Source organism: Lactuca virosa, chromosome 4 (genome assembly GCF_052849685.1).
Source record: "Lactuca virosa cultivar CGN04683 chromosome 4, Lactuca_virosa_CGN04683_v6, whole genome shotgun sequence".
Taxonomy (NCBI): Eukaryota; Viridiplantae; Streptophyta; class Magnoliopsida; order Asterales; family Asteraceae; genus Lactuca; species Lactuca virosa.
In genome coordinates this window covers 533,706,607-533,768,510 of record NC_136429.1, presented here as the reverse complement: position 1 = coordinate 533,768,510, position 61,904 = coordinate 533,706,607, and the positions used below count along the sequence as shown (strand labels likewise).

General features: G+C 39.1%; 4 protein-coding genes and 1 non-coding gene across 8 annotated transcripts; 3 read left to right on the top strand and 2 right to left on the bottom strand.

Annotated features, from left to right (window-relative positions):
- Positions 1 to 24,820: 24,820 nt before the first annotated feature.
- Positions 24,821 to 28,862, top strand: LOC145109567 (transcription factor GTE9-like). 4 transcript variants are annotated; one of them, XM_079046753.1, is made up of 9 exons: positions 24,821 to 26,769; positions 26,876 to 26,924; positions 27,007 to 27,132; positions 27,256 to 27,329; positions 27,428 to 27,503; positions 27,607 to 27,684; positions 27,763 to 27,924; positions 28,024 to 28,154; positions 28,237 to 28,862. In XM_079046753.1, exons 1-9 carry the CDS (start codon positions 25,582 to 25,584, stop codon positions 28,579 to 28,581), a joined length of 2,229 nt encoding a protein of 742 aa, XP_078902879.1. In that variant the 5' UTR covers positions 24,821 to 25,581; the 3' UTR covers positions 28,582 to 28,862. The 4 variants fall into 4 exon arrangements, with proteins under 4 accessions (XP_078902879.1, XP_078902877.1, XP_078902878.1 ...); XM_079046751.1 differs by having other exon boundaries at positions 27,595 to 27,684; XM_079046752.1 differs by having other exon boundaries at positions 27,425 to 27,503.
- A 13,609-nt stretch (positions 28,863 to 42,471) lies between these two features.
- Positions 42,472 to 43,674, top strand: LOC145109565 (DNA-binding storekeeper). Its single transcript, XM_079046749.1, has one exon. The coding sequence runs from the start codon at positions 42,769 to 42,771 to the stop codon at positions 43,519 to 43,521; it is 753 nt and encodes a 250-aa protein (XP_078902875.1). The 5' UTR covers positions 42,472 to 42,768; the 3' UTR covers positions 43,522 to 43,674.
- Positions 43,675 to 44,294: 620 nt separating this feature from the next.
- LOC145109564 (lysine histidine transporter 1-like) lies at positions 44,295 to 46,711 on the bottom strand. Its single transcript, XM_079046748.1, has 7 exons — positions 46,541 to 46,711; positions 46,257 to 46,414; positions 45,338 to 46,118; positions 45,138 to 45,243; positions 44,948 to 45,039; positions 44,794 to 44,862; positions 44,295 to 44,702 (listed from the first exon to the last, which is right to left on the bottom strand). The coding sequence occupies exons 1-7, from the start codon at positions 46,559 to 46,561 to the stop codon at positions 44,604 to 44,606; spliced, it is 1,326 nt and encodes a 441-aa protein (XP_078902874.1). The 5' UTR covers positions 46,562 to 46,711; the 3' UTR covers positions 44,295 to 44,603.
- Positions 46,712 to 53,272: 6,561 nt separating this feature from the next.
- Positions 53,273 to 53,379, bottom strand: LOC145110278 (small nucleolar RNA R71). Its single transcript, XR_013709663.1, has one exon. It is a non-coding gene; the product is annotated as a small nucleolar RNA R71 (small nucleolar RNA).
- A 952-nt stretch (positions 53,380 to 54,331) lies between these two features.
- Positions 54,332 to 55,078, top strand: LOC145107207 (uncharacterized). Its single transcript, XM_079044048.1, has one exon. The coding sequence runs from the start codon at positions 54,332 to 54,334 to the stop codon at positions 55,076 to 55,078; it is 747 nt and encodes a 248-aa protein (XP_078900174.1).
- Positions 55,079 to 61,904: the final 6,826 nt, after the last annotated feature.

Sequence of the window (61,904 nt, the reverse complement as noted above, 5' to 3'; positions counted from 1 at the left end):
CTAGCGAAATTCGGAATCAACTGAACCAAGATCAAGATTTTCTTCAAATGAATGGTTCGGAATAGGTGGGATAGGTGGAGTAGGAAGTATTGGTTGAACAAGTGAAATAGGTGGGATAGTTCCAAAAGGATCCAAAATAGATGGGCTCAGAATTAGTGGGTTAACAAAACTAACTAAGGCGAGAGGACCTCCTGACAGTTCTCTTAACGTTTGAGTAACGTTAGATTCATGGCCTTTTGGTTCATCAAATAACTGATAGAGCTTCAGTTTCTTCAGAGATCCATTACTTTGAAGACATGATTTAACATTCCCCCATCCCTTTCCGAGGCTGTTGATTAACTTCAGATTGTACTCAAATGGAGTTCTGACTATTCCATGTGCAGTCATGTTATTCACAACGATCCTATACCGATTTGATGTAGAGTCTACGGATTCACCGGGAGTTGTGGTGAATGTATCAAAGTCATTGACGGCAGATGTCAAACGCTTATCCTTCATGTTCTTAGACCCTTTGAACAAGTCTTGAAGTGTATCCCAAATCTCTTTGGCAGATTTACACAACATAATGTGCTCAAAGAGAGAATGAGGAACACCAAACACCATTTCTGAGAATGCAATCTGATCTGCGTGAAGCTTTTCGATGTATGATGCAGTTAGAGATGCTGGACGTTGTTCTTCTTGACCCATGAGAGTAGCAGCAACATCTCTGACCATTTGTCTTACTGGAACATGATGGCCTTCTTTCATAGATCTCCATATCTCTTCAGCTTTTTCCTTACCTAGTAAAAATCTCTCTGTAGCATCCGGGATTTTCCAGGTATTATTATTATTCATCCTGATTGAAGTGTGGAGTGGTTTGGTTTGGGCTTTGACCTTTGGGCCTTGCTAATGGGCTGAGGAAGCTGCGTACGCGGGGCGTACATTGCCATGTACGCCCAGCGTACTCGTGGAAAGGAAGCGTGGAGGCTAAGCACGTAAGCCCAGCGTACATGTGTAGCTCTTTAAACCCTAAAATTTAGGGTTTACTCCCTATATAAAGAACATTACCCTTGTTTGTTCAGCTTCCCTTCACCCTCATACAGCCTCCACGAAAACCCTAGCCTACTTTTGTGTGTTCTTGTGATTTGGGAGCTATTTGAGAGTATTTGGTGTAGTTTTGGTGCTTTGGAAGAGAAAGGAACTTGAAGAAGGAGCAAGGATCCACCAAGAGCTTGTAGATCCATAAGATTAGCACCATTTCTGACTTATTTGAGGTATCAAGTTCCAACCTTGGTCATTATATTATTGGATTTGCTTTTCGGGGTGTTTAAAGTTACTTTTTGACTCCTTTGTGGGGGTTTCTTGCATCTCAATGATTTCAGACCATAATAGTTGTCCTTTTGGGCTCTTAGAGGCACTAAGAGTCATAAAAATCGGACCTTGATGGTTATGCCACAACCATGCAAGTGTTTGTGGGTCTTAAAGTTTGTTAGAAGGACCAAAATCATGTTTTCACCCCAACCTTGCATGCAAGCACATAAAGTTCGTGACTTTATGGTTTAGGAGGTCTTAAAGGACCCGGATCTGCATTTTGGACGTAAAGACTTAACGGATTAAGTCATGAATGAAGTCCTTCAGAAGCTGGCCAATACGCTGGGCGTACTCCTTGGTACGCCGCGCGTACTGGGTCAACTCCCCGTCCTGGTCAAGGCCAGCGTACGCTGGGCGTACGTGCCAAGTACGCCACGCGTACGCATGCAGAAAGAATGTTTTGGGCTTTTGGGCCTTAAGAAAAGGGGCCTGGACTTTTGGGCCCTGTGGCCCACTGTGAAGTATAATTATAGACTTGGGAATCTGGAACTTATGTATTGGGCCTATTAGGCCATGATTGGATCCTTTGGAATTATTATATATTAGGACTTGGAACTTTTGGGCCCATTTGGGGGTTAAGGCCCAATTCAGATATTGGGCAATTAGTGGGCCCTAGGGAGTCCTTGATGGGCCATAGGAGGGCTGGACTTAATAAGCTAGAATTAGGACTTATGAATGTTCCACTCGGAACAAGGGGTAAAATGGTCATTTTACTCTAAGGGGCGTTATAGATGCTGACCAAGTATTATTATGATTATGATAGCCGGGAGTTATCGGAGCAGCTGTTAGAGGTTACTTCCCGTGGGATTCGACACTCAGCTTGGCGAGGTGAGTTACCTTCCATTAGAAGTGGGTCTAAGGCCACAATGCCGGCCTATTAGTAGGAGTTCGTAATAGATAACTGTCTGTGTGATAATTATTTGGTATGTCACTATCTGTTATGTTGTATGTGCCAGTATGTTATGATTTTATGTGGTAGTGGTAGGAGTGAAATAGTCCCCGGTATCCGGTTGAAATAGACCGAAAGGGAGGCCAGCACCCAGATATGTTAGGCAACTGTCCGGTTGAAATAGACCGAAGGGGAGGCCAACACCCAGATATGCTAGGCAACTATCTGATTGAAATAGACCGAAAGGGAGGCCGGCACCCAGATATGTCTGGCTAGATATGTTATTGTATGGTATGTGGTATGATGGGGGAACTCACTAAGCTTTGTGCTTACAATTTTCAGTTTTGTTTTCAGGTACCTCTTCTTCGAAGGGGAAGGAGCCGGCTCGGTAGCAGCGCACCACACACACAGGATTCCGCATTATGAGATTCACGGGATTGTACTCTAATATTGTTACTATTTTATGATATGGTTTTGAGACATGTGACTATGGTTTTATGAAATGATATGATTCGAAGATGTTTTTCAAAAAACAATTTTATAAGTTACTTAATAAAAACAAAATTTTTGGTCATGATTTTGCGTTGTTATACTCTCCATTCTAACTTTCCAATGATCATACTCTTCAGCAAATAGAAATGGGACATGCATTGGGCAACCCACACTATTTGCTATGTGCATTGAATACAATTGTTGAGTTGGATTAAGAGAAACCATTAAAGTTATAGTATTAGAGCTGAATTGGTATATAGAAGAACTTTTATCCTAAACACAAAAATGATTGAGATACCAAGGTAATCTCAGATCAATTATAATATGTTATTATGGATTCAAAGGACAACCACTTAGGCTTTGATACCAATTGAAAATGCAAGAATATGTGCGCGGGCAAGGTTTGAAAACTCAAACCTTGAATTAACTTAAGATCAATGTCTGCTGCTAATATTAAGAGTCCAGTTAAGTCTGGTAAACCAGTATTGTCTTGAAATAAGAAGTTCAACAAAGTATTTAAGTAAGAGAAAATGAGTATGAATAATGTAAATATAATTTAAGAACAATGATAATGATAGAGAGAATGATTTGACTTGAAAGATATGTGGTACTGATGTGAAAGAGAATGTTGCTCAAGTGTTACATTGCATGAAAAACTCATCTCCTTAAATAGCCAATGAGTGATAAAAAGACAAATTACAAGACTGCATGGAGAATGTAAATTTGAAAAGTCAAAAAGCTGACACACATGATTTTCTCGATCTTGTCCCATGAACTCTACAATAAAACAAATGCTAAAGGAAAAGAAACATTAAATGCTAATACAAACTCAAAGTAGCACTGAATACTAGGTGTTTCTCGAACATGTCTTCATTTCGGAAGTAGCTACATTTCGGAACTCATCACACCTCGGAATGCAATTGACTTTAGTTTTGGCTTGGCTTCGGATTGCTAGAGGTTCACTTCATGTATTAACACTAACAACTCCAGGTAAATAGAGCACAAAACTTTTAGTGGTGCGAAGGTATTCCACCTGATTGTATCGCCCTCGATAATGGTGATTTTCTGGTCAATGTACCCGTGTCACATGCAAACCTCATATCATCTGTCTATCTTCTATGCGGGGATAAATTATAGCTCAAAGAATCATTGCAAATAATGGGTTTTTAATGAGAGGACATATGTAGCCTGCTATTACATATCGTCCTTAAACTTTGGGGACAATTCTTAAAATGTAATAAGATTATCAAGAATATAAGATTCTTGTACGTTTCAAGCAATCCAAAAGTTAACAAAAAAAAAAGAACCCTACAGATAGCGGAGATGGACACGATGAGGTAAAAAGAGATAAGACGTCAGATGCTGAGATGACGCATGAAGTAGGGTTGAAGGAAAACGGAATTAATACATGAAGTACAACATAATGAAGGCGGAGATGATGCCCTTCTTGAACGATGACCGACGGGAGAATTTAGTTTTCAATGACAACACGAACTTGTTCAACTGTTTACAATTTTTATAAATATTAGTATATGTTATAAAAATAATCATACTAGTATTTGTTATAAAAATATTACCTTCCCCCTCTTCCTTCCATTGTTCATCGGTCATAATAAATTTATTTTTTATAGGATCATATATATTGTCGGTTTTGTTTTTCAGTTTCACCCAAACAACATACTTTGATTTGTGTGTAGTCAAAGTGGTTTCTCATTTGCTTCTGATCAACCTCTTTACTGTGTTCGTTTATCAAATTTTCATTTATCGTCTTCTATGAACTTGCCTTAAGCCTAGAACCCTCACGACCATTAGTGGTTAGTTCATGGATACATGCATCAAGAAAAGTTTTGTCCTCACTCTCGTTCCAAACAACATCCTAAAACATTAATATTTAAAGTAATTTATTATAACTTTTATCATGATCAAGAACAATTTTAAATATAAACAATTTTCTACCAATGAAATCAACATTATCCTAAATAATAATAGCACGATTAGGGTCAACATTGCCAACATATATCCGAATAATTTCATAACAATTGGATTTTGACTTCATAACATTAGAACAAACAAGATTTCTGATTTCATAGCTTATAATAAAAAAAGATTTATGATTTATAGCTTATAAACAAAAAAAAATTATGATTTCGGATTTGATAGTGTAACACCCAAATTTTCAAAACAATTTTTCACTTTTTAAAACCATATAAATTCATCCACAATTGCTTTCAAAAACAATGTATCAATTTTATCTCACTACAAATCCCAAGATCAAATCATAATAAACTCTGCGGGTGTGTGTACAGATCATGCCGACGCCTTCCCGCGATCACCACTGGTACCTGAAACACATAGCACATAACACCGTAAGCATAAAGCTTAGTGAGTTCCCCAAAATACCACTCTAACATATATTAGCCACTCGAGGCTATGACTCTGCTGACCCTCTGGTCAGTGTGTCTCAGTGGGACCCTCCAGTCCCAACTCTCTGTGGGCTCTCTAGCCCTAACTCTATGGACCCAAAGGTCCTAACTCTGATAACTCTGGATCATGCATATCACATATCACAATAAATCTCAACACATAAATAGCCTACAAATACACTGGCACATAACTATAGAACATAACACACATTAGCCACTCGAGGCTATAACTCTGTGGGCCCTAACTCTGTGGACCCTCTGGTCCTAGCTCTTTGGACCTTCCGGTCCTAACTCTGGTATACACACAGCATAAATCACATAGAAATAATGTTGTGCCACAAATCACATAGATAGCATACAATAACTCTGTCACATAACTCTGTTACCACTCTAGGTAAAGTATAGTGAGGAGACTCACCTCGGGTAACTCGGTAAAGCTCGAACTCTGTAAAATCGGGTCTAGCCTCCGCCTAATCATATGAAATAAACACTCTAAATCAATACATATCTCAAGGCTAGACTATTCCTCCTCTTAGTACTCTCAGAAGGGTAAAAGACCATTTTACCCCTCCCATGGCTCCAAGACCCTAAAGTTGACCAAACCCTAAAAGTCAACAAAAATCAACCCTCCGGGTTACGCTGCGCGTACCAAACATGTACGCTGGGCGTACCCGGCGTCCTCACAGAAACGGGGTGCGCGACCCCTTACGCTGCGCGTACTGGGATTACGCCCCGCGTAACTCCCAGCTTCAGTCCTTTAGCTCTTGAGGTCTTAAACAGTTAAGACTCACATCCAACTTTTAGATCTGACCGTTTCTAAACCTCTTAATCCATAAAGTCGATGACTTTAAGCCTTTGCATGGTTGAACAAGTCACTAACACCCAAAATATACCACTTATAGCCCTAGAAAGCTCAAAACTCTAGCATGTCCTCATATCAACGACCAAGATGGAAACTTTATGGATCTAAAACACAAATACCACTGAAAGGGGACAGATATCGGACCATGGAGCACCTTACACTCATAAAGTCATGAACTTGGGGACAAAACCCTAAAACTTCTCTCTTACAAAGTATGAATATAAAAGATGTAAAGCTTGAAGCTTTTTACCTCAAAATGAAGCTTCTTTCTCTGTTAATCTCGGATCTACAAGCTTGCTCTCCAACTCTTCCTCTTCCAAGGCTTTCACTTTGCTCCAAATGGCCAAGAACACACTACAAGGCTCTCCTAGACACTCCCTTGCTATATGAACGAGATTTAGGGTTTTGAAAGGATAATGCTCTGAATTTCGGGATGTTACAATTCTCCCCCACTAGAATCAGACTTCGCCCTCGAAGTCTCTTTCCATAAATAACTCTGGATACTGCTCGCGCATCTCTAACTCCGGCTCCCAGGTCATATCGGAACCCTTCTGATGTTGCCTCTGGACCTGAACCAATGGCACCTCCTTGTTTCTCAAAGTCTTGATCCTTCGATCTACAATCGCAACCGGTCTCTCAACATAATTCAGGCTCGCATCCACCTGAATGTCCTCTAATGGAACCACTGCTGACTCATCAGCGATACACTTCCTCAACTGAGACACGCGGAAGGTATCATGAATTCGACTCAACTCCGCAGGTAGCTCCAAACGGTAGGCTACCTTGCCCACCCTGGCGGTCACCCTGAAAGGACCAATATACCGAGGCCCCAAATTACCTCTCTTCCTGAAACGGATCACTCCTTTCCAAGAAGATACTTTCAGGAGCACTAGATCTCCGACCTGATACTCGAGCTCGGATCGTCGCCTATCCGCATAACTCTTCTGGCGACTATGAGTGGTTCAACAACCTCTGTCTGACCCGCTGAATCTGCTCAGTCGTCTGAAGTACTATCTCTGTACTACCCATCACACGCTGCCCGACCTCACCCCAACAAATGGGAGTCCGACACCTCCTCCCATACAACAGCTCAAAGGGTGGCATACTGATGCTCAAATGATGGCTGTTGTTATAGGAAAACTCAACCAAGGGTAAATACGTGTCCCAACTTCCTCCGAAGTCCAATACACATGCCCGAAGCATGTCCTCGAGCGTCCGAATCGTCCGCCGGCTCTGCCCGTCTGTCTGTGGGTGGTAGGCGGTACTGAAATGCAACCTCGTACCCAACTGGAGATCGACTCAACCCCGACCTCTATCATCTGATACTCATCGTTGGACCCTTCGGTCCGGTCTATATCGTTGGACCCTTTGGTCCGGTATGTACAACACATCACCAGGACTCAACTCAACTCAAGAGTTTGGTCCGCCCGTAGTTGGAATCGCTCGTTCCAATGACTCATTCAACTCATAGCTTGGGGACCCGCAACCCATGCATACTTTACTTATACAATCCCTTCGGATTGGATGTCCACACTTACTCAGAATGTAATGATTCCCAATCATTGAGGAGACCCCGGTCTCACCCCTGGTCCGACCACCAGGCTCCCAAAACTCATGCGTAGGGCTTTTCAAGCCTAAAACCCTCCTGTGTCATGCTCAGATCAAGAAGGCTTCCTCATAACAACCTCTCGCTAATTAGTGCGTATTACGGCTCCCCATAACATCACCACAACCTCCTACTGACTAGTGAGTACTACGGCTCCCCATAGTATCACACCAACCTCTCTCTAACTAGTGAGTACTACGGCTCCCCATAGTATCACAACAACCTCTCTCTGACTAGTGAGTACTACGGCTCCCCATAGTATCACAACAACCTCTCTCTGACTAGTGAGTACTACGGCTCCCCATAGTATCACAACAACCTCTCTCTGACTAGTGAGTACTACGGCTCCCCATAGTATCACAACAACCTCTCTCTGACTAGTGAGTACTACGGCTTTCCATAGTATCACAACAACCTCTCTCTGACTAGTGAGTACTACGGCTCCCCATAGTATCACAACAACCTCTCTCTGACTAGTGAGTACTACGGCTCCCCATAGTATCACACCAACCTCTCTCTGACTAGTGAGTACTACGGCTTCCCGTAACATCGCAACACCCTTCCCTAGTAGCTCCTGAAGCTGCGAGGATAACTACTGCGTCTCTGGCGGCGCAAGGCGATAAGGCGCCTTGGCGATAGGCACTGCCCCCGGAACCAACTCGATGCGAAACTCTACTTGCCTCTCGGGAGGCACACCCGACAACTCCTCGGGAAAAACATCCGGGGACTCTCGCACTATCGGAATGTCATCCATCGAACTTGGCCTCCCAGCGGCCTCTCGTGTGTCCATCACATAGGACACATACCCGCTGCAGCCTTGCTGAAAACTCTGTCTCGCTCTGGCGGTTGAACAAAACGCCGACCCACATCGGTTACCCTCGTTGTACACCGTAAGTACTCCCCCACTGGGGTCTCGTATCGTCACCAACTGTCGCTCGCAGTCTATGACAGCCCCAAATCGGCTTAACCCAACCATGCCCACTATGACACACACGTCCCCCATCGATATCGGGACCAGATCTATCGGGGACTCAACACCGAAGTGTTGGATTAGTGTCTAAGCCCGTAACCATATTTGTCAAGTATTTGACCCGATTGTGCATGGTCCTTTTGGGTTGCCTTCACCAAAGCAACTTGACTGGAGAAATAATAGAGAAAGAGGTTATTATGATTTATTAATATGTTATAGGAATAATATATTAAAGGAGAAATCATATTTGTTTAATTAATATTGGTCAATAATTAATTAAGAATTAATTTTGTGATCAAATGAAATTAATTAAACTAGAGGGGCTGAATTGTAATTATGTGATAGTTACAAAATATGGTAATGGTTATCCTAAATATGGGTTGAACGAATTCAAGGAGATAAGGATCCTTGAAATCGTCCAAAGGATAAAGGATAAGGGATTTCAAGGCTTATCTTATTGTTACTTGGTGGGCAAGCAACTAGATAAGGATAAGGACTGAAACCTTAATCTCTACACCTATATAAAGACCCCTAAGGCTCATGAATTCGTCCATGCCTTCCCAAGGGGTCCTAGGGACGAAATTCTATACCTCTTCCCTCTCTCTATTACCTCTCCATTTGCTCTTGGTGTTTGTGAGCCATTAGAGGTACTACACTTGTGGTACTTGCTTTCAAAGACAAGAAGATTCAAGATTTAAGTTGTTATTACAATATAACAACAAGAGGTATGTATTTCATCTTTCCTTGTGGATTTCGAAATTCCTAGAAGCCTTTTAGGGTTCTTCAAGTGTTCATAATGTTGTATAACTAATAGTAATAACATAGATCCAATTCTAGGGTTGCATGCACACATAGGATTGTTTGTACAAAACCCATCAGTGGTATCAGAGCCTTTGGTTAACTTGTTTTCAATTAGCATTATACAATTGTATGACCTTGACATATTAAGGTTTATTGCCAATAAACCCTAGGAGGCAAGAAATTTCGAGATTAGGGTTTCTATACCCTAATTTGCGAAAATTTGAAAGGGTTTTCAAATCCTTTCCTTAAGCCTCAAGATTTAGAAATCTAGGGTTTGAAAAACCCCATGATTTTCGAAATTAGCCTCCTCCCCTAGATAAGATCCTAAATTTTAGGGATTTGGATTATCCTATATCTTGTAATTATCCTTTAATGGTTATATATGGTAATTAAAGATTTTGAATTATCCTATCCCATGATTTTCGAATTTTAGAGGGATTAAAAGGATTAGGATAAATTAATTGTTTAATTGGTAATTATCCTTCATGATTTAGATAATCCCTTATGATTTAATAATTTAAATTAATAGTTTAATTCAAGATAATTATTAAATCAAGAGTTTTAATATTTAAAATTTTAATTCAAATAGTATTAAATTTCGAAAATTTTAAAGTGAGATTAAAACCTAATTGTTTTGAAAAGTTTCAAAACTTACCCTCAAGTTTTGGAATTTAAATTGTTTGATTAAAAGGTTTAATTTTGAAAAAGTCTAAATTCTAAAACCCTAATTTTGAAAAGTTCAAAGTACACCCTTATGGTTTTATTAAATTAGTTAAGTGTATAACTAAAAGAAAGTTAATAAATCCATAATGATATGGTTTATATTTAATTAAATTAAAAGTGTAATTTATAAAATTAAACCACTTAGTATTTTAAAAATGTAAAATACACCCTTATACTATATATATAACATTGAAAGTCTAATATTATATATGTATAACTAAAATGCTAGTCTTACCGTTAGTAGGCCTCATTCACAAAGCCGATCTATAAGGGGGGTATAAGGTTATGGCCTATAAAATGGCCGTTTAATGGGTGTCCACTCTCACCCACCGCTTCCTTGATTGGTGGAGGGTCGTTAGCCGAACGGGTAGGATAGGGCAAACCCTTTCCATTAAAAGTATAATGAAGTATAAAGTAACTAAATGTTTTTACAAAATTCCCAATCTTAGTTACTTTAGGCAAAAGTGAATTGATGCAATCCCATGAAATTACACTTTGTGCCCTTGCGAAGACGTTAGTGGAGCGCGTGTGGTTAACCGGCACACTAAATGGTTCTAAGCAAAGGTAGCAAAGGATGACTCATTGTTTGTCATAGTTCGGTGGAGCGTGTGTGGTTAACCGGCACATCGAATAGGTGACTGTAACATTGGGGGCACCATGTAAGTTTGCATGGTTATTCACACCCTGTTTTGTGATCCTCGGCATCCCAGTCACAAATCGAGGGGCATATCGAGATTTAAACATGCCATTGAAAAGTTTAATGAATCTCAAAAGATCTAGGAATTTTCAATAGATTTAAAACTTAAATTTCTTTTTCGTTTTTCAAGGTGGAAATTAGTGAATCGTCATTCACTTACCTTCAAATGTTCTGCAATTTGGGTTACGGCATCCCTCTCCCAAATTGTAGAGTATTGTGTTGGGTCCTAGCCTTAATATCTCATTTGGGTGATTTATTAAGGATTCAATCAATCAACTAACTTGAATTTTTCTCCCGTTTTGTAGATGTCAAAGTATGACAACTATGGTCTTCCCAAATCCCGTGGAACAAGCTTTTCACATGAAGATGATATTCCACGATTCGATCGGGGAACAAGAAATCATGCTTCACTTCCTCCACCTCCTCCTATTATTCTCCCTAACCCACAAGTTCAAAAGATTGAAAAGTTCAAACTCACTCAAGTCCTTTTGGCAAGTAAACATGAAGAAGGAAAATCAGTGTGTGCACACGTCCTAGAGATGAAGTCACACATTGATAAGTTAAAAAAGTTGGGATCGGTTGTCTGTGAGGAGCTGGCTGTTGACTGTGTCCTTCAGTCACTTCCGGAATCATGTAGTGAGTTCGTTAGAGAGTACTATATGATGCATCACAACGTGACCCTCATTGATCTCACCTATTTGCTTATAGCTGTTGAATCAACAATGATTTGGCGTGCTGGTCAAGCAAATTTGTCTGGTGAGTCAAACTCCCAAACTGCAATGGGCACTGGCAACATCAGAAGTCTAGAAAGAACTAAGTCTATGATTGTCCAATGTGCTGTGCCAAAGGAGTCCATTTGATTTTATTGCCAAGAGAAGGGACATTGGAGACGAAGCTGCCCTAACTACCTGAGAAATCTAAGAGATGGGAGAGTCAAGATGCATGGCTCTACTTCAGGTAAAATCCATTAACTAACTCTTTTAAGTTCCTATTCTAGATTCTTAATACATGATGTAATAAGATTACATTTTTTATAGGATCGAAGAAAAGAGAGGAAGCTTAAGGGAAGAAGTGAGCTGAATCTAATCGTGAAGAAATGGATTTCGATCGCATTGCTTGAAGATTAGAATTTTGAGCTACTACTTGGAGTTAGAATAGATTACTATGAAATATGTATTAACATAGTTTTTCAATTAAATTGCATTGTAAGGACAAATTTTTCCGCAATAAAATAAATTTTGATTATTTATTTATCCTTGCAATGGCGTGTATGAAAAAATTAATGTTTGTAAGTTTCTATTATTAGCAAAATGGATTTGATTCTTAATTATATTATTTGTGGAAAGGTCAAGAATTTACCAAATAGGGAAAGTTTCTCATCGCCCAAGTTTCAATTGGATAGAAACTTGGAATCATACAACTTGATTGCATGATGAATGAGAAATTTCATATTTGGAAATTTAGACAAATTCTTTGACAAAGTGTCAAGTGTAGGACTAGGAGATCGAGTACACAAAGTTGTGTGTTGATCAAATCCACCACAAGAGTAACAAAGATATTCGTCATGATTTACTAAGGTGAAGTAAATATGATTATGCTTATGAGATTAAGTGTAATTCTGAATTGATTAAAAAAGTTTCAATCAATAGTAGAACGAATAAGAAGAATCAAGTAAGCAGAAAGATAAAAGTTTCTCTATTCTAAGAAGAAGGGAGAGTACCTTTTTATTATGTTTTATGATAGGTCTTAATGATGAAGAACCATATCTCAATTAATCCTCTAAGTGAGTCTTAGTGCAATTGTATGTCTGAGAAGAGGAATCAAGAATTGAAGAAATGGTTAAATCAAGAAGTCAATCATACTTCGTTCCAAAAACAAGTCTTAGAGTTAAGATTGTGACATTGAGTGACAAGTCTTAAGAAGGTTTATAACATTCATCAAATGTGGAAAGTTGTGATGTCTTGGATAAGACAAAGACCAACTAGGACCAATTTTGTGAAGTGTTTTGTCTTGATAAAAGCTACACTAACTCTTGAATATTTGTTTGTCGAGAAATGTTTATTGACAAGAGAATCTTATATGTCAAGGAGTCAGTGGGAGTCTTAATGGTCTTGAAAGGTTTCAAGAACAAATCAAGAATAAACCTTATCATTCATCACTAGCACACGACTTGAGGTTTACAACCTATCGTGTTGACACTAATTTTATTTCTGTGCCATTCCAATCGAGTTAATTATGCATGTGAGTTCTACGAGTTCTCAATGGATTGTATAGGGGCAAGACACCTTGTTCAATGGAAAGTACATTGAAACGAAGGGGTGAGCTGCTCAATAACTCGGAAGTAATGGTGGACCCTTGATGGCAAGAAATTAAGAAGAACAAGTTCTATCCATAAGAGTTTGGATTTGTCACTACCATTATCTTATGATTATGGTTATGACAAATTCACATGGATAAGAACGAATACACCACAAAATCTAAGTGTCATAAAGTTTCTTTCATTCATAAGAATGATTGTAAGGAAACGCTTTCACTAAGAGAGATTTTGAAGATAGCATTATGTAATTTGGGTTTCTCAAATTCAACTATGATTACGGCATTCCTCTTCATAGTTCCAATTGTGGGAAATGGCAAATGGGTCTGAACATTTTGGACTTGTTGATATGAGTCCTAGAATCGTTTAGACATATACATATGAGTTGTCCAAGGAAAAGTGTATGAGTTTGAGAAGCTTAGATAAAGTCTTATCAAAGCATCTAGTATTAGAAATATGAACTTAAGAAATTGTTTTCTAGAAGTTCAGCTAATTTCTGAATACATGTCGAAGCTAGTGGGAGCATAAGTGTTATGCTGGTAAAGAAATAATCATCATGTAAGTGGGAGCATGATTATTATGGTAAGTATTGCCAGTTAGCAATATTAATTATAGAAAACAAGAGTTATACTTTGCAAAGTTGTAAGGGTTGAAAAGTTGTTTTGCTATAATTAAGGGAGAGAATATTGTGCTTCATTTCAAATCTAAAGCTTAGATTGAGAAATTTTAATAAATTTAGTCAAAGGATACATAGTGTCTTCTTAAACTTCGATTATGATTACGGTATCCCTCTTCATAGTTCGAATTGTAAGAACGTGACACATAAAATATTATGGCAGAAGATTGATAGAGTATCGTATCTTTTTGTAAGACATTATACATCGTGTCCCATACGCTTCGGGTAAAGGATCGATTGCAATTGCTATAATATTTGACCATTCTAAAATTTTCCAAATGTCTAGCGCATTAAGAAGGGAAAAGGACAAGAATTGGTATTGACTAAGATAATTAAACAACTATCAAAGGACGACCCAAAAGTTCCATGAGGATTAGTCGCTTGTGAGTAGTTGGAAGTATGGTATTGAATGGATCATATCGACATTATTATGAATAGATAAGATTCTATTAAGAATGAGTTATCATATGGTAAATATGGAAATGTTTCCATAATTGGGAGTTGGAAATTAAGAATTTACATGATTAGAAAATTTTATGCAAAAGGATGTTCAAAGGAATGTACTTTGAGTGAGAGACATCACATCTATAGAATTGTTCTGTAACAATTTTGATAGAGTACCTTGTGATTTCGTTGGCCGAGTCTTTGTGATTTTTGTGCCGTGACTTCACAAGAGGATCATTGCATAAAATATTAGAATTTGACATATTCTAAAAGGTGGCAAGAATTTGGTATTCTTACACTAATTATAAGGATTGGGGATTGTGAAATGAGTTGCATTTGAAAAGTTTCAATTAATCTATTTCACAAAGTATGGACCATAGGAAACCAAAGTGTGCATGCTTTGAGCATGGGACAATTGTGGTTATGATTCGAGTTATAAAGTTGATTATCTGAAACATTAAACAATGGATAATGAGTAATCGACATGGTGATAAATAAAAGGTGTTTTATTTATACTCAAAGGTTTGAGACCATATAGGATTAGTATTATTCTTGTGTTTCTCTTTGCATGTTTTGACTTCCAGAATAATTGAGTTTATTAAGAATAATCGAATTATTCAAACGGTCCGCAGTCGTTCATATGTTGGAAGTAGGTATGAATGAAGACTGTCATGAATTGGTTTGTAGATTGTCTAAAGTGTATTAGACATAGCAAAGGTTTGCTGCAACGTTCATGAGTGCTTATGAATATGATTTTGAGCATTGGATTAAACCCACGCTCACTTGGATCGCTTCATGGATTTTATCACGAGCGATTGGTGAGACGATAATATCTTGTATTCTTGAAACTGAGATGTGTGAGTTGTATCTTGCAAATCGGTTACACATTGATAATATGTAAACGCACCAGTAACTTGGTGTTATAAAACTTATTGTTGTGTGTGATTTGGTGAGTGAGTGCAAGCAAACATTGAGTCGAAGTTTATCCGTTCCTTTTATCCAAAGTGAGATAAAAGCGATATTTGTGGGCCCCTCGATGATTTAGTGATGACAAACGTAAATGCTCGGTCGGGCTAGGGCTAATTTGATTTGTTCAATTAGTCAGTCGTCGTAAATCGGAAATCGGGAAACAACACATAGACTGAGAGAATGATTTCAATCCATGTCTCACGTCTATACGATATCTAGAATGGAGGAATATATGATCCCTTATCTAAAGGACAGGTTACTGATAAGATCAGAGTTTGACAGCGTCTTTGAGAGCTACGATTGCTAATCGAGTTGTACTTACATTTGTGGTTACTAGACTTATCAAAGTGGGAGACTGTTGGATTAGTGTCTAAGCCCGTAACCATATTTGTCAAGTATTTGACCCGATTGTGCATGGTCCTTTTGGGTTGCCTTCACCAAAGCAACTTGACTGGAGAAATAATAGAGAAAGAGGTTATTATGATTTATTAATATGTTATAGGAATAATATATTAAAGGAGAAATCATATTTGTTTAATTAATATTGGTCAATAATTAATTAAGAATTAATTTTGTGATCAAATGAAATTAATTAAACTAGAGGGGCTGAATTGTAATTATGTGATAGTTACAAAATATGGTAATGGTTATCCTAAATATGGGTTGAACGAATTCAAGGAGATAAGGATCCTTGAAATCGTCCAAAGGATAAAGGATAAGGGATTTCAAGGCTTATCTTATTGTTACTTGGTGGGCAAGCAACTAGATAAGGATAAGGACTGAAACCTTAATCTCTACACCTATATAAAGACCCCTAAGGCTCATGAATTCGTCCATGCCTTCCCAAGGGGTCCTAGGGACGAAATTCTATACCTCTTCCCTCTCTCTATTACCTCTCCATTTGCTCTTGGTGTTTGTGAGCCATTAGAGGTACTACACTTGTGGTACTTGCTTTCAAAGACAAGAAGATTCAAGATTTAAGTTGTTATTACAATATAACAACAAGAGGTATGTATTTCATCTTTCCTTGTGGATTTCGAAATTCCTAGAAGCCTTTTAGGGTTCTTCAAGTGTTCATAATGTTGTATAACTAATAGTAATAACATAGATCCAATTCTAGGGTTGCATGCACACATAGGATTGTTTGTACAAAACCCATCACGAAGATCTCGAGTACACATCCTCGACTCACATTCATAACATACTCCGCTCGCTCGTCCGCTATGGAAACTCGTAGAGGTCGACTCAACGCCTCTCGTCGGCTACTGATGTGCCGACCAAACGTTATTGACACAAATGATCGACTCGCTCCCGAGTCAAATATCACTAAAGCAGGTACATAACTCATAAGAAAAGTACCAGCCACGACATCGGGCGTTGCACGGACCTCCCCCGCCATCAACTGGAAGGCTCTCCCGCGAGCCTCGGTTGCCTCGGCCCTCGTTGGCCTGGCCTCGGTAACTCTAGCAGCAGGTGCGGCTTTCCTCAGATAGAATACTCGGTTCTTCCCCGCTTAGGGTTCGAACCATCCCCAATTGGCGTACCAACAATCTATCACCCCGACTGTCCCCACCAGTAATCATCGCACCTACTCTTGGAAGGTGATACGCAACTCTCGATGATCTACTGACAGAGATCAAACAACTCCAAATACCAGGATCTCGTATGCAACCTTCAGTACTTACCATCGTGACTGCCTCTAGTCATTTAGGATCTCACACTATACCCTCACCGGACCTCCCAACTGTCCAGTGTTAACATTAACCCTGGATCTGGAAATAATGAACCATCATACTCCTCATCCTTGACTCCTTGCCCAACGTTCCAACATGCCCCTTATCATAAGAGCAGAAACCATATTTCCACTCCTTATACCTCTCAAGAACCATAGGAGTCACTGCCCTGATATACCCCTCTTGATCGTCCAACACTGCGGCTAACACATGCCCTATTATACTCAAATAGGGTGTATCCTGATCCTTGACCATTTCAGTCTTCACTGTCAACCTGCTCAAGCTATACCATTCCCTCGCGACAGACCTACTGCCGGATACTCTGATTGAAAAGTCACCATCAGTGCGATTCCACAGGGCTCACCCCAACTCAGAAACCGAAATCTCAACACCCCTTACGTCTCCCGTAAGAAACGGAAATAGCACCACTCGGGTCACGGAAAGTGACATATCTACTATCGGTCGGCTCTCCAGCTCAGACCGTACCCTTCCATAATGCACCGTCCCTACTCATCTCTTAGTCTCGTGACTCCACTGGCATATCACCAACAAATCCCTTAGAGCTAACTCGTTTTCCCTATCAAGGGATGCTCCACTAAAACTCGTTCTCCCTGGCCTTCTGGGCCCATACTCCTTCACATCCGACCTTGGTCTAGATAATCGCTGCGGAATAACCGGCAAAACCAGAAGCACTCACCGCCACATTTCATGGTACTCGAACCACAAAATCACCCCTCGATCTGCCACCAATCATGGTACTCGAACCATGACATCACCTCTTGATCTGCTACCAATCATGGTACCCGAACCATGACATCACTTCTCGACCTGTCACCAATCATGGTACTCGAACCATGACATCACCTCTCGATCTGCTACTAATCATGGTACTCCAACCATGACATCACCTCTCGATCTGTCACCAATCATGGTACTCGAACCATGACATCACCTCTCGATCTGCTACTAATCATGGTACTCGAACCATGACATCACCTCTCATTTTGCCACCAATCATGGTACTCGAACCATGACATCACCTCTCGATCTGCTACTAATCATGGTACTCGAACCATGACATCACCCTTCGATCCGCTACTCACAATCCTCCGGATCACCACGGTCATTTCTTCAAAATCATACTGCGAATCTCTTCATCGCTAATACCGCTGCCCTCCGGCGTGTGCGGTGTTCCAACCATGATGTCTCTGAAACACAATATGAAGATACCAGAGACTCGATCGAGTATACTCGCACTCGATAACTCAACCCTACTTGTTCCTGAGTACCCAATGGATTCTTACTTAGGGTGCGCATTGCTCCGGTGTCTTTAGTAGTACGGGCCCTATACTACCGTCCACACCGCATCAGTATTCACTCTAAGTCCTCCTCCTTGGATCCCAAGTCCCAAGTACTCTACTCTCTTTAACCATATGCTACTCACTAGCAGCTCTCTCATAACTCCTCGCTGCTATCTAAACACTCTCAAGTATCCCTAGCAGCAAAACTCCTAGACTAAGGCATCACATATCAGGCCACTCTAGTCCTAATAAGAATACCTAGTCTACTCTAGCATGCATAGCATAACTCATCGCATATCATAACATAATATATCTCATAACACTAATTGTAAGGGTATTTTGGGAATTCACCGTTCGGGCGCTGGCTGATCGTACACACGGCTCTGCTCTGTTTGTCTCAAAACTCTTTACTCTTGTGAAAAATTTTGCAAATTTTATTTTGAAAATCTCTCAATTCCTCAGTTTGAGTTCAGATACGCTCGAAGATGTATCCGAATCCCTCAAACCAAGGCTCTGATACCAACTTGTAACACCCAAATTTTCAAAACAATTTTTCACTTTTTAAAACCATATAAATTCATCCACAATTGCTTTCAAAAACAATGTATCAATTTTATCTCACTACAAATCCCAAGATCAAATCATAATAAACTCTGCGGGTGTGTGTACAGATCATGCCGGCGCCTTCCCGCGATCACCACTGGTACCTGAAACACATAACACATAACACCGTAAGCATAAAGCTTAGTGAGTTCCCCAAAATACCACTCTAACATATATTAGCCACTCGAGGCTATGACTCTGCTGACCCTCTGGTCAGTGTGTCTCAGTGGGACCCTCCAGTCCCAACTCTCTGTGGGCTCTCTAGCCCTAACTCTATGGACCCAAAGGTCATAACTCTGATAACTCTGGATCATGCATATCACATATCACAATAAATCTCAACACATAAATAGCCTACAAATACACTGGCACATAACTATAGAACATAACACACATTAGCCACTCGAGGCTATAACTCTGTGGGCCCTTGGGCCCTAACTCTGTGGACCCTCTGGTCCTAGCTCTTTGGACCTTCCGGTCCTAACTCTGGTATACACACAACATAAATCACATAGAAATAATGTCGTGCCACAAATCACATAGATAGCATACAATAACTCTGTCACATAACTCTGTTACCACTCTACGTAAAGTATAGTGAGGAGACTCACCTCGGGTAACTCGGTAAAGCTCGAACTCTGTAAAATCAGGTCTAGCCTCCGCCTAATCATATGAAATAAACACTCTAAATCAATACATCTCTCAAGGCTAGACTATTCCTCCTCTTAGTACTCTCAGAAGGGTAAAAGACCAGTTTACCCCTCCCATGGCTCCAAGACCCTAAAGTTGACCAAACCCTAAAAGTCAACAAAAATCAACCCTCCGGGTTACGCTGCGCGTACCAAACATGTACGCTGGGCGTACCCGGCGTCCTCACAGAAACGGGGTGCGCGACCCCTTACGCTGCGCGTATTGGGATTACGCCCCGCGTAACTCCCAGCTTCAGTCCTTTAGCTCTTGAGGTCTTAAACAGTTAAGACTCACATCCAACTTTTAGATCTGACCGTTTCTAAACCTCTTAATCCATAAAGTCGATGACTTTAAGCCTTTGCATGGTTGAACAAGTCACTAACACCCAAAATATACCACTTATAGCCCTAGAAAGCTCAAAACTCTAGCATGTCCTCATATCAACGACCAAGATGGAAACTTTATGGATCTAAAACACAAATACCACTGAAAGGGGACAGATCTCGGACCATGGAGCACCTTACACTCATAAAGTCATGAACTTGGGGACAAAACCCTAAAACTTCTCTCTTACAAAGTATGAATATAAAAGATGTAAAGCTTGAAGCTTTTTACCTCAAAATGAAGCTTCTTTCTCTGTTAATCTCGGATCTACAAGCTTGCTCTCCAACTCTTCCTCTTCCAAGGCTTTCACTTTGCTCCAAATGGCCAAGAACACACTACAAGGCTCTCCTAGACACTCCCTTGCTATATGAACGAGATTTAGGGTTTTGAAAGGATAATGCTCTGAATTTCGGGATGTTACAGATAGCTTATACACAAACAAGATTTCTGATTGTATAGCTTATAAACAAAAACACAAAAAAAATATGAATTCTAATTTCATAGCTTATATACAAAAAAATTCTGATTTCTAATTGCCAATTTAGATTTCATAACAAAAAGAATTATGATTCTATAACGTATACACATACGATTTCGGATTTATTAGAGAATATCGAATTCCGATTTTATAGATTATACATACACATTTTGATTTCATAACACAAAGAACCTCAGATTTCATAACATCAAAGAACCTCAAATTTCATAACATCAAAGCATATCCGATTATGATTTTATAGATTATACATACACATTTTCTGATTTCAAAAATTATTAACATAAAAGGAGAAGATTAGCTTTACATGTTTTTGATGAATTAAAGTGATTGTAGTGGTTGAATGACGGGGAAAGCGAGATTGAGAAACTGATCGGAGATGGCGAGCTCTTTTTGGCCGGCGAGATGACGGCTAGATTGTCACAACTAGGAATTCTGATGCTTTGTAAACACTTAACAAGGACAACATTGTAACTAAAACTTGAAAGCATGTATGGTGCTTACTCAATGACAACAAAATTCCATCAAACACTCTATACAAACATTCAAATAGTCAACAAAAGGTTGGAAACCCTGAAAATCCCGGTTTAAGTCCATTTTGGACTAGGATTTCCTTATTGGGCCTAATGGACCAATAAGCTTCCAATTTGACTATTTTGGACTTAGAACTCTTAAATGGGCCCTAATTGGACCCATTTGCATGAAACCTAACATTTTGGGCCTTATAAGCCTAAAATGGACTAGTTTATCTTTAATGGGCCTTATTGGGCCATAATAAATCTAATTAGCCCTAATGGGCCATAAAACTCATTATTTGATGTATATTGGGCTGTGAACTACTCTAAAGGCCCAATGGGCCGAAAACCATCAAATTGGGCTTCACATTATGGGACTCAAGCACTAAAGGCCCAAGTCATTTCTCCTCTCTCTCCCTCTCGGCCCAAATGAAATAAAAAAAAGAAAAAAGAAAAGAAGCATTAAGGGGAGAATTAATTAGGAAGTGCCACCTCCATATTACCTTTCATATTCCCATGTATGGACCAACATACATCCATGCACCATCATTTCACTCCTCTCTCTCCCATCTCTTATTACTTTCGGCCGAGAGGAGACACACACACACATTGCACAAATTCTCTCATTTTCTCTCAAAGAATCATCTCCCTTCTTCCTTCAAATAAAATCTCAAAAATTTAGCTTGGATTCAAGGATCTTCTTCAAGTGTTGTCAATCTTTGGTAAGTGCTATCAACCACAAACATCTTCTTCCATTACAACATCTATAACTCTTTCTTACAAAGTTTTATTCCATAAACACCTTAGAAGCTTCATAAGTTCGAAATCAACCCAAGAAAGCTTGCTAGCGCCGAAATTAGTATCAAACTCTTCCATTTATTTCTTCAAACCGAAACGACAAGCAAAGGTGAGTTCATACCCCTCTATTTTCAGTTTTCACAAGTTTTATGGGGGAGAATACAAGTAAAATGTGTAGATCTATGTGTATGTGTATGTTATGTGTGATTTCAAGTGTTTATGTGGTAAATATGTGCCAAAAATGAAAGAAATCTCGAGATCTATAGCTCAAGGAGGAAAGATACGTGATCTAGGATGCATTACACTTAACAAGTCAAGAAAAATTATCATCTAAGGTTATAATAAGCATGTTACAACATAAAACTCATTTTTGGGCTATTTTTGTCAAATAAACAAAAGTTGGGATAAAGGTTGTCATTCACGGTTTTTATAAGGATCAAAAGGGTCAAAACAGTTCAAATGGAAGTTTTTATGAATATTATGCTCTTCAAAGGACTAAAAATGTAAATTTTAGCCTATTGGGCCAAACTTTGGGCTTTTCGGCCCATAGGCCCAAAATTTGCAAAAAATATGGGTTTTAAGGGGTTGAAATGGTAAATTTCTCAAAACAGTGGGTAAAAAGGTAAATAAATCTATTTCAGGGGTTAAAATGACCCTTTTTGCCAAAAATGATTAAAAATACAAAGTTTTTGGATTTTGGGTCAAATTTGTAAAAGTTGCGAAAAGTTTGGACTATAAATGAAAATCTTTTTACTAAAGGGGCTGAAACTGCCAAAATGTAAACTTTGGGCTGAAAACATTATTTAAATAAGTTTTTGGGCCAAAGTGTCAAGAAAGATAGTTTAAGGACCTAAAATGTCATTTTTTTTTATAAAAAGGGACTAAAATTGTCATTTTTATTAAAGAATGGCTGAAAAGGTCAAACCAATATTTTTGAGTCAATTACTTTATTATTAAGATATTGGGTCAAAAATACCAAAAATCCTAACTAGGAATTTAGAATGGAAAAATGTGCATATATTTTCATTAATTCAAATATCGTTATAAAACAATCGACAAACTTCGTGCATTTGCGATTTAATAATTGATCAATCAGACCTTCCGATAATTATACCATACTTAAAACAAGTAAATATTCAAACTGTTGGGCTTGAAAGATTCTAATCATGCTTATTGGGCCTTCGTGACCCATTAACATGACTTTTGGGCCTAACAATAATAATATATGTTATTTGGGCCTCCTGTGACCCAATTTCATGCTTAAGAGACCCTCAATGGCAACTACATGCTGTTAGGCCTTAGTGGCCCACTAGCATTGCTAGTAAGGTCCAAATAAATCATATTGCGAATTAGCCCAACGCGCCCTTCGTATACTCGACAGCCTTGGATAACACACGCGATTAGTGGAACCTCGCAATTCTCTTCTCCTCGTCTGTTAGGCTTACCTTCTATTTAAGTAAACAAAAATCAGGTCGTTAATCAAGGGTAATCAAATTCGTTTGGATTAAGTGAGTAATAACGGGCGACACGTTTAAGTGTCGCTCGTAGTCTGTAGTTATAATCAAAGTCTCCTGGAGGGAGAGCGAGAGTTTGTGTATAGATCTATACGGGGGTGACTCCCCCACACCTCAGTTGTTCGCTATAGTTAGACTCGGTCAGTCTAGGGTGACAAAATCTTAAGATCAATTCCGGCGTTCACTAGAATGCTAAGACAGACGAACTAGTCATTATCATGCATGGTTATAACGACTCACATAAAAATCCAATATCATCTAAGTAATCAAGGGAAATCATATTTAGTCGTTATGATGATATAATAATTCAAAACGATCATACTACTTATCGGAAAACATCGGGTTTTTCGGGGGAAATCAACATTAGTCACTTGTACTTTCAATAACTATAATGCAAAACCTCTCATTTATACACGTTTTGAAATCATTCATGCATAAACCTATGGATCTTCACACTTTTTGTATAAACAATTGCCGTTTCAGAAAATATCGGATTTTCTGAGTTTTTTTTTATAAACTACACAAAACATTTTTATATCAAACCTGCTTATGAACTCACCAACATTCCATATGTTGACGTTTTCAAAATAACCTGTATTCTCAAGTAACAGATAAACTGAAGAACAATACCAAGTGTATTAGGATGTTATGTTTTTGAAAAACTCTCAAACAATTTGCTGTGGAAATGTAATATTTAGACAATGTACTTGATATGAACAATGTCAGTTGTAATATATTGATGCATGGTGATGTTTATGTAATGTTTTCATGTATATACATTGTGATGATATTTCAATTTAAGTCACGCGAGCCCTCGAACGTTTCCGCCGTCTGGTTCGGGGGTGTGACATAGATGGTGGCGAGATGGCGACGACCGACAAGATGACGGGGAGCAGTCGATGGAGGAGGCGACGTTTTTTGGGTCTGCGCTTTTTTTTAAGGTCACGATAGAAGAATGGGTAACTAGGGAAGAAAGAATACAAATGGTAGGCGCATCTTTATTCCCAGTCAGCAAATGTTACAAAGCTGACTGGGTAAGAAAATTGAGTCAGACATCTGACCGAGAAAGCACACCATCAAACAACTAGTGTCTGACCGAGTCAACCCAAATCGCTGACTTAGACCAGTCAGACGGGTATCAAACACAACCTTAAAGATGATGCATGTTTCAAAAGGATTCAACCTAAGACAATATAGTTAATTTTATTTTATTTTAATAATGATAATGATTTTAAAATGTAAAAAATTATTATAAAATATTATTAGTTATTAAAAAAGGATTTTGGACAAAAAATTTACGTGTTTTATAATGACATGAACATTTTCACGATTATACAAATTATTTTGACGGTTTTTTATTACCAGGGTTAAAATTGTGAATTCTTAAATTTAAACGAACTAAAACTGCAACAAAACTAAAGTTTCATAACCGTGTTACGCTTCCATCACGTGAATCTACATCAGATGCTGGATCTGAAAAGTTATGAACACCGTTGATTCTTATGACGGCGTAATTCAACGGCCTAGATCTATCCTGCACTCTCACTCTATAAACCCACAAAGGAAAAAAATAAAAGAGACGGTCAGTCTCTCTCTCTCTCTCTCTCTAAAGAGTTCCAGTTCAACTTCGCTTGCATTTATGCCGTACGATCATATAGTCGTCGCTCGAATCAATCAGGAAGTTTCTGCGGCACTGTCGTTCTCCGGTTACTGATTTCCTAGGGCTTCAGCCACTGCATTCTTTCCACTTCACAAGCTTCAATTCACAGGATATTTCCGACCTAGGGTTATGTTATCGTTTCTGGTATCATTGGTGTTGATTAAAGGGCTATGAGTTCGAATCACCCGGTATAATCTATCGTGCGTATTGAAGCATGCTTCCTGCGTAAAATATCATTGTTTTCACTTTGCGAACGATAGAAGATTTTTGCGTTAAGATCAGGGTTTCCTCTTTCTCTGCCCCTCTTTCGATCGTCGCACGCTGTTATTTAAACTCGAGATGGCAAAATAGGTGAATTCGATATTTTAATTCAGAGTAGTTGTAATTCTACAAGAGAGTCGATTAATTGCATAATTTGAGCTTGCGCGAGACTTTATATTTCACGAACCGACGTATGCATGTGTAATACCCTAATCTAACCGGAAATGATTATCTAAATAGATACTGTCTTCCTTCTGCGGGAAGCGAGCCGCAGGGTATAGTCATGGATCTTTAGGACTAATTTGATGGTTTGTCGTGAAATTCCGGGGAACTTCCTAAGAAAAATATGTGCTAAGCAGTAGGTTGTCATATACAGCATTGTGGATCGGGTGTAAACTGTTAGGAGAGTCATGGCAAAGAAGGATAGGTTTCCTGATGCTTATTCCGGTGGATTTCCTCACAATGAAGAATCTGAAGGGTCTGGTTGTTCTGGACGTGATCATATGGAGACATCTGGCTATGAGAACTCAAGTGGCCATAGAAAGAAATGGATTAAGTTGAGCTCTGCATTGCATGATGGTTTTGGTGTGCCTATACAAAGCGTCCCCTTGTCAACACTGCCATCTTCTGACAAACAGAAGTGGTTACTTCGGTTGCGATCTGAACTTGATCAAGTGAGGACATTTCAGAAGAGAGTGGATGTGGACAGGGCTCATGTAACAATGTCATCTTCCAGCAATATCATTAGCTCCAACAAAGTTCAAGGAAACCTAACAAACTTGAGGAAATCAATTGATCCACAAGCTCAGAAGGCACGAGGCACAAATCCAGGTGTTAAAAGGTTACAATCTGTAAATGAACCAGCTTTACCAGAGACTTTCAGTCTACTTTTGAGGAAACAGTGTGAGAACTTGTTAAAGAAGTTAATGACGCATCAGCATGGTTGGGTGTTCAATAAACCTGTTGATGTTGTTGCCCTGAAAATTCCAGATTACTTCAACGTTATCAAGAAACCCATGGATTTAGGGACCATAAAAGTTAAACTCAGCTCAGGTAACTATTCAAATCCGCTTCAGTTTGCTGCTGATGTCAGGCTCACCTTCTCAAACGCGATGACATATAACCCTCCAGGCAATGATGTGCATATCATGGCAGATATTCTTAGTAAGTTTTTTGAACTAAGATGGAAGCCTATTGAGAAGAAACTACCAGCAAATGGTTCTCAACAACAACAACAACAACAACAACCACCAGTTCATGAAGTGATTGATTTAGTTAAGCCAATGCCTCCTTCAAAGAAGAGAAAAGTTACCTCAATACAAGAAAAGCTGTTGCCTGAGCCAGTTAAGTTGGTGATGACAAATGAAGAAAAACATAATCTAAGTAGGGAGTTGGAAACTCATATGAGTGATCTACCAGATAATATCATCGACTTTTTGAAGAAACATGGTTCAAATGGTAGTGAAGCTGGAGAAGATGAGATTGAGATTGATATTGATGTTCTTAATGATGTGGCTCTGTTTGAATTACGCAAGATGTTGGATGACCATGCTCGAGAGAAACAAACCCATGCAAAAGCAGAACCTTGTGTCATTGAGGTATTTATGTTTTTTTTTTCTCTCCTTCATTTATATATATAATATATAATAACCCATGACAAGATATCCCAAAACGATGATATTATATATCTTGTTACAAGTGCAGCTTTTAAATGAATCAGGGCTTAGTAACTCAACTATGCAGTTATACAAAGGTATAGTAGTTGTCTCCTTACTGTATTTGAGAAAGTGTGAGTTAACAGCAGGTTTTCATGCTTGTGTTTTAACATGTTACAGGGAATGATGTTGCGGATGAGGATGTAGATGCTGGTGGGAATGAGGCTCCTGTTTCAAGCTATCCTCCTGTTGAATTAGATAACAGAAACAACAACAAACAGACTACTTCAGGAGGCGTCTCTAGTGGTAATTAGGTTATTTATTTCTTTTTACTATGTTGTGTAAAAAATTCATTAGCATTTAATTTAAGAGTGGTTGGTTGGGTGTGAATTGTACCTTTGATGAGACTTGAGTGTTTGTTGACTGCAGATTCTGATTCTAGCAGTGCTTCTGAAAAGGAGGTAAAAGATGTTAAAGCTTCTACTTCGTTTACTGGGGCAAAGGTATATCTTAAGTTTCTAAATTGCAAGATAGCAGACCAACATTACAAGGCCTAGTTTTTTTATTTATATTTTATATTTTATATATATTTATGCAGCAGCAGGAGGATGAGGATAGGAATGGTGGTGGAACAGATTCGGATGAGAAGACAGACATGAAGCATTCAGCAGGAAATAGTGAGTCCTTTTATGAAATGAAGAATAATAGTAGTAGTATTTAAATAGACGATAAAAAAAGAGTTTTGGTGGTGATTTATAATTTATTTAGAGTGGGTCTCAGATGGTGAAGAAAATTCACAGCAGAGCCAGAAGCCAAACAAAATGAATGATAGTAGCCAGAAGGAGAAGGACGATGATGGTAAGAAGCACCGGATTTGGAGGAGAAAAATGAAAAATGAAAACTGTTGACTGTTGACTGTTGACTTGACTTATTTAGGGGAAGGGGATGAAAACGAGAGACAGGTGTCACCTGATAAGCTGTACAGGGCTGCACTTTTGAAAAACCGTTTTGCGGACACAATTCTAAAAGCTCGAGAGAAAACACTCCACCAGGACGAAAAAGCGGACCCCCAGCAACTTGAAAACCAAAAAAGGAAAGGTTGGTTAGCCCAAATAATATATATATTTTTAATTTTTTAAAACTTTATAAATCCACCACATGATATATCACATATCACATATGGGAATGGGTGTGTAGAAAAAGCGCGACTGCAAGCAGAAGCCAAGGCAGCAGAAGATGCTCGAAGGCGAGTGGAGGCGGAAGCTGCTGCCGAAGCAAAACGGAAAAGAGACCTGGAGAGGGAAGCAGCCCGACAAGCATTATTGAAGGTATTCCTTGTTTTTCTATTTCCAAACAAGTAGCAAGTAGTAACCTTGTTTGTTTATTTATAATTATATATACTTTTGGCAGATTGAAAAGACGGTTGAGATCGATGAGGCTTCTCGGTTTCTGAAAGACTTGGAAATGCTAAGGGCTGCAGAGCCAGACCAGATGTTACCGAGTTGCTTAGATGAGATAAGCCCTGGCCCTGAGTCACAGGATGGGTCTGGGTCAGGGTCGGGTTCGGGTTCGGGTTCGGGTTCAGGATTAGGGAGTTTTAAATTTGGAGGCACCAATGCTTTGGAACAACTAGGCTTATATATGAAAAGGGATGAAGATGAACATGAAGAAGAGGAAGAGGAAGAGGAAGAACCACTTGCTTTTGTGGGTGTTGGGGTAGTAAATAATGACGTCGAAGAGGGTGAAATCAACTGACTGCTGTTGCTGCTGCTTGCTGATAAATTATGCCATCATCATGACATGATACATGATACATGATACATGATTGTTGGCAAGTGCTGATGAATCAAGGAGCCAGCCAGGAGTAGCAAGTGTTGGCATCACATCACATCACATGCATATGCATGGCTCCAACAAAGCATCATGTAATGTAATCCTTTGTTTTGTCTTACAAGACTCTTGGTTTCGACTTTATTATCTTTCTATATATAACATTAATTAATTTATACCACTTATTCAAATTCAAATTTCCTAAACTATCTATCTTTAAATATTTTCCTTATGCTTTATCATCCTTCTCTTAGCTTTTCTTTTGCATTTCGCAAAATCCGACCATCAAAAAGGTTTCTCATCGTGATTTTTTTTTTCAAAAAGAAACCAAACATATGGTTGAACGTTTTACAGCAACTGGTTATTTGATTTTGATTATCTTTATCGTGTTGATCATTTTTCAATAGCATCCAAAAAAGGTACTCAAAAAGCTTCAAACCAGTTCAATGTTTTGTAATTTTGTGTAAAAAATAACATAGGCATGTGATAAAACGAATGGGTAAGATAACAGTCGTGCCTCCGTTATGGATAGAACGACTGTGACACAAAGATAACCTTTGGAATGTATGAAAACATTATCCTTAAAATACATAAAACAAAGATTGTAAAAGTCCAAGTGTGCACAAAAACATAAACACGAGAAAATTATATTACTAACATATGGGTAAGAGAACCTATAATGAGGCAAACATGGGTAGAGTAAGTGAATGTGAGCAGTAACTAAAAACAAATACATGAATAAAATCATAATACAACCATACGAGCAAGGAGCATGCATCGACACTAAACATCAGAAAGAAACAATACATACAACTGTGTGTTAGTTAGATTACTCATCAACCATAATATTTAAGCATCTACACTTTCCTATCTAATGTCATGTCTTTTAAAAAGGATGCTCCTCCATGTCTAACCACACAATATCCTCTCACTTCCTTCTAGTTCATCATTTCCTTCCTTTTTCATCAATCATCATTGATTCTACCCTCCTTACCAATACTGATGGTAGCCTCCTTTTGGCATGTTCATATCACATCCATCGCCCTTCTTCAGTTTGTCGATGATCCACACCACTCCCAACAAATTTCTAACATACCCACTCACTATTATGTCCAACAAGGTTCAACAAAATGTCCATCTTAAGATCCTCATTTCCTCTATTTCTATTTTCCTCTCATTCTCTTTTTTTATCAGCTAACATTATATGATCCATACAATAAGGCAATCCTAATAGCAACCCTGTAAAATATCCTCTTTAGTTTCAACGAGACCTTTCTATCACACAAGACTCCTGAGGTTGCCCTCTATTTTAACCAACTCGTCCTTTTGTAAAGGTTGACATTTACCTCCATACCTCAAACCTTATGGATCATAGACCCCAAATACTTGAAGCTCTTCATCGGGGGTAGAGCTTTCTACCCTATATTAATCTCTAATCCTTCAGTAATTGTCTCCCCGTTAAAATTATACCAAAGATACTTGATTTAAGCAGTGCTAATCCTAAGACCTTTCTCTATTGACCTAACCCTCCATGAGTCTAAACGAGAGTTCAAGTTAATCCTAGACTTGACAATCAACAAGATATCAACAACAAAAAACATATACCAAGGTACTTCCCCTGGATCTCTGATGACATCTCGTCCAATATCAAGGTAAAGATGTATGGGCTGAGAGTCGAACCTCGGTAAAGCCCATTTCCAACCGGAAACGACTCTTTATCTATGACAGGGGTTCGAACATACGTCATAGACTGACAATACATATCTCGAATAACCCTAGCATATATCATATGTGCCTCTTTAGCTTACAATGTTCTCTAATTACCTATCATGGTACGCTATCATAAGCCTTTTCAAGGTGTATGAACACCATATGCAAATATTTATTTCTCTCTATATATTTCCTTATAAGGCGTCTAAGAAGGTACATGGCCTCAGTCATCGACCTCCCAGACATGAAACCAAATCAGTTTTCTTAAAAAATGGTGATGATGCGTAACCTAGCCTCAAGTACTCTCTCCTACAATTTCATGGTGTGACTAAGTAGCTTAATACATATATAGTTCCTACTAGTCTGGGCATCACCTTTATTCTTATAAATTGGGATCATATTACTTAATCTCCCTTCCTTAGGCATCTTGTCTGTCTCAAGGACTATGTTAAATAAGTTTGTCAACCATCTAACTCCTTCCTCCCCAAGACATGTAATGTCCCAAAATTTAAAACCAAAAAATTCGTTTTCATCATAGTAAAACCATCAACCAAAACGTGTTCATAAAAACCATAAAAGAAAATCAGTGTATGTCAATCAATCATCCCAATACATCAAAGTCAAATAAAGTGGAAATCGTGGTGTGTGCGATGCGATCATCCCGAGCTCTTCCCATTCGATCCGAAAGCACCTGAAACATAAACTGAAAACCGTAAGCATGAAGCTTAGTGACTTCCCCATAACACCTTATACCATACATATTAACATACAATGAACCATGCCCGACAACCATCGGGCCCCGCTCAGAACAGATATATCAGTAACATGAAATGGGCCCCACCCCATCACACTCGTTAGTCCCTGCTGGGCATACATACAAACACATAAGATACATGTGATGTCGAAATATTGCTACACCTATTAGTTTACCAACTATCTACTTAACTATTACGACTTGAAGCAGTTGACCTTTTCGCAAATAATATAGCACAAATAGTCGGGTATCGAACACAGGGAACAAATTTAATTAACTAATTTAACTACTAAAAATTAACCTAAAAATAAACAAAAGTTTAAAATGTTTTTTTATATGATTTTACAAGTCTAGATAAACTTAATCACTTAACTAACAAATTCAATCAATTACTAAAACACTTCAATTTAGTTCGAATCCACTTCTCCTCTATGGTTAGCTACTAATTATGAATTATTAATGTTGGTTATCAAATATTATGTTATTAGCAATTCAACTCCAAATTTACTAATATTTTCACTAATTCATGTAAAACTATGTATAGTCGTACACTAGTAAACACAAAATCAGTTATAGAATGTAGATAAGCTATATAAGATTGATCTAAATAAACACAATTGTGGTCACAATTTATGTTCTCCAGCATAACTAAATTAGTTACTTTTATCACTTATCTAAAATTGGGTCGATCATAGCTCTAGCAATTTAATAGTCGCTAAACTACTAGGTAACAAGTTCATGTAATTTAATGGTCACTAAGCTACACAGAACCTGAATTTAAGCAATTAAAGTATCAAATATTAATATGCCAGGTAGAGATAATCAAACACAAGCACAAAAGCAACTTTATAAAATCCATAAAATAATAAACTAAACCATAGATTCAAGGTTTCATCTAGCTAAACGAAAGTAAACTAATTTAGCTACTCATAACTAAAATTAAACACACAAATTCAATAGAAATCGACATGACTAAATAATGCAAACCGAATGTAATAATTTGATCTTCAAATTATTAATCTTCAAGCACACTCTCCTTCTAAAGTATGTTTTTCGCAGGTTTCTAACCTCCAAATTCGAATGTCTCCAGAATATGTCTAAGCCAACCCCCTAAGTCAAATGAGCAAAGATATATATATATATATATATATATATATATATATATATATATATATATATATATATATATATATATATATATATATATATATATATATAGTTTCCAAAAATCACGTCACACGTCGTGAGAATTAAGTTCTCACATCGTGATCTCAGTAGAATTCGTGTTCGGCAAGGAAATTGCATTCCACGTAGCTATCTTCTAGAAGAATCAATCTCACGTCGTGAGATTATACTCCTCACGTCGTGAGAACTGGGAATTAGCATTTGACACAAAAACGAAAGTCATCCGAAATTTTGTCTAGTTTTCAGACCGTTTTAAATCTCGTCAATCGGAGTTACGAGTCATGAGATATGGTCAAAATACTGACGAAGGGTCAAGCTGTCCAGCAACATCATTTTTGTGTCATTTTCAGCTCCAGTCCTCCAAGTATCCAACTTTTGTCGGTTTCAATCTTTTTCTTCGAGAATGTCCACTTTTGGCTGCAAAATACAGTTTAAACATTATAAGTACCAAATATCTTTGCAATTAACCAAATTATAGCTTAAAATGTATTAAAATACTGCCTATAAATGTGTATAAATATGGCACTAATCAAAATAGCCCACACTTATTTTTTGCTTGCCCCCAAGAAAAACTAATTATTTAAGTTAAACTTTCATTACCAATATCACATAAAACAATCCATTTTGAACTCAACCATTATACCAAGACCTCAATGAGCATATTTGTGTCTAAGGTTCCTAAAAACTTCACAATCCTAAATACTCATAATCCATTTTGAACTCAACCATTACAACTTTGATACTACAATGGAGCTCTTCGAATTCATCTCTTCTTTGATATTTGCCTTTTGATTTCTTTGAATTCACCACCTGCATGTTTGATTTTTGGCATCTTCAAATTTTTGATTCTTTAGAATTTTTCCTCTATTGATATTTATACTTTGATAGCTCCAAAATTCTTACAACTTTTGCAATTTCTCTCTATTTTTATATATAACTCACTTTTTTCGCTCAATTCCTAAATGCTTAAGCAATGGAGCTTAACTTCAACCTTTATTGATTAGAGGTATTAGTCTAAGTGTAATGACTACATAAGTTTCCCTAGATAGATTTCAGGCACACGTTGTAAAACTTATTATGCCATATAGACTACCAGATTACCTATTATATCTCATGACTTTTCACTAGGACTTGGGAAGCCACAAATATACTATAACATATGTTGGTTCAATAAACATTTGAGCTCGTATTGGATCATCCCACATAACACTAGCAACTTAAGGGTTTTTTTTTTTTTTTTTTTTTTTTTTTTTTTTTTTTAGTTAGCACTAGATTTCATAATAAACCATTTTTCAAGTTTATAAATTTTTAAATTTTCCTAATCTAGCAAAATTTTTAATTGTCCAATCTAAATTCCTTTTTCGGTCCCCTACCCCACACTTATTTCATACAATGCCCTCATTGTATGTATAAAACAATTTAAGCGCATAAAAGCAATAAAAAAAGAAAAAAAAATGAACAAACTCTCTTGGGATAGTAGTGGCGAGATCGAATTCTGAAAGTGTGGAAAACTCGAACAACTTGAATATGTAACTGGAACTTGGACTTTACTGGTATTCGTGAATGTGCTGAATAAAATGTGAATCATAAACTTGCATCTTCAAAAAAAGTGGTGCAAAAAATCTTCCAAGTAATGCATCTCAATGTGGGAAATCATACGCCACATTGTAAGGTTGAAAGAAAAGAGTGTAATACGTAATATTTGATGACTCACGACGTGAGATTTGCAAAGTCACGATGTGAGTATAGTTAAAATCGAATTATGAATCGCGATGGTATCTTCCTCACGATATGAGAAATAGAAGCTAACGTTGTGAAATGTAACGCCCCATTTCTGGTATGTGATTTAGATAAAGTAATTTTCATTTCTTAAGGGGTACTCGACGAGTCAGTAGCCCGACTCGTCGAGTAGAGGCGGGATTTGCACGCGGTTTAAGTTGGCGACTCGACGAGTCCATATTCTCAGACTCGGCGAGTCTGCCAGTCTGGATGAAACCCTAATTTCAAGGGTTTGCACCCTATTTAAACGTCATTATAGCCCCAGACCAGCCTCCTTCACTTCCCAGAGACTTATTCCCGAAACCCTAGCCTCCTTGAAGTGTGTGTGAGTGATCTTTGCCTTGTGAAGGAACTTTTGGTGCATTTTGGAGCAAGGAGAAGAAGGAGAAGGTAGAAGAACTCAAGGAAGAAGAAGTAGATCCAGAATACACTCCTCTTTGGCCATCCCTTTTGGTAATAAAGCTTCCATCTTGATTATTGTGCTAATAGATCTAGTTTGTCCCCAAATTGTTGGTTTTAAGCTCAAAAACCCCAAATCCTTTGTGATAAAGCCTTGTGATCGAGTCATATCTCAGATCTAGCCTCTCTTGAGCTCCAGAAGCTCAAGGATACCACTTTTTGGCAGCCATGGCTTTGTTTTAGTCAAGTAACCCCCCCCCCCCATAATAGCGAAGTATGAGTGTTATTGCTTCATTGCTTCTTAGATACACGTAAAGTTAGCAACTTTACGTGTTCAGATAGTCCCAGAAGCTTACATCTACGAATTGGATGCACTAAGGTTGATTAGAATTGACTGTTTGGAATCTGCATGCAAAGGACTCGGCGAGTCGTTCTTCTGACTCGACGAGTCGGGTCGCGAGTCTTAGACTCCCGGTTCAGTAGTAGCGAGCCTGTGTAGTGAGTAGAGTAAGGACTCAGTGAGTTAAGACTTGGATCTGGAAGCTGGCGGACTCGACGAGTTGTTCATACGACTCGGCGAGTCGTAGACTGGGTGTGTTCTTCTGTTGAATGGGAACTCGACGAGTTGTTCATACAACTCGGCGAGTCGGATGAAGTTAGACTCGATGTTAGTATCGAAGAAGAACTCATCGACTCTTTGCCAAACTTGAGGAGTAGAAGCGGGTAGAGGATTAGAATGGATGATAGGGACTCAACGAGTTGGCGGCCCAACTCGGCGAGTCCGGTCAACTGAAAGTTGACTTTGACCGGGAAGTTGACTTGACAAGGGTAAATAGTCATTTTACCCTGAGATTAGTTATCAGTATTTGATTTAGTGTTTATGGGATTTGTAGCCGGGGAGTTCCGGAGCAGCAGTCAGACAGTTTCAGATGAGTTTCCTTCCAGTAGGAACGGGTCTACGGCCACAATGCCGGCCCGTTTAGTCAGCAGTAGTTCTGGACTTCGGTCCGATGCAGTAGTTCAGTGTGCTTGATGTCTTTGTGATTCAAGCATGTCTTTGGCTTTCGCACAACATACTATGGGTCCAATCATCCTCAGGATGGAATACCCCAGGCCCACAACCAACAGGTTGGAATGCCCACATACTATGAGTCCAATCATCCTCGGGATGGAATACTCACGACCCACAATCAGGTTGGAATGCCCAGGTCTATTGGCTTTCGCACAAAGCAGATAAGCCTCAACCGCCAAACAAACATGTGCACATATAACAGATAATTGCATAACAGTCTATAGGCAACAAACTGATCTAATGGATTATACCACATAACACATAATACCATCCTATCTACCAGGATACCAATCTAACAGATTATACCACATACCATATAATACCATCCTATCTACCAGGATACCGATCTAACAGATCATGCAACATACCACATAATACCATCCTATCTACCAGGATACCGATCTAACAGATCATAGTAGCGTAACATATCCAACTAACAATAAAAAGGGCCGACCTTGGTGCCTTAGACCCTTGAGTATAGTGAGGATAACTCACCTCAAAATGCCATCTGAACTGAAGAATCGAACTCCCGAATCGCTGCCTCACCAAAAATCCCGAACTATCCAAATAATAAATACCAAGTCATTACACAACATAACAATCAAAACTAGGGGTCCACACAATCCCTCATGTCCATTCTCTTTATTGGGCCAAGGCCCAATGCCAATTTCATGACTTTAAAAGTCCTTATGTAAAGCCCATTATTGGCCCAATTTACCAAATTGGGCCCAACTCCCTAATTGGGCCTAACTCCAAGATCCATTATCAAAACTTGGCCCAAAACTGTAACATCCCAAAAATACAGGACAAAAATTTCATTTTTAAATACGTCATTATAAAACCAACAGTGTAATAAAACATCTGTAATATTATGTCATGTCAAAATCAAAGTAGAAATAATCAAACATGTTATCATAAAACAATATCAGAGTGTAATCCCAAAGATCTCATATGCGGAAAACCATAGTGTGATGCGCTGCGATCAAGCCGGCTCCTTTCCTTTAAACACGAAGTACCTGAAACCAAAACTGAAAACCGTAAGCACGAAGCTTAGTGAGTTCCCCCATCATACCACATACCATACAAGCACATAAAATATATACTGTCGGGCAATTCTGGGGTGCCCGACCTACCCGGTACGTCCGTTCTGGGGTGCCGACCTACCCGTACGGCCATTCTGGGGTGCCGACCTACCCATGCGGCCATTCTGGGGTGCCGTTCTACCCGTGTCAAGCCATTTTGGGGCGCTGACCTACCCATGTCAAGCCATTCTGGGGTGCTGACCTACCCGTCGGTCCTAACAACCGACCCTCGGGGACTATTCCACCCCTACTGCTATTATCACATATATCATAACATAAACATACTATCAGACATATCTGGGGTGTCCGAACTACCCTTTGGTCCTAACAACTGAACTTGGGGACTATTCCCCTCCTACTACCACTATCACATATAACATATCATGCCAGCATATAAACATATCATCACATACTGTCAGACATATCTGGGGTGTCTGGCCTACCCTTCGTTTCTAACAACCGAACTCTACTACTATCACATATAACATATCATGCCAGCATATAAACATATCATCACATACTGTCAGACATATCTGGGGTGTCTGGCCTACCCTTCGGTCCTAACAACCGAACTCTACTACTATCACATATAACATATCATGCCAGCATATAACATATCAGGTAGTAGCAAACCTAGATGATATCACAAAGACAATCATCTAACATACAACTCCTACTGGTGGGCAGGCATTGTGGCCGTAGACCCACCGCTACTGGAAGGTAACTCACCTCACACTGCTGAAGTCCCGAAGACACAATCCCACAGTTGCTGAAGTCCCGCAGACTCGACCTCAGCTGCTGGCTGACAGATTCCCGAACTGTCAACACCAAAATAACACCCAATTAATAATTGGGTCCCAATACATAACCATAAGTACATTCTGTGGGTAATTACTACATTACCCCTAGCTTGGCTTATTCAAGCCCAAGGCCCAATCCATAGGCCCAAAGTCAATTAGGAATCAAAGCCCAACACATGGCCTAATTTTCCAAATTGGGCCTAGGCCTATACATGGTCTCATTCTAAGGACCAACATCATATAATCATTAAGGCCCAAACTATGGCCCAATTTTCCAAATTGGGCCCAAACCCCTTACATGGACCTTACCCTAGGCCCATTAAATTACTCTAGACCATTTGCTTGATCTTGGATAGCCCATTTAATAACCCAATCATCAAGGCCCAATAATAAACCCAAGTGAAGTTAGGGTTTCACATAAAATGATGATTAGGGTTAAGTTTCCTACTTAACCCATTAAGGACTTAATCCATTAAGGACTAATATTGCTTAGATTAATTTCCGCCAATGATTATTATTTAATATTCCAAGTTATTAATAAGTCCCGTGTGTCTCGATTAATTCCCCAAAATTAGGGTTTTGATGGCATTAGGGTTTTCCCAAACCCTAATTAGGGTTTCCAACCCAAATACTAGCCCATTTATTAATTTGTTGGGCTTTTAGATCATTTAGGGCTTTATTGGGCCTATTAAGCCCACTAAAATATTATTAAGCCCATTAGGGTTTTATTGGGTCCATTAGAGTCCATTAAGCTTCATTGGGCCCATTTGAGCTTCTTTGGGCCCATTAGGGTTTCAAGCACCCCAAACGAATCAACACCACGAGGCAAAGCACACCGCCACCCGACACGGCGGCCGGTGGCGGCAACCACCACCCTAAGGTGGTGGTTTTCAATTTCTTTCATTATTCCAATTTGCAATTTACACACATTACAATGCTAAGCTCAAAATAAACACACACTAACAAAATTAACACACACAGGCGGCACATGGCGGCAGCCACCACCTCACGGTGGTGGTGGTGGCTGTTCTCGGTTTTCCGGCCAACACACAACACACACAATAACCGAAAACACACACACACACACGTTTTGCTTGCAAGGCGAGCCCAACACCCACCTGTGCTTCGTTCTTCAATCATCCAGCCACCTTTCTGATGGCCAACGGCGGCGATATCAACCTCTTACCATAACAACCACCACCTCCTGGTGGTGGCGGTGGTTCTTTTGGTTCCCAGCTAAGAGATATACTCCCACATAAACAAGCCTGAAGATCGGCGGTGGTAACACACGACTGGTGGTCGTAGCACCGGAGAAATAAAGAAAAAGGTAGAAGAAGAAGAACACGGCGAAAATGGATGGCGGCAGCAGACGGCGTTTCGCCATGGCAGTGACACCGCAACCGCCCAACCGGCTGACAGACGTTGCACCTACGGATTCAACCTCGACTTCACCGGCGAGAGGAACATCAGGGGGGGGGGGGGTTAGACGGTAGTAACGGCTGAGAATACTCCGACAGGTGACAGCGGCGGCTAATAGCGGTGGCAAGGGTGGGTGACGCTGGGAATAAAAGATGGGAAGGTGAGGACGGCGGCTGGAGGGAGGTATAAGGTCGGCTGCATAAAATGGTCAATAGGGTTAGGGTTTATTCCCTATATACCCGACACCCTTAAACATTTTTTTTCCATAATGGCACAATTAGCCCCTCTCTTCTCATATCTTTTCAAACTAAGCCCAAAATTTACCCTTTCTACCCCAGCTTCGGAAATCCCCTTCAAATCTGATACCTGATTTACCAAACAGCCCCTAGGTCTCCAAAATCTCTTCCATGAAGTCCTAATAATTTCCATTTAGTCCTTGCCTTCCATAAAACTTACAAATTAAGTCCGGATTTACACTTTTAACCCCCAATCTCCTAGAGTGTGACAATTAACTCCTCGAGACCAACCTTTGACATATAATTATCTATTTTAGGGCTACTATTTGCTTACTAAATTATTTATTTAATAAATAAATAAATAGAGTGTTACAAAAACATTATATTCATACAGTCTAGCAAAGGCCCAAATCCAACTAGTCCATAAACAACCCAAAACCCGAAGCCCAGTTGTCAAAGGCCCAACAGAGGACGTACGCGGGGCGTGCTTCTCTGGTACGCGAGGCGTACTCGCAAAATGGTGAGTACGTTGGGCGTACCTGCATGTACACTTAGCGTACTCCCATGATAAGTCACTTTCCCATTAAGTGCTTAATACTCCAGTCCAGAAGCTACAATCACAAATCCAAGTCCTTTTCCATGTCTTAATCCATAAAGTCACTGACTTGGCGACTTTGCATGACCCTAATAAGCCCAAACTCCAAAATAGCATTCCATTCTCATAGAAATGATCTTAACTCATGCATGAATCCAATAAGACATTCAAGATGACAACTTTCTGCCTTAGGGACCCATTTTGAACTGAGAGTGGCAACTCTAAGTCCAGAAATCGGATTTGAACCATAAAGTTCTATATTTGGGACCAAAATGACTTCAAAATCAAACTACACTAAATCTAAGCATTCTTGAGGAAAGTTATGAACTTTATACCCCCAAAGAGTCTCAAATGATGATGTTATTCTAGATCTTTAAGCTCAAACTTCCCAAGTCCTTCTTTGCCAACTTCTTCTTTTCTCTTCCAAGCTTAAAAATCACCAAGATGGCCTCTCAAGATCAAGATCACACAAAAATGAAGGGATGAGACGTTCTAGGGTTTTTCTGAGGTTGGGGAGGCTGATAAGGGGCTAGGGTTCAAGTCCTCATGTTCTTTATATAGTGCTCGACCCTAAAATTAGGGTTTAGTGTCACTGAGCGTACGCTGTGCGTACATCTCGTACGCTTGGCGTACGCCTCCAACACCCACGACCATTTAACCTTCTACGCTGGGCAGCTTACGCTGGGCGTACACACCCAGTTGCCACCTTTACAATGCATGGTCCTTTCTTTCCACTTCCTTCCAAACCCAAGGGCCAAAAGTGACATAATTCAAATCCGAGGGATGAATTTGAAGCTACTTGAAAAATGGGATGTTACATAATTAGTATTGATCAAGAATTAATTTGGAATTAATTTTGTGGTCAAAAGAGACTAATTAAATAAATAGGTATTGATTGTGTAAATCATTCATTCTTATAATATGGGCTAATAATCCATGATTCCTTATGTTGGGCTTAACCCATGTGGTGACCCATGGATACTCCATGGAGGTTAAAACCCATGGATCATGAGGAATGTGGAAAGTCATGCACATTAGGGTTTACATGGTGTAACCCTAATGTAACCACACTATATAAGAAGCCCTTTGGTTCAAGAAATGGACACCTAGAGCCTTTGCAAGAGTGTGGCCGATTTTTGTGAGCAAAAGAGTTCTCTTCCAAGTCTTCTAAGTGTTAGTGGTGATTTGTGATTCCACTTGAGGCATTTACATTATTGGTGCTAAGCTCTTAAAGCTCCAAGCAACAAGCTACAAGAAAAGATATGTTATCTAACTTGTTTTATTACCCAAGTATCAAAGTTTTGTATGCTAGTTAGGGTAATACCTTGGAAAGTTCAAGTTTGCATGTATAATAGAGAAAACATAGATCCAATGTATTTAGGGTTGCATGTACACCTTAGGAGTGTTAGAATGCTCAAAAGCCTACAAATTAAGGCATAGGAACCTAGATCTATGCACGATAAACCAAAAAGCTTGGAACTTGGGGACTTACAAGAGTCCAGAAGATGCACAATAAGATGGTGAGCAGAGTTGCTTGCTGAATCCAAGTCTAGAAATCACCTCAGTATTCTTCTAATCCCAAAAATCAACACAAAATGCTTAGAGAGCAAAAACGAAGAATAGGGTTTGCTTGGAGGCTGGGAGAGTGTGATGGAGGCTGAGGGTGAGCAACCTTAGCCATCACATTCCCTTAAATATGGCCTAAACCTCGGATATTAGGGTTTCTCATTAAACAAATGTCACGCCGTGGCGGTCATTTAAAACCCGCGATACATTAACCATCACGACGTCGTGGGATGTCTTTACCACGACGTGGTACCGCCCAAAAATCCAAACCACATTAAATTTAAATACCTTCAAGAATTCGGATTTTACATAGTATTTATATTAATTTTGTCTATAGTAATATATTGAATTTATTTTTGTTAAATATTTTATATTTTATAAATATTATATATGATTAAAAATAACAAACTAGACGAGGAGAATTTATATAATATTTAAAAAAAATGATGGTAAATTAATTAATTTTAACAAGTTTTCCAAAATATAGTCTATTGTTACAAAATATTAAATTTAATAACATTTTATCTAATAAATTCAATACAAAAGTGATATAAAAAACAAAGCTACAGATAAAATCGAAAACTAAAGTTGTTAGCGTATATAAGGTCATCTGTAATACCCATCACTAACAACCACAGGGGTGGATGTCACTTCATTACCACATACAAACAGTAAAATATTGGTATACCAACCACTATATCCTTCTTATTTTTTGATTTTTAAATAGAAAAATATGTATTTTATTGTAGAGAAAGATAGAAAGAGTTAGAAAGAGATAGAGAGTATAGAAAGCCAAGAGAAAGAAAGAAAGCTCATTGGATGTCATGTCCTTTCCACCATAATTGATCATTTTTTTTATGGTAGTTATTTTTTAATTCACTAACCACTAGCCACTACTAACATCTGAGGATATTACTACATCAACAAAGAAAGTGTTCATGATGACCATTTCACATGGTCTAAGGCAAAATGGGTGAAGAGAGGTTAGATTGACGAATCAAACATCTTTATCAAGTTGTTCATTATGATATATATATTTAAGTTATTATCTTAAATGCTTGCATCATTCACATGTTTATACAAATAATATTGCATATATTAATGTCTCCATAAGTCCTCTTGTTTATTGAGTAACGAAAAGGTAAGCGAGAATTATAAAATTGGATTTATTATATAATAACTAATATTTGAAGTGAAAGCCACAATTCAAAAGTTAACCATTGTGTTTGGCGGTTGACGATTGGAGAAGCTGCCACATGGTTTTTGCTTTTTCAGCATCTCAATTCTTCCATCGTCTCGTAAAATACGTTACCCTCTCCCTCCCTCCCTCCATCAAATCATCATTATATATACATACAATAACATATATATAGCATATTGTTCATCTATCCACCTCTCCCCCAACAACCGTTTTCATCAATTCATACAAGATTCTCCTTTGGTTTGACCTTCAATTTTGCGAATTAGGGTTTCAAGCAACGGCATTTTGTTTTGTGTTTTAGGGTTTCAAGAATAATGGATTCCCCAATTCTAGATTCTTTTCTCCCAAATCTTCCCCTCTTTTTTTCCATGTTCTTTGCAATTTACTTGACTGCCCATATCACCGTCTTCCGAAACTGGACTCCGAAGCTCCGGCCGGAAGCTGCTAGCTGTTTGATGTCACTCGCGCATGGCACACCTGCTGTTTTCTTGGCCTGTCACGCCATCCTTTCCGACTCCAATCGTGGATTCGCATCGATCAACACCGATTTTCAAAACACCGTCCTGGAATACAGCATTGCATACTTCGTCATGGATCTTTCTCATTATCTCATCTTCAACCCTAGCGATGTCCTCTTCATAGCACACCATTTGGCCACCCTTTTTGTGTTTATAACATGTCGATACTTGGTGTTTCATGGAGCGTATGGCATTCTGATTTTACTGATACTGGCGGAGGTCACCAGCTTCTTTCAAAACGTTTGGACGCTGGCAAGAGTGCGGAAAACCGACTCCAAGATTGCAGCCCAGGTGTTTGCTGTTTTGTCTCCTCCGTTTTATGCACTGTATTCTGTTGTTAGAGGTTTGTTTGGGCCTGTTTTTGTTTACAAGATGCTCGTTTTTTATCTATCTGGGGATGCAGATGATGTTATTCCTAGGTGGGTTTGGGTTTCTTGGATCTCTGTTGTCATTGCAGCCATTTCGGTTAGTGTACTTTGGATTTATAACCGGTGGCTTGAATTGTATAGTGGAAGAATAGTGATACCTGAGGACCAGAAAAATAGATAGGAACATTAATCAAATACTTTTCAGGTTTTGGGCTATAACACAATATCCCCTGTATGAATCATCCCTTCCCTTGAATCTTGATTTCAAACAAAATCATGTACCTGTGTTAGCCTTTTGAAATAGTGCAATAAATGTTGTTGATGGCATCTTCAATCTTCTTGTTTTGACTTTTGAGTTGAATGTTTCATGGGGTTATTAGTTTCCTGAGCTATGTATATGTATTTTGTTCTATGTACATTGCAATTACAGTCATTTACTTTAGCTGCCATGAATATTCTATAAATACTGCAACAACAGGATTATAATCTGACACTCCTCATCCATTGTTCTTCCATGTTGTAATTTAATAAGGCAAAATATAGGCAGAAGTGAGCATGTTTGAAGTGATTGAGAAAGCTTGTTTATATTCCTAATTTGATTTGGCAATATGAATTTCATTTCAATTGATCTGGGAATACTAGGACTAGACTTTGTAGGTTCCTTGTTGGAAACTTTCCATCACGAAACAACTTTTGTTGAATGATTACAAGTTAACAGGAAAATAAATATTCTTTTTAACTCCTAGGAATAGGATTCACCAAATTACATTGACTTTGCCTTCAGGTCAGGTATATGATTTTTGTAACTGGAAATATGTTTTATACAAAGTTAGGTTCTTTGTTTCTGTATGTCAAACAATCAACATGTTCATAGGGAAATATTACAAATTTACAAGTCAAGTTAAGCAAGGAAACAACCCACTGATGTCATAGTAAAAAAAAAAAAATAGCAAATTGAATTGAATTCACATGAATATCTTTATAATTTTACAGTGGAAATACATATACAGATATGCATACACAATGTGGGTATAATAAATGTATCAAGGGAAGGGTTGAAACATCTTGCAAGTAAATTCCTTGACTGATTCCATGGCCACTTTCCCTTCTAAACAATCTTTCAACTCATAATACTTTTAACACATATACATATAAAAATAATTTATAACACCATCAAATCAAACAATTGCTCCTTATTCCATATACCATCAAGAGCTTCTTTTAAATATGACTCAATCTGCTATGCTAGCCTCTTTAATTCTTTTAAGAGAAGAATTCATAATCTTTGGCTTCAATAATGATCTGCCTTAACCCTCCAATAGGTGATACAATCATCAAGGCAACCCCGAGTATGATACACACCTGAAATTTGTGACACCAGAAATATATTTATATGTACATAAATAAACTGGTTGAAAATTAAGCAAGTGATTGTTTAGATAATGCTGCATACCCAGTTGGCAATCCAAGATAGGCTCCACTTGTTTGGTTTATAGATTGTAAGCCACATGATGCAAGGTAACTAGCACAATTTTAACAAAACATAAATTTAAATTATATCAAGAGACTCCAAAAAGAAGAATGAGATGAATGAAGAAGTTTCTCACAAAATATGTTGTTGGGGCAAATGCAAATCCACCAAAGAATCCCAAAAGTCCACCGAAGAAAGGGAAGCAAATCCCAATGAACATTGTTAATGCTGTGGTAAAAGGAAACAAAACATTGTAACTAAATTGTATGCATCAGAAAGAATAGTTTAATTTTACTCATTTGCCCCTGTACGATTAATTGACTTACCAACATACAGATTCCTGGTGATGAATCGAAGTGTAAAGCTAGGTGTGAAGTTTAAGTTCTTGACAAGAACAGTTTCAATCATATCAAAAACTGGCATTGCATAAATCTACAAAAGAAAAGCAAAAAAAAATAATAATAATTTTAGATTTGTTTTACTACTACAAGATTGAGACTTTTTAGGTAAAGAAGAGATTTTGAACCTGATAGCTTCCGATAACATGAATAACAACGAACAAATTAGCCATGGCTATGAGCCACGTAGGCTTCTCCAAACTGATGAGAATATTATCGGAGACCTCGTTTCCAAACACCCAATACCCAATAATGGCCACCGGAAAATAACAAACAGCCACAACGATATAAGCAACAATCACCCCTTTCCACATGGGACCCTTTGAAGGCTTCTCAGGTGTTGAAGGAATCGTTGCTTGAATCTCTAACACCACGTTATGCCCAGCATATGCAAAAGCAACATCACCCAATGCGCTAAAAAAACTGAAAACCTTCCCTGCTGTTGTACTCGATTTGTATCCATACTGTACGTTCGGCTGTACACCCTTTGCCAAAGACGCCGACCACGCAATAATGGAGTAACTCAGCGACATGACTGCTGCAGCGAGTGAAACTCCAGATATGGAATTGAAATTGGGGAGATGAGAGAGGACGAAGTGGACAGAAGCGAAGATCATGATGAAGTAAGAGAGTCTGATGTCTTTGCAGCTGTCGTTACATACCAGATCGTGGAATTTTTTCAATGATGTCCCTCCGGTCACCATGTACACGATGTTGACACCGACTTCAACGATGAGCTGCTGTGGAACGACGATGTATAGACCGAGTTTTTCCCCAAAAGCATGCTGCCCGAGCTCATGGTATCTGTCGAATCGTTTTCCGGGAACCATTTCGTGCATCTCAACCATTTGCCAGAGCGTGTAGAGAGTTACGACCCATGAGATTACCAGTACTGATACTCCAGGACCCCTGAAATTCAAATCAATAGAACGATTTCACAATTATTAGGGCAAAACAACTGTTTCCCAATTATGATGGATGCTGATCGGAACGCACAAAATCTGTTTTCATCTTTGTGTTTCAGGTCAACGGAGAGAGAGGACTGACCAGCCGAGTTGTGACATGGCGTAAGGGAGACTGAGAACACCAGCTCCGACCATGGCGGTGACGTTGTGGAAGGCGGAGTACCACCATTTGGCGTTCCGGGAGGAGGTAACCGGAAGCCATTCGTCGATTGCTCTCTCCCTTTCGCTTCTGTTGTCAACCTGTTATGAATGCAAGTCATCACCATTAGAACCAGTGATGAAGTAAAAAGTTAGATGGAGAAGAAGAAGAGGTAAAGTGTAAACAGAGTTGAAAGAAAGAATACAAAAAGGAAAGAAAACGCATACAAGGGGCGTTGTAAGCGTCATGTTGCTAAAAGATAAGAAATTTATGAATGGAGATGGATGTGTTTCGTTTTATATCGTTTCTCCCAAGTATCTGGAGTGGTTCAGGTGTCTCCATCTGCTAACTTTCTAAACTCAGAGACCTTATTATCCGTGGTATTACTGTTACAAAAGGGAGAAAGAAAGATTGCTAACTTTTCTACATGGACAAAAATGGTAGAATATTCAATCATGTCGCTATCACCTGTGAACACGTTTGCTTCATTATATTTCTGTTTAATATCTTATTGTATGGTGGCGGGATCTATACTCTTGGACTCTTCTTTGTAAAAAATTGTACAGACTGTATAAGATTTTAATACGAATCAAAATGTTTATTTTTTTTATAATAATGTTATAATAATTAATTTACAACATATAATTATCAAAAACTACTATTAAATTACTTATGTTATTTTTAAAATTAAACTTTTTAAGGATTATAAGCATTTGAGCAATTTGTTAATAGCGGCTTGACTAATTTGTCATTCCAGCTGTCTTCGATATTCTTAAATGAGGGATAAATAAGAAAAGAAAAATCAAAAGACTTATTGTATATACTTTGAAAAAGATGGGAGTCTTTTGTATTAACTATTATTATAATATTTTTGAAAACAAAGTATACCTAAAATGCTTCAAAATATTTAGACATTTTACATTTTATGTGGTGTTAATAAACGCTTCTGCTTCATTTAGAGGCGAGGTGTTTATCCAAAATCTCAAAGAGGTTAAATCCTACCCATCACAATTGGAACAATTCAAAGTATATTCTCTAGAGGTAATTCATTTATTTTTTCTAAGATATGAGAATTGATTACGACTTGTTTGGCAACCTCTGAATGATTTAGCATTGAATAATTCAGAGGCTCTGCATCATTTGGTTTTGAAGTATCTTCAATACAAGGATGGTATAAAGCCAAACCACAATCCGGTCAAGGTTTTACAAAATCAACTAACTCTCTTGCATTCATGGTTAGCATCATTGCCTTTCACCATATATAGACCAAGAAGCTCAATATGGCAATAGATCCTTGGATGACTTATTTTAATGGAAAAAATCTCACGAGCACTACAAATGGGTGCTTCAACAACATCACATAATTTTGAAACTTTCTTTATCGAGGCTTTTTGAGCTTCAATCTAATCATTTACCCCTAAACTAAGACTCCCATAAATCATAGCAATAAGTTAGATTAGTGAAAACTCTATCAAGCCTCACCCAATAAAGCCCTTACTCTTGCTTATTTGACCAACTTTCTCTATCGCAGTCAATGATGCCACAATCATTAATCATTGCAATGAGTACAAGATTGGAGGTTTGCCACCATCCTTTTCAAACACATCTAAAATGGCGTTAAATTCACCCGCAACCCTCCGTGGACCTTGTGTTTAGAACATTATTTGAAGTTATTCCCAAAAAATTGAATGGAGCACTTTGCATAAAGAAAGTTAAGCCTTATCACATCAAAATTAAGGAAACTGGTATCGAATGTGGTACATTGTTCAAAGGCGTCGTATAACACCCATAAAATACGGTCCAAAAAATTTCATTTTTAATTATTAAATAAAACCATAGTTATCAAAACATTTCATCAAAACACAAGTCATAGTATCTCAAAACATTGTTCCCAAATCAAAACATCAGAGTAAAACATCCCAGGCTAAACATTATGGTGTGTGCAATGCAGTCATCCCGAGCTCTTCCTCTTGCTACCAGAAGTACCTTAAACCAAAACTGAAAACCGTAAGCACAAAGCTTAGTGAGCTTCCCCAAATTACCACATACCATACACATAATCACATAATCACATATAAGCATATCGTGGGCCCCGCCCAGCATCGGACAATGTCTGGTATCGGGCCCTGCCCGACATCAGACAGTGTCCGACATCGGGCCCCGTCCGGCATCGAGCAAAAGCTCGGTATACATATTACATATCAACAAATACACATATAATATAATCACATAACATAAGCATATAAACATTCCTCGGGCATTGCCCGACATCGAACCGTAGTCCGGAAAGCATATAAACATTCTTTGGGCATCGATCGGCATCAGACCGTAATCCGGTAGCATACAAATACAGACACATACAAGAATCACGAAGACATCAAGCATACAAACATTCCTCGGGCATTGCCCGACATCAGATCGTAATCCGGAGAACACATATACCTACATCGGGCACTGCCTGGCATCGTACCGTAGCCCGGAACTAATACTATCATAAATACGGGCCGACATTGGTGCCTTCGACCCGTTCGAACAATAGGAAACTCACCTGGAATGTCGGATGATAGCTGAAACGTCTCTGTCTCGAAATCGGATCTACTCAATCCCTGAACCAAGTGATCAATCCATCAAAATCCCAAAATACCCAAAATGCCCCCAGAAGTCAAACTTGGTCAACCATGGTCAAAGTCAAGGTCAACAATCCAGGTTGACCCAACTTGTCGAATGTATCTATCAACTCGCCGAGTTCCTTCAGTCTTCGGAAAACCGAGAAAACCCTAGCCAACTCGCCGAGTCATCTCAACAACTCGCCGAGTTTGCTCAGTAATCAGAAAGGTCGGGGGACCACGATCCAACTCGCTGAGTTAGATAAGCAACTCGTTCAGTGACTTCCAAGCGAGTCTAATGCCTCCAAGCCATAGATCTGGTCCCCTAGGGTTGAGATACCACGTAAATTTGTTAACTTTACGTATATGCATGGTATCAAGAGGCTAAAAACACTAAAACTAAGCTTCATAAGAGACCTAGGGCATGGAGGAGGGCCTAGACTTGATAAAGCTGGCAACTTTAAGTCTCAAAAGGCCATGAAATGTCAAGATCTAAAGTCATAACTTCAAGACATGCTCAAATCCAAGAATGACTCTAAAATAAGCTACTAAAGGCCATAAACTTCTCAATGAAGAGATCTATCAAATAAATGGTCAAGGTATCGACTTTATATCTTAATATGGCTGCCACAACAGAGGAATTCCCAGATCCAAAGCTTCTCCCTTCAACTAAGCAACACCAAACTTCAAGCTCCTTCAAGAAAGCACCAAAGAAAACACTCTTTACACTCACACACACTTAAAATGATAGAAAGCACGAATTAGGGTTTTACTGGACGAAGGGAACGATGAGGGAGGCAACAATGAAACATTAAGGTCTTTAAATAGGGTACAAAACCCTAAAAATTAGGGTTTCATTTCTGCCAGCCTGCTCGTCGAGTTGAGGCCTCCCAATTCATCGAATAGGTTTCTTAACCCGCGTCCCAATTCATTTATACTCGACCAGTCTTGTAACGTCCCAAAATTCAAGACTAAAAATTTCTTTTATAAAACATTACTTAAAACATAATTATCAATCCATAACATAATCAGAGTATTAATTTCCAAAACATATGTTCATTATCAGAGTAAAACATCCCAGGCTGTCTAATCTATGGTTTGTGCCATGCGATCACCCCGAGCTCTTTCCTCCGCTACCGGAAGTACCTGAAACCAAAACTGAAAACCGTAAGCACGAAGCATAGTGAGTTCCCCCAACCTACCACATACCATGCATAAACGCATACTGCACATACTGGGCCACACCCGCTATTCTGGGCCTCGCCCCCTACCTCGGGCCTCGCCCGCTACAACGACCCCGCCGCTCCAGGCCCCGCCTGGCTTCGAGCCCCGCTCGGATACAGATCTGTTTCGCTTAGGCCTCGCCTGCCAACATATACTAACACATAAACATATCGCAACACATACACTAAACATATACTACCGAATCCTGTTCCAAAGGCCTCACCTATCTTGGGCCTCGCCCATGTCCTACAACAGATGAGTCATGGAACCCCGTCCACGCTCCTACTGGTAGTGAGATACGGGCCCGGCCCACACTCACTCTTTCCCTAACCTGGGCCTCGCCCCTACTCTGCTGCTAATGAGATATGGAACACCGTCCATACTCTGCTGCTGGTGAGATACGGGACCTCGCCCACACTCACCTTCCTACCAGGCACATACATGTATCACACAGACAACAAGTATAACAATCATCCAGACCATTCCTTGGGCACCCGCCCGCTAACATTGGACCTCGTCCTGAATATCATACTAGCATATTGTGCCTAGGGCTAACCCCCGGGTCTTCCTACTCATAACTACATGGGCCGGCATTGTGGCTGTAGACCCATTCAAACAAAAGGGAAACTCACCTGCACTTGCTGAACTTGCTGATAATCCCTCTAGCTGCTGCCCGACAACTCTCTGAACTTCTGCTCCACTAGCTCCCCGAGCTACCAATATCAATATAACACTTAGTCTAACTGTCCTCCGAAAGTCAACTAAGTTGATATTTGCATAATTAGCCATATGTTTAGTATAGATTTTTATTCATTTTTAGCTAATTATGTGCATAATGTGGACAAAAGGTACTTAATAATGCTTTAATTGTGTTTTCAGTCCAAAAGACATGCTTGGAGGTAAAAAGGAATAAGGAGAAGCAATTAGAGACCAAAGAATGAAGAAAAAGGAAAACACCCACACCTACTCGGCGAGTACACGCACCTACTCGGCGAGTTCATGAGAATGTTCCCGAAGAAAAGTCAAGAATCCTTGCCGTACACGGATTTCACACGTCTACTTGGCGAGTACACGACCTACTCACCGAGTTGCCCCTGTTTTGTGATAACTATAAATAGCGGATCTTAATCCGAATTGGGAACTTTCTGGCTTCCTGGGAGATACACCTGCGATTAAAGAACCCTTTGGAGACCTGAAGAACCCTAACTTTTGATCTTGTGAAGACTCAAGGCAAATTAGGTTATATTTTCCGCTTAATCTTAGGATTGAATCATGCTTAGCCTAGTTAAATTCGTGTTTGAACTTGTTCCCACTGTAATCATGAGCTAAATTCATATTGTTTCTGTTTAGGAAAAGCCAAATTACTCCTATGGTTTAATTATTACTTTTATTGATTGCTTATTGGTGATTTTATTAAATTAAGTTTGTTAAAGATCCTTATGCATTAACCACAACTATTTTTTGTTAATTGGAAGACAATTAAGCTGCATGAACATCTCTTAGTTGTTAACCTCATATGTTTATGTGAACACTTTATCATATGTCTAGGAATAATGAACATGAAACTAGGATTAACTAGAGAATGGGTAAATTAATGTGTGAGCTTGTTTGAGAAACCAACAAACAAGAGGTTAATTGAAACACCAACTTAATTAACCAATTACAAATCTTATTTAATCCAAATAATTGAACTAGGTAATTAATTAGTTTAAACAATTGGCCACTACTTGAATTGATTAATTGTCTAAGGGTTAGTATTAGTGAACACGAATCTACCCACTATAGTTGGTAACCAATAACAATTAATTTATCACATTATTACAAAAATAACCATAGGAGTGAATTGGTTGGACCTAAACAGAAACTCTTTATCAAATTTGGTGAATTATTACTTGTTTAAGTTTTTAGTTAATCACTTGTTACGTGGTGTGCTCGAGTTTCTAGTCTTATAAAACTAGAGAAAAAAAACCTTTACTTTTATTACTTGCTTAGTTAAAATTAGTTATTAGTTTAATTTCCGTTCCCTGAGTTCGACACTCTACGTATCCAACTATACCACTAAAAGACAGGTTTACTGCCTTTGTGTGCTTAATTTATAATTTAAAAGTAGGATTAAAACCAGTGCATTTTACACACATCAAGTTTTTGGCGCCGTTGCCGGGGAACGGTTCAAAAATTAAATCTAATTCCTAATTTTTTCGATCCTTTGTGTGAGTTTTTCTTGCACAAAGTTAACTTTTTTTAGTAATTCAGTAAGTAGGTTAGGTTTTAGAATTTATTAGTTTTTAGAAGTTTTTAATTAGTTTGTTTTAATTTTTTAGTTTAGACAGGCTACTCGCCGAGTGCACTCGCACCTACTCGGCGAGTACCCTGCTGTTTGGCAATTAATTGTTATTTTAGTTATGTTTCATCTTTTGTTCTTTTTACGCGTTTTTCTTGTTTATTTGCAGGATTTTCATGACCAGAGGATCAAACACTCCACTGGTACCCCCTTTTGAAGACCCAAAATCCGCATTGAGAAAGAACAAAGGCAAAGACGTTGAAAGCTCGAATACACCTAAGAAATCACCTTTGTCTAGCTTGGAGACTGTTTTTGGGAAGAAGAAGGGCAGCAAATCAGGAGCATCCAACGCCTCTTTCGCAAGCGAAGACCCAATCAGAGAGGATACCGAGTACGACTCCGAAGGAGAAGAAGACCCTACATTCGGGCACGTTTCCGATTCCGACGACGAATTAGCTATTACTATGGCCAACATCGATGAAGTCCCCATGGGGGAATGGAAGAAGAGGATACGCGATGATACCGGCCCGGGACTTGTGCAACCCGCAATTCCCGCAACTGTTACTTTTGAGCTTAAGGGTCACATTCTGGCTCTACTTAAGGAGATCCCCTTCACCGGCAAAGACCACGAAGACGCTTACAAACACTTGGACGAAGTCAATGATGTAGCTGATTATTTCAATGTTCCAAATGTATCTCGGGAAACTCAGCTACTTCGCATGCTTCCGGTTACTTTGAAGGGTGCTGCAAAGGATTGGCTCAAGTCATTGCCCCCCGGATCTATCACTACATGGGCCCAAATGAAAGAGGAGTTCATTGATCAATTTTGCCCACCATCCAAGATATCCAAGCTAAAGAAAGCCATAGCTAACTTTGAACAACAAGCTGGAGAATCACTATATGAAGCTTGGGAGAGGTACAAGAGCCTGCTAAGGAATTGCCCACATCATGACCTCAATAGTCAACAAGAAGTCTCCATCTTTTATGATGGAGTAAATGTTACAACAAGGCAATTACTTGACTCGCAAGGTCCACTCACGAAGAAGGCACCTCCGGTGATAAAGCAACTAATTGAAGAATTCTCTAAGCATTCTAGAGAATACCATAATCCAAGAAATGATGTGACAAGGGGGGCCGCCTATGCAGCTTCAGAAGACTTGTCAGAAGTCATGGCTATGCTAAAAACCATGGATAGGAGGATGGACAAAATAGATCAAACGATACATGCTATTCGGGTGGGTTGTGAGAACTGCAATGGGCCTCATCTTACTAGAGACTGCGACTTGGATGAAAATGGTAATAAGAAGGTGCAAGTATGTTACTCAAGTGGGGACCGATATGATGAAGATTGGCGTAAACCAAAGAAAGAGTGGCTACCTTATGACGAGTATAAGAAGGCTAAGGAGGAGAGGTACAAACAAAAAGGGAGAGGTTTTTACCAAAAGGAGGAGCCGACACAAGAAAGAAAACCAAGTTTGGAAGAGATGCTTACCAAGTTTGTAGCTGCTTCAGAAAAGAGACATAATGATCATGATGTTGCAATCCAAGAAACAAGAACCATGCTCAGAAACCAACAAGCATTTATCCACAATATTGAAATGCAGCTGGGGCAACTTGCTCAACAAATCAATTAAAGATCACCGGGGGAACTTCCTAGTAAAACCGAAAACAACCCACGAGGCGTGCACATAAATATTGTCACAACAAGAAGTGGGAAGATAATTACTCCTCTGGCCCCTATTCAGACTGAAGCACCCAAAGAATTACAAGAGGAGGATGCAGGAAAAGAAGACCAAAATCAAAAGCTGCATGGTACAGACCCTACTCGCCGAGTCCAGAATATGGACTCGACGAGTCCACTGCCAAACTCCAAAAATCAAATTCCTGAAAAGCCCTTTCAGCCTCCAATGCCATATCCAGCCCGAGCTAAGAAAGAAAAGCAGGAAGAGGAGTACCAGAAGTTTCTTGACCATATTAAAGCTCTTCAAATCAACAGTCCCTTCATCGAAGCAGTCGCGCAAATGCCAAAATATGCAAAATTCCTTAAGGAGCTTCTAACCAATAGAAGGAAGATGGAGGAGGTGAAAGAAGTAGTACTTAATGAAAATTGCTCAGCTGCCATGTTAAACAAATTACCAAAGAAGAAGGGTGACCCGGGAAGCTTGACTTTGCCTTGCCAATTTGGTAACTTGGCTACCATTTATGCTTTGGCTGATTCGGGAGCAAGTGTGAACCTCATGCCTTATTCATTCTTCAAGAAATTGGATCTCCCGGAACCGAGGCCAATTCGTATGGCAATTCACTTAGCAAACAAAACAATCACATTTCCAAGAGGAATATGTGAAGACTTATTGGTCAAGGTGGACAAGTTTGTATTTCCCGCAAATTTTATAATTCTAGACATGGAAGCGGATCCTCAAGTCCCGATCATCCTTGAAAGACCTTTCCTCAACACGGCAAGTGCTATAGTGGACATGAGAGACTTGAAGCTTACTTTACGGGTAGGAGAAGATTCAGTCACTTTCGGGGTTGATCAAGCTATGAAGCATGCGAGGAATAGTGATGACATGGCATTCTCGATTGACATGTTTGATGAATTGATGGAGGAATGCGATAATGAAGATTCCAACAAGTCCACTATCTTTAATGAATAATTTGATGCTGAAAAAGACTTACTGGAAATCGAGAGGCTGCTAGAAGAAGCTGAGTATGAAGAAATAATAAAGCAATCTGATAGAGCTACTCGGCGAGTAGGGCCGATCTACTCGCCGAGTCCATGTGAAGAAACAATTGAATTCGTGAATTCTGCAGCCGACTCGCCGAGTCCCTCACCTGTACTCGGCGAGTGCAACATGCAGAACGTAAAAATGGAACTCAAAACATTACCAGATCACTTGGAGTATGCTTTCCTTGAAGATGGTCATCAAAAGCCAGTTATAATAGCCTCTGACCTCTCCGAATCTGAAAAAGAAGAACTAGTTCAAGTCTTGAAGAAACGAAAGCGGGCCATAGCATGGAGCATTACCGACATCAAGGGAATAAGTCCCTCTTACTGTTCTCACAAGATTAACCTGGAGGAAGGAGCAAATCCGGTTGTGCAACACCAAAGAAGACTAAACCCAAACATGCAAGAAGTGGTCAAGAAGGAAGTAGTCAAGCTCTTAGATGTGGGGATCATTTACTCTATTTCCGACAGTCCGTGGGTGAGTCCGGTCCAAGTGGTGCCCAAGAAAGGAGGAATGACGGTCATAACCAACGAGAAGAACGAGCTTATTCCGACACGAACGGTAACCGGTTGGAGAGTGTGCATCGATTATCGAAAACTAAACGATGCCACTCGTAAAGACCATTTCCCCTTACCTTTTATTGATCAAATGCTAGAACGATTATCGGGCCATAGTTTTTATTGTTTCTTAGACGGCTTTTCGGGTTATTTCCAAATACCCATAGACCCCATGGACCAAGAAAAGACCACTTTCACTTGCCCAAGTGGAACTTTTGCTTATCGTCGCATGCCCTTTGGGTTATGCAATGCACCCGCGACATTTCAAAGGTGCATGACAGCCATATTCCACGACATGGTGGAAAGATTCATGGAAGTCTTTATGGATGATTTTTCTGTTTTTGGATCTTCCTTCCATGATTGTCTCACTAACCTTGATCTAATGCTTGCTAGGTGTGAAAAAACCGACTTAGTTCTTAATTGGGAGAAATGTCACTTTATGGTCAAGGAAGGTATAGTTCTAGGCCACAAGATTTCCAAATCGGGAATTGAAGTGGATCAGGCAAAGATTGACACAATTGCCAAATTACCCCCGCCAACTAATGTGAAGGGCATTAGAAGCTTTCTAGGACACGCGGGTTTTTACCGGCGTTTTATAAAAGATTTTTCCAAAATAACTAGACCTCTAACACAATTGCTTTTGAAAGATGCACCATTCAATTTTACTAAAGAGTGTTTAGAGGCGTTTGAATTCTTGAAAGAAAAATTGACTAATGTCCCGATCATTATTGCCCCGAATTGGGATTTACCATTTGAGATAATGTGTGATGCTAGTGATTTTGCATTAGGAGTTGTCCTTGGTCAAAGGGTTGATAAGCACTTTCGACCCATTTATTATGCAAGTAAAACTCTAAATCCGGCCCAAGAGAATTACACCACCACCGAAAAAGAATTATTAGCTGTGGTGTATGCCTTTGATAAATTCCGCCCTTATTTAGTTTTATCTAAAACAACTGTTTTTACTGACCACTCTGCTATCAAGTATTTGTTTGCCGAGCAGGATGCCAAGCCAAGATTGATACGATGGGTTCTACTTCTTCAAGAGTTTGACATCGAGATACGCGATAAGAAGGGAATGGAGAATGTAGCAGCCGACCACTTATCAAGGCTTGAAAACCCGAAATTGCAAGAAGATAAAGTTGGAGATGATTTTCCGGATGAGTACATTATGGTGACTACGGGAGAAGAGCCATGGTTCGCAGACATAGCTAATTACTTAGCTAGCAAGTACATCCCAAAAGATCTTACCCGCCAACAAAAGAAGAAATTCTTTTCAGAAATAAAATATTACTTTTGGGATGAGCCTTACCTTTTCCGAAGTTGCGCGGATGGAATCATACGAAGATGTGTGTTCGGAAATGAAAGCCGACAAATCTTGGAGCGTTGTCATAGCGGGCCCACCGGTGGACATCATGGAGCACACTACACTGCTAAGAAGATCTTTGACATTGGGTTTTATTGGCCCACCATTTTTAAAGATGTAACCCAATTTTTCAAAGAATGTGATGCATGCCAAAGAGCGGGAAACATTTCATCCCGAAATGAAATGCCACAACAAAGTATTCAAGTGTGCGAAGTATTTGATGTATGGGGGATCGATTTCATGGGACCATTTCCCATGTCAAAAGGCAACAAATATATATTGGTGGCGGTGGATTATGTATCCAAATGGGTGGAGGCACAAGCATTACCAACTAATGATGCTCGGGTGGTGGTGCGATTTTTGAAGAAGCTATTTTCAAGATTTGGAGTTCCAAAAGCTCTTATAAGTGACCGAGGCACTCATTTTGCCAATGATCAACTAGAAAAGGTGTTAAGGAGATATGGGGTAACTCATAAATTCTCTACATCTTACCACCCACAAACTAGTGGGCAAACCGAAGTGACCAATAGAGCCTTGAAGAGAATTTTGGAGAGATCGGTGGGGAACAATCGGAAAGAGTGGTCGGACAAGCTAGATGATGCACTTTGGGCCTTCCGAACAGCTTTCAAAACACCTATTGGTACTACACCATATAGGCTAGTTTATGGAAAGCAATGTCATTTACCGGTGGAAATCGAGCATAAAGCTTTTTGGGCTTTAAAAATGTGCAACTTCAACATAGCGGAGCTCAAGAACAACCGGTTAATGTAAATGAATGCTCTTGAGGAACTTAGAAATGATGCTTACACTAGTTCTTTAATCTATAAAGAGAAAACTAAAAGTTGGCATGCCAAGAGGATCAAGGGTAATAAAGAGTTTCATGAAGGGCAAAAGGTGTTGCTTTTTAATTCAAGACTTAAACTTTTTCCGGGTAAACTCAAGTCAAGATGGGATGGTCCTTTTCTAGTGAAGAAGGTGTTTCCACATGGTGCTATAGAGTTATTATCAAAAGATGGTACCCCTTTCAAGGTTAATGGACATAGGGTAAAAAGATATGAAGAAGGAGTCCCAAGGAATGAAGACATAGAAGAGGGCCTGCTGCTAGAGGGAATGGTAGAAACGTAGCATGGAAGGAGTCCAGCTAATGACTCCTTAAAAAGAAGCGCTTCCGGGAGGCAACCCGAGTTTAGAGTTTGCATTTCTTTTCCCTTTGTTTTCTTTTTAATTTTTTAGGATCTGTTTTATTTTCATTCTTCTTCTGAAAATATGTTCAAAATGATTGCTTGAGGGCAAGCAATGCTCAGAGTGTGGGGTGGTGGCTTGAAAATAAAAAAAAAAAATTAAGTTTTTTTTTCAAACTGCAAGCTTTACTCGCCGAGTTTACACGTATACTCGGCGAGTACATGCTTAAAAACCCAGAAAATCGCGAAAACATGGATCTACTCGGCGAGTAGAAATTTTACACGGGTCGTTTTCAATCTGTAAATAAGGGTTTTTCACTCATTTTACCCATTACCCTCATACTCGCCGTGCGTATCTCCTCTCAAGCGATTTCTTTAATTTTTTCTCCATCTTTCAAGCATAAAGGTATGATCTTTACTCCCAATACTTGTTAAAGGTTGAAGCTTTATCGATTCTTAGTCTTTATTTTGCCCAAAACTCGGATTTGGGGGTTTTCTCCAATTCTAGGGTTTTGATTTTACTATGAATTAGGAGGCTTTAGTCAAAATTTCTTATGGATTAGTGTTTAATGGACTTAGTACAGCAAACCCCTATGCAAAATTGGGTGTTTTAATTAGCCCATATGGGTCCGAGAAGAATCTGGTCCCGATGTTCTTCCTACTCGCCGAGTAGTTCATGAACTCGGCGAGTAGGGGCCAAGACATATCTGTTTTGTTTAAGTTTAATTGTTGGGTGTTGTTTGTTTGTGCTTTCTTAATGTTATTTTGCAGGTACCATGTCCAGAAGAGGCCAAACTTCACGAGGGGGAAGCCAAGGAGACATCCCGTGGCTTTCTTTTCGCCAAATAACTTCTAAATCCTCACAGACCCGCGCTAAAAACAAATTGGAAGCTTTAAATCCTCACAGACCCGATGTCTTTTGCAACCTTCCCTACTGCTTAGCTAAATATCTCTCGGATGGGGCTGTCAAAGACAAGGTGACCTCCAAAATTAATGGAGGAATGTTCGTAACGAGGCTCGCGAGATCATATGGGATCTTGGATTTACCAGTGGCGGGGGCTTTAACCGTCGTTTCTCCTCCTCCGTTCAACACTACTTTATATCGGAGGGCACGAATTGTAGAAAAATATGGAGACTCTTATGCAATTCCGCATGAGGATGAGGCGGTTGTTCCGGAGGAGCCGGGACGACGGGTGAGGCAAAGGAGTGAGAGGGCCCGAGAAGACCCACCGGTTATTCCGGTGGAGGATGAGAATGACGGGTGGAACCAAGTTGAATACCGAAGATACTTGGATGACATCGGGCAAGGTGTTAACTACAACAATGCGTCAATCGAGTATCTTTTGCAGCAAATGAACATCGCCCCACGGCCCGGCCCCGGTTATCCCTATATCATGAATTGGGATGAAAGGATGCGTAGGAACAATGAAGGAGGAGGTAGTGGTGCTGGAGGAGCAAACATGGATGAGGAAGATTGAAGATTGGTTGTTTTGTGTTTTTATTTGGTGTTTGGTTTTGGATTATTGTTGAACTTGGATAATTATGTTTTTAGGACTTTTATTTGGTTACTTTTGCTTGTAGTTGCATTTTTTTTTCAGGATTGGAAGGTTAGGATGCATTTAGTAGTCTTATGGGTCAAGGTTCAAGTCAGGAATGTTCAAATAAGAGTGCGAAGTGTTTCCATTAAGTTTGAGTCCGTTAGAGTTGGGAGTGTTAGAGTGCATTATTATTGAAGTAATCAGAAGAAGAGTCACTGAATTACCCCAATTCAGCACCTCAGTCGAGAAGTAAACAAGCAGAACATTTTTTCTTCACTCAGCGCCTACTCGCCGAGTGCACATAGCCTACTCGGCGAGTACATGGATAATTACACGACATTACTGCAAGTTGAAGATATACTCGTCGAGTACACGACTGACTCGCCGAGTCCATCAACATTTTTCTATCTCAGAGTTGTTTTGGGCACACTCATTGCAGTCCTTATCCATCTTTTTGTGAAGATTCATTACTGGAGGTTTCTAGGAGCTTTGTCCTACATATTTGAGTCATTTGCAAGTTTACCACACGCGACATGACACCCAAAGACATGGATGAGCTGTTCCCATGTCTAAAGTCATTCAAAGAAGGAGCTTAATTGCAGAAAATCAGCTTCGCGACTACTACTCCAGGGGAGTTTGTTCCAATTCTCTCTATATTTCATATGTTTTTATTTTTCATGCATACCATGCAATGGGGACATTGCATGAATTAAGTGTGGGGTAGGGGGTTGGTTACATCTTAGTAAATTTAGAATCCTAATATCATAATTTAGGTCTATTTAAAAATCTTGCATACCAAAAATGTTACTTAGGATTTAATTTAGAAAATTTTGGTAAAAAGTAATTAGGATTCCATGTTAGAATTGTGTTGATGATTGCATGAAAACTCAAATGTTTAGTTGAGCCTATATACGTTATAGTGCATTTGTGGCCCCCTTATTCTAGTGAAATCATGAGACAAAAACACGACCTCGCTTAGCCCGAAGGATGCAATATGTTTAGCATCGTGTACCAGAAATGTATCCAGGAAATTTTTTATCTTTAATCAATAAAGGTTGAAGTTGAGCGCCCCTGCTTAAGCATGTAGGGTTTTGAGTGAAAAAAGTGAGTTACATGTTAAAAAAAAAGAGAGAGAATTACAAGAAAAGTTGTAAGAATTTTGGAGCAATTAAAGTGAAGATCAAAAGATCAAAATTCCGAAGAAATTCAAAAAGTTGAAGATACCAAAAATCAAAGAAAATAAAAAAGGTGGCGAATTTTGAAGAATTCAAAGAAATTAAGGTGCAAACTATCAAAGAAAGTGAAGAGTTTCAAAAAGCTCCAATGTGGTATCATAAATTGTAATTGTCTAGATTATGTATGCTTGGGTTGCTAAACCAAAAACACCTTGAGGTTAAGAGGTTTTCTGCGGATGGATTCGGAGGGATGCATAAAATGAGCATTGTTCGGGAAAAGTGGGCGAATGTTTATGAGGATTGTGAGTATTTAGAGTATGGGGGTTATTAGGAAAATTTTAGACACAAATGCATGTGTTGCGGTCTTGGCATAATGGCTGGGTTGGATTGGAGTTGTCCTATGTGATTCTAATGTGTTAAAATTCAGTTTTGCTTGGGGGCAAGCAAAAGTCAAGTGTGGGGTATTTTGATATTTGCATAATTAGCTATATGTTTAGTATAGATTTTTATTCATTTTTAGCTAATTATGTGCATAATGTGGACAAAAGGTACTTAATAATGCTTTAATTGTGTTTTCAGTCCAAAAGACATGCTTGGAGGTAAAAAGGAATAAGGAGAAGCAATTAGAGACCAAAGAATGAAGAAAAAGGAAAACACCCACACCTACTTGGCGAGTACACGCACCTACTCGGCGAGTTCATGAGAATGTTCCCGAAGAAAAGTCAAGAATCCTTGCCGTACACTGATTTCACACGTCTACTCGGCGAGTACACGACCTACTCGCCGAGTTGCCCCTGTTTTGTGATAACTATAAATAGCGGATCTTAATCCGAATTGGGAACTTTCTGGCTTCCTGGGAGATACACCTGCGATTAAAGAACCCTTTGGAGACCTGAAGAACCCTAACCTTTGATCTTGTGAAGACTCAAGGCGAATTAGG

Bases quoted from the DNA above. Each gene is read 5' to 3' on its own strand.
- LOC145107207 (XM_079044048.1), top strand. From the start codon at position 54,332: ATGCCATATCCAGCCCGAGCTAAGAAAGAAAAGCAGGAAGAGGAGTAC.
- LOC145109565 (XM_079046749.1), top strand. From the start codon at position 42,769: ATGGATTCCCCAATTCTAGATTCTTTTCTCCCAAATCTTCCCCTCTTT.
- LOC145109567 (XM_079046750.1), top strand. From the start codon at position 25,582: ATGGCAAAGAAGGATAGGTTTCCTGATGCTTATTCCGGTGGATTTCCT. The intron at 27,685-27,762 runs GTAAGAAGCACC...TGACTTATTTAG, and splicing joins GAAGGAGAAGGACGATGATG to GGGAAGGGGATGAAAACGAG. The intron at 27,925-28,023 runs GTTGGTTAGCCC...ATGGGTGTGTAG, and splicing joins TGAAAACCAAAAAAGGAAAG to AAAAAGCGCGACTGCAAGCA.
- LOC145109564 (XM_079046748.1), bottom strand. From the start codon at position 46,561: ATGACGCTTACAACGCCCCTT. The intron at 46,119-46,256 runs GTCAGTCCTCTC...TTTGAATTTCAG, and splicing joins GCCATGTCACAACTCGGCTG to GGGTCCTGGAGTATCAGTAC. The intron at 45,040-45,137 runs GTAAGTCAATTA...CTTTTACCACAG, and splicing joins CACCAGGAATCTGTATGTTG to CATTAACAATGTTCATTGGG.